This window comes from Bos taurus, chromosome 12 (assembly GCF_002263795.3).
Source record: "Bos taurus isolate L1 Dominette 01449 registration number 42190680 breed Hereford chromosome 12, ARS-UCD2.0, whole genome shotgun sequence".
NCBI classification, from domain to species: Eukaryota; Metazoa; Chordata; class Mammalia; order Artiodactyla; family Bovidae; genus Bos; species Bos taurus.
This window is the reverse complement of record NC_037339.1, coordinates 80,656,364-80,728,452: the sequence shown is the minus strand read 5'-3', so window position 1 is coordinate 80,728,452 and position 72,089 is coordinate 80,656,364. Positions and strand designations below refer to the sequence as shown.

The window sequence follows — 72,089 nt, the reverse complement described above, 5'->3', positions numbered from 1 at the left end:
AAGAGACAGCTCATGTGATGGCAAGCTTGTATAAAGGAAAGAAACTGTTATCAAGTGTATGAGACATTCCAAGCTCAGACCCCCTTCACTGGCTCCTGTGCTTTGAAGGTAATGCCTCTGTATTACTTACGAATGTTTCCGCAAGTCTAGAAGCAAGTGTTTGGATACCAGTATGTCTAATGAGTAGGTCATGCTTAACAGACCAAAAGTATTTGCCTCCCATGGCAGGTGCCACAGATTGGGGTCTAGATATGGATGGAAAATTGAGTTCCCCTGTCAACTATAACTACTGGTTATATGAATCACATACATATACATCTCGAGGGGTGAGTAGGCAGCAATTTGTAGGAATAATCCTACAGGTTCCTAAAATCTATTCTGGGATCAAGAGAGAACTTACAAAGAAATAAGATTATTCTAATATACAATTTACATTGAAGAGTTATTGAAAATCATGCAATATATTAGCCTTATCAAGACAATGGGGTTTACCATATGGCAAATGACACAGGGTCCCAAGAAAAGGGGTTAGGAGACATTGGTGTTCTAGAATCACAGAACCTTTTAGGTTCTATTGTGACTTAGGGGAGGAATTACATTCTGTTTGCTGGGGGAAAACATTTTACCTAATCTTTTGGACAATTCTTGTGATCCATAGCATACATCAAAGCACACACATAAGGAAGTGGCTCAAGTTACCAATTAGTCTTGAAATGTAGCTTTGGTTTTCCTCTATTTGGGGAACAAGAGAGGTTACATATGAAGTTTCTTCTGTGTTTGTTTCTTTCACTTTGTTATGGCAGACTGTTACTTAAAAGATGCTGCTACAGCTTTGAAGCCATCTCTATGTATTTCAGGTGATCCAACTTTTAGAGCTTTGGAGATAAAAATGTCTTCCCTTTGCTCAAATCAAAGAGTTGTATAGATCGTGAGTATGCCCTTATCTTTCAGTTTCTTCATGGAAAGCTTTTCCATTAAATTAAAAGGGGTCTTGGCTTTGTGATTCAGCTAGAAACCTGATACCCCTAAACTTCAAAGTTATTTTTTGTATGACAGTTGGTACATGATGGTCCAAGGATGTCATTTCTGCTAACTTACTAAAGAGGCAACTTGGACTCTTTATTGATATTTTTGATGCTAAAAGCTTCAGGACAATGCAACCATGACACCTAGAAAAATGAATCAATCTTTCAGTTTTTCCACAGTATTATGGTGTGTCTCTGAGGTGCCTCTGCCCCGACACAATGGAGCCCAGACACTCATTCTTTAATTAACTACTTCAATAAGCAATAAACACACTTAGACACACATTCACCTACAATCTTGAAAACAACTAATACCTAAATTTTACCACTTTATTATAATTTATTTATACTAAATTTTACCACTTTATTATAATAATAGGTAGATCACATTATGTTAGTCTTCAGAGAGATATTTCCAGTGAGTGGCATTTTGAACATTATACCATTTGTTTAAACCTTAGGGATGTTATAAGAAACAGCATTGCAAAATTAATTGTTTCTTTTATTTTAGTAAAATATACATATCATGGGGCTTCCCAGGAGGCACTCGTAGTAAGGAACCCACCTGCCAAGGCAGGAGACATAAGACACTTGAGCTGGATCCCTGGGTGGGGAAGATCCCCTGGAGGAGGGCATGGCAGTCCACTCCAGTCTTCTTGCCTGGAGGACCCCATGGACAGAGGAGCCTGGCGGGCTACGGTCCATGGGGTCGCAACATGACTGAACTCAGACACGGCTGAAGCCACTGAGCACACACACCGGGCTCCCAGTGCCTGGCGATCACCGTTCTACTGGTCTACTTTCTATCTCTATGAAGTTGACTCTTTTAGGTATATCGGGTAAAAGGAGTCATACAGTATGTGAACTCTTATGTCTGGCTTATTTCCCTTAGCATAATGCCTTCAGCATTCATCCATTATATAACATGTGTCAGAGTCACCTTCCTTTTGAGGGCTGAAATATATTCCATTGTGTGCATAAGACATATATTCTGTCCATCTATCTGTTGACAGACACTTAGGTTGCCTCCACCTTTTGGTTCTTGTGAGTATAGCTGTGATGAGTCCTTATCTAAAATTATTTTGGATCTGTATCCAGAAGTGGAATTGCTGGCTCCTACAGTGATTCCATGTTAACTTTTTTGAGGAACTGCCATACTAGTTTGCATATCTGCTGCATCGTTTTGCATTCCCACTTACATTGTTTCTACGACTAATATTTTTGTGGACACCTGCTACGTTGTATGTATACACATACCCACCTCTACACTCATATCTACATCTTTGTTTTATTTTCTGAAAAAATGTTAATTGTTCAGTGCTGTCCAACACTTTGAGACCTCGTGGACTGTACCTTGGTCCATGGGATCCTCCAGGCAAGAATACTGGAGTGGGTTGCCGTTCTTTTCTCCATGGGGTCTTCCTGACCCAGGGATTGATCCCAGGTCTCCCACATTGCAGGCAGATTCTTTACCATCTGAGCCACCAGGGAAAGGCATGGGGAAAATTGCTTACATGAAAAAAGGAAAAAGAAAAAGAAAAAAAAAGAACAGCAGTAGCTTTTGTTCTCCAGAACAAACTGTTGTTCTGCTCCCATTGGATATTATGAGTCATGTATGTATGTTTCTCTTTAGCTTCAAACTGTAGGAAGTAGAGAGTCGAGATTTCAGCCTATACCTAACAAACCCACATCTAGCACTTAATGTCTAACTTTTCCCCAGCTTCAACTTAATCTCGTAAGTTTATTTTTTGGGGTCTAAATTTGCTCATTTTTTTTTTCCATGATGAGCCACACAAATTTGTGTAAGCAGCTGGAACATGGTAAGCTACAAATAAACATGCAATATCTAAATTACTTCAAATTTAATTTCCATTCACTTGAAATAGTTTGGAGCTTGAAAAAAAAAAATCTATGTCTTGCCTTCTCCCAAGTAGAGTGAGAACTTTAATGGAGATAGACTTTGTTTGAAAATAATTATTCTTGTTTACACTGATGAAGGGCAATATGAAAAAGTGAAAGTTACTCAATCGTGTCTGACTCCTGCCAGGCTCCCCCATCCATGGGATTGTCCAATAAGAATACTGGAGTGGAATGACATTCCTTTCTCCAGGGGATCTTCCTAATCCAGGGATCAAAACCAGGTCCCCTGTGTTTTAGGAAGATTCTTAACCATCTAAGTCACCAAGGAAGTAATATATGGAAGGTCAAAATCTGCTAGAAAAATTCAAAGAGAGTAAGATCAACCCTTTCTTTTCCTCCTGGTTGCTAAGAAGTATACAAATATTGTGTAAGTCTACATTGTTGAGTTGTTAGCAGTTATTTTAATGGGTAAGAAAGAGAATTGTGTTTCCTCATCAATGCCTAAGCTTAGTGTTTTATATTTTCAGTGAAACATGTGAATGGAGAGAGACAATAAGTGTTAAGGGCATTGGGTTTTTAAAGTGCTAGATTAAGCTTTAGGGTGGATTTCTGTGAATATTTTCAGTGAGCCTTCTTTGGGGACTCCTGGGGAACCACTGAATATGATTGCGGTCCAGCTCCCACTGGGCTCAACGTGACTGACGTGTGCACACATCTTCCTAGACCTCCCCAGTAAAGACAGTGTGTGACCTTGATTCACACAAGATTCTGGAAGCAGCCATGGTGATTCATAGAGGTTTTTATGAGCTCATGCATTTAGGGTTCAGTGAGACACAAACAAGGAATTCAAGCAGTTTCGAATTGTTCTCCTAACTCCAATTAAATTGTTATGAACTTTTGATATATATATGACCTTTACATATTAAGCCCTTTACAGGCTTCCCTGGTGGCTCAGCTGGTAAAGAATCCACCTGCAATGTGGGATACCTGGGTTCGATCTCTGGGTTGGGAAGATCTGGAGAAGGGGATGGCTACCCACTTCAGCATTCTGGCCTGGAGAATTCCATGGACAAAGCAGTCTGGCAAGCTTCAGTCCATGGGATCGCAAAAGAGTTGGACATGACTGAGCAACTTTCACTTACATATATTTGGGAAAATCAGTTCATGTTGTACTCGAAAATACAAACCCCCAACTACTTCTGTGCATGATCTTTGATTAACAATTACTACGAGAAATTTAATTTTAAATACTAAAGAAAACAATGAGTACATATATACATATACATGAAGTACAATAATTTATATTCAAGACAAGTATAGATGTAATCTATTGACTTTATTATATATCTATATTCGTATCTATAGATGTGGGCTAGTGGCTCAGTTGGTAAAGAACCTACAGAGCAGGAGACTAAGGTTAGATCCCTGGATCAGGAAGATCCCTTGGAGAAGGGAATGGCTACCCACTCCAGTATTCTTGCTGGAGAATTCCAGGGACAGAGAGCCTGGTGGGCTACAGTCCACGGTGTCACAAAGAGTTGGACACGACTGAGCGCACACACACACCCAAACATTCCGACAAGCATGTAGCAATGCTTCACTGAGGTTTTCATTTGAGTTTCCCTCACGGCTATTGTGGTTGAACAGCTTCTTGAATGCATATTGACCAATGGGATTGCCTCTTTTCCGAAGTGCCTGTTGGAATTGCTTGTACACTTGTTTTGATTTATCTGTCGTCTTATTGATAATTAGGGGTTCTTTCTATATTCTGAATATGAGCAGCTTGCCAGCTGTTTATAATACCTTCTTTCACTGTGTGATTTTTCATTTTTCTCACATTCTATTATTTAGCTTTTAATTGGAGTCTAATTGCTTTACAATGTTGTGTTAGTTTCTGCTGTACAACCAAGTGAATCAGCTACATGTATATATATACATGTATATGTATATATATATATATATATGTATATATATATCTGCTTCCTCTTAAGCCTCCCTCCCATCTTTCCAACCCACCGTTGTAGGTCATCACAGAGCACCCAGCTGAGCTCCCTAAATGGTGTCTCTCAGTGACCAAAAATTCTTCATGGTAAAGTTGGTGAAGTTGATCTATCTTTTCAATTAGAATGTTTTGTTGTTTCTGTCTCATTTGACAAATCTCGTTTTCCCTGACATCAGGAGCTTATTACACCATATTTAGAACTACAACTCACTGGACTAGATTTTTTAATATAGTGTAAAAGGAAAATAAAACAAAACACTTTTTAGCTTATTTTTCGAAATAGGTAATGAGTTCTCTCATATACTTAAAAGTTTGCTCCTTTTCACTGCTTTGCAGTGCATATTTGCAATCAATCAATATGCGAGACCATATCTGAATCTCTGTCCTATTGGTTCATTTGTCTGTCTTCGCACAAGTACCATACTCTCCTAATTATCATAGTATTATAATAAATATTCATACTTGGTAGAGAAAGTTCTTCCAGTTTAATCTCCTTTAGGATTTTCTTTGAACTCCACATGCATTTTAGAAGTAGCTTGTCAGGGCTCATCAAAATACCAGTTGGAGTTTAGTTTAATTTACATAATATATTAGCAGAATTGATGTGTTTAAAAAATCATCTCCCTTCCATGAACTTGGCATCTTCTGTCTCTTATTTAGGGTGTCAGCAATCGTTGTCAAGGACTAATACTTCTGAGTAGAAATGCCACATGAACTTTATTAAACCTATTCCTAGCCATTTGTATTTTGTTGATCATATAAGTGGAATCTCTTGAAAATCTTGTATTTACTAACTCTTTAGTGTTTCCATATAGAAATGGAAGTGTTTTTCAGATATTAATGAGTTTCTAAAAAACTGCTAAAACTACTTATTAATTCTAATAATTTCCTTTAGTTGGTTTGGGATTTGAGAGGTAGGAAATTATACTGTTTGAATTGATGCCTTTGAATCGTGGTGCTGAGGAAGACTCTTAAGAGTCCCTTGGACAGCAAGGAGATCAAACCAGTCAATCCTAAAGGAAACCAACCCTGAATAATCATTGGAAGGACTGATACTGTAGCTTAAGCTCCAATACTTTGGCCACTCAATGTAAACAGTCAACTAATTGGAAGAGACCCTGATGCTGGGAAAGATTGCTACAAAAGAAGAAGAGGGTAGTAGAGGATAAGATGACTAGAGAGCATCACCAACTCAATGGACATGAATTTAGGTAATCTCTTCGGAGATAGTGAGGGACAGGGAGGCCTGGCAAGCTGCAGTCCATGGGGTCACAAAGAGACAGCCACAACTTAGCAACTGAACAACAAAAACAAATTATATTGTCGGTGAATAGTTTAGTCTTAGTTCACTGACCAGGACAAAATTGATCTCACTGTGATATTAAGTATACCTGCCGTGTCAATTACCTCACAAAGAACACTTTTGGCATCTCATTATTAAGTGTTACATTTGTATTATTGATTTTAGATTTTTTAAAATGAAACTAATAAAGCTTCAATTTTTCCCCAGTCTGTTAAAATATTACATCAGATATATATATATATATATATATATATATATATATATATTTTTTTTTTTTTTTCATATATTATGATGATCATATGGCCCTTATCTTTTACTCTGGTGATAAGAAAAACTCAATTGATAGAATTTTTGAAGGTTAAACTACCCTTGAATTGTTGAGAATAAAGCAACTTGCCATAATGTATTATTCCACTTATATATTTCTGGAATTCATCTGTTGTATTTTCTCTTCATTTTTAAAAATCGTATTCATGAGTGAGTTTGGCCTTTAATTTTCTGTAAGTTTAATGTCCTTATTAAGTTTGGAATAATGGTTATTCTGACCTTTTAAAAATTAGCATTGATTCCTCATTTTTTGGTTTCCAAAAGAAATTGGAACATTTGGTTATTTCTGCTTTATGTATTTAGTAGAATTTCTCAGTGAAACTATCTGGATATGAGAAAGTTAATATTAATTCATGTTTCATTTCCTTAAATAATTGCATGTCTATTTAGATTTTCTGTGTCTTGTTTATTTGACTTTATGGGTTGTATATTTTTCAAATACTTTTCCAGTTTACCTAATTTATTCATGCTTTTCACTGTGAAGCTGTACTTACCTGGAAACTTCTGTGATGATGTCCTACATTTTATATGTCATCTAAGTTATTTTGCTGAGAGGAACAACCCCACACCCAAAGTCAGGGGAGGCAGCCCAGAGGAGCAACCCCACGTCCAAGGAGTGGTGGCTGTGTGAGCACAGGAGGGCTGAGAGGAGCTACTCCACATTCAAGGTCAGGAGGGGCGGCCGTGAGGAGATACCCCTCATCCAAGGTAAGGAGCAGTGGCTGCACTTTGCTGGAGCAGCTGTGAAGAGATACCCCTCATCCGAGGTAAGAGAAACCCAAGTAAGATGGTAGGTGTTGTGAGAGGGCATCAGAGGGCAGACACACTGAAACCATAATTATAGAAAACTAGTCAATCTGATCACACAGACCACAGCCTTGTCAAACTCAATGAAACTAAGCCATGCCCTGTGGGGCTACACAAGACAGATGGGTCATGGTGGAGAGGTCTGACAGAATGTGGTCCACTGGAGAAGGGAATGGCAAACCACTTCAGTATTCTTACCTTGAGAACCCCATGAACAGTATGAAAAGGCAAAATGATAGGATACTGAAAGAGAAACTTCCCAGGTCAGTAGGTGTTGGGGGCCAGCGTGAGGCACTCCGCCCATGGCAAAGGTCATGAGGAAGGAGGCTCAACATATGCAAAGGTGGGATCGAGCCCCAGGAGTCCCCCTGGAAAATCTCGAGCATCTACCCCCATAACCAGAACCTGCCTACTTTACTACTTTGTGCTCTCATCTACAGCTCTGACTTTACGGGGGGCTGTCCCCCACCACCTCTTTCGGAGAAGGAGTTAACTTAGAGCTCCAGTTAATAATAATTGCTGGGCGTGACAGGAGTGTTTTAACCTACAAACTCCTCTGAAGGTTCTCTAGCCTGCCTGACAGGCTTGTCCGGCCACATGTGATTGCTCATAGCCTCCCAACCATGAGAGGCACGAGATGCTTTAAACCTTCTAAAAACAGGTTCTTTAGAGAAGTTAGAAAACTATTAGTAAAAGTATAATGGGCTTATTAGAAATTGTATTGGTGAAGGGTTTTTCATTTGTTGAGCCAACGTTCGCTGCTAAGTCTCCACATCCCCTGCCCTTACACACATTAATGAATATATAGAATAAATATTAACCTTTGATATAAATCACGTTAGACCTTAGGCTAAGTAAATTCTTTCCTTAATTAAAACCCACTACACCCTCACCCTATAGGAACGTAACTTTATTTGGTGGCATCTGTTTTAAGAATAATCACCCCTGGAGAAATAAGTGTTGACTGACCGCTGTCACAAGGAGAGAGTCATAAATTGTCAGCAGGCCCCCTGGCCAGAAGATGATGTAACACCCCTAAGACCTCTGTATGCATCTGTATGAAGCACCTGACTGTAAAAAAAAAAAAGTCAGGACTGCTGACCCCGTGTGACTTTTGTATAACACCTCAGTGTATAAAAACAGACCCTGGAAAATAAAGAATTGGGATCAGTTCCTCGAAATACTGGTTTCCCCATGTTTCTCTCTCTCTCAAATTCTGGCTGAGTCTCTAGCTGGAGCCCGGAGCCTGCCAAGTTTACTAACTTTGCCTGGGCTTCTAAGATCTGACCAGGGAGGCCTCAGTGTCTCTTCTCCTTTGGGAGAATGGAAGGACGCCTGTGGCCTACGTAAGTGGTGCAAGCTTCTTGTCTTGAAGTTTTATTGGTTTCCCGCATAAACCAAGCTACTCAGCCTCTTTTCTCCACTGAATTTTCCTACTGAGCTGTCCTTATTCTATTATTCTTTATATCTCTAATTAATATTTAATTAAAGCTATTGTTTCCTGATCGCCGAAGCCATCTCCCCTTCAAATACCCTGGATCAGCTGGGGCTGGACCTAGGCAGGTAGGTGCCCAGTATGCTACTGGAGATCAGTGGAGAAATAACTCCAGAAAGAATGAAGGGATGGAGCCAAAGCAAAAACAATACCCAACTGTGGATGTGACTGGTGATAGAAGCAAGGTCCAATGATGTAAATTGGTTCATATGCAATATTGCATATGAACCTGGAATGTCAGGTCCATGAATCAAGGCAAATTGGAAGTGGTCAAACAGTGGATGGCAAGAGTGGATGTCACAGTCTAGGAATCAGCGAATTAAAATGGACTGGCATGGGTGAATTTAACTCAGATAATCATTATATCTACTAATGTGGGCAGGAATCCCTTAGAAGGAATGGAATAGCCATAATGGTCAACAAAAGAGTCCGAAATGCAGTACTTGGATGCAATCACAAAAATGACAGAATGATCTCTGTTTGTTTCCAAGGCAAACCATTCAATATCATGGAAATCCAAGTCTATACCCCAACCAGTAACGCTGATAAAGCTGAAGTTGAACAGTTCAATGACCTACAAGACCTTTTAGAACTAACACCCAAAAAAGATGTCCTTTTCATTATAAGGGACTGGAATGCAAAAATAGGAAGTCAAGAAACACCTGGAGTAACAGGCAAATTGGGCCTTGGAGTACAGAATGAAGCAGGTCAAAGGCTAATAAGAGTTTCGCCAAGAGAACGCACTGGTCATAGCAAACACCCTCTTCCAACGACACAAGAAAAGGCTCTACACATGGACATCACCAGAAGGTCAACACCAAAATCAGACTGATTATATTCTTTGCAGCCAAAGATGTAGAAGCTCTATACAGTCAGCAAAAACAAGACCAGGAGCTGACTGTGGCTCAGATCATGAACTCCTTTGCCAAATTCAGACTGAAATTGAAGAAAGTAGGAAAAACCGCTAGACCATTCAGGTATGACCTAAATCAAATCCCTTATGATTATATAGTGGAAGTGAGAAATAGATTTAAGGGGCTAGATCTGATAGACAGAGTGCCTGATGAACTATGGATGGAAGTTCGTGACATTGTACAGGAGACAGGGATCAAGACCATCCCCATGGAAAAGAAATGCAAAAAAGCAAAATGGCTGTCTGGGGAGGCCTTACAAATAGCTGTGAAAAGAAGAGAAGTGAAAAGCAAAGGAGGGAAGAAAAGACATAAGCATCTGAATGCAAAGGTCTAAAGAATAGCATGGAGAGATAAGAAAGCCTTCCTCAGAGATCAAAGCAAAGAAATAGAGGAAAACAACAGAATGGGAAAGATTAGAGATCTCTTCAAGAAAATTAGAGATACCAAGGGAACATTTCATGAAAAGATGGGCTCAATAAAGGACAGAAGGATATGGACCTAACAGAAGCAGAAGATATTAAGAAGAGGTGGCAAGAATACACAGAAAAACTGTACAAAAAAGATCTTCATGACCCAGATAATCACGATAGTGTGATCACTGACCTAGATCCATACATCCTGGAATGTGAAGTCGAGTGGGCCTTAGAAAGCATCACTACGAACAAAGCTAGTGGAGGTGATGGAATTCCAGTTGAGCTATTCCAAATCCTGAAAGATGATGCTGTGAAAGTGCTGCACTCAATATGCCAGCCAATTTGGAAAACTCAGCAGTGGCCACAGGACTGGAAAAGGTCAGTTTTCATTCCAATCCCGAAGAAAGGTAACGTCAAAGAATGCTCAAACTACTGCACAATTGCACTCATCTCACACACTAGTAAAGTAATGCTCAAAATAGAGGAAAACAACAGCCAGGCTTCAGCAATATGTGAACCGTGAACTTCTAGATGTTCCAGCTGGTTTTAAAAAAGGCAGAGGAACCAGAAATCAAATTGCCAACATCCGCTGGATCATTGAAAAAGCAAGAAAGTTTCAGAAAAAAACATCTATTTCTGCTTTATTGACTATGGCAAAACCTTTGACTGTGTGGATCACAATAAACTGTGGAAAATTCTTCAAGAGATGGGAATCCCAGACCACCTGACCTGCCTCTTGAGAAACCTATATGCACGTCAGGAAGCAACAGTTAGAACTGGACATGGAAAAACAGACTGGTTCCAAATAGGAAAAGAAGTGCGTCGAGGCTGTATATTGTCACCCTGCTTATTTAACTTATATGCAGAGTACATCATGAGAAACACTGAGCTGGAAGACGCACAAGCTGGAATCAAGATTGCCTGGAGAAATATCAATAACCTCAGATATGCAGATGACACCAACCTTATGGCAGAAAGTGAAGAGGAACTAAAAAGCCTCTTGATGAAAGTGAAAGAGGAGAGTCAAAAAGTTGGCTTAAAGCTCAACATTCAGAAAACCAAGATCATGCATCTGGTCCCATCCCTTCATGGGAAATAGATGGGGAAACAGTGGAAACAGTGTCAGACATTATTTTTCTGGGTTCCATACTCACTGCAGATGGTGATTGCAGCCATGAAATTAAAAGAAGCTTACTCCTTGGAAAGAAAGTTATGACCAACCTAGATAGCATATTCAAAAGCAGAGACATTACTTTGCCAACAAGTTCCGTCTAGTCAAGGCTGTGGTTTTTCCGGTAGTCATGTATGGATGTGAGAGTTGGACTGTGAAGAAAGCTGAGCATCGAAGAATTTATGCTTTTGAACTGTGGTGTTGGAAAATAGTCTTGAGAGTCCCTTGGACTGCAAGGAGGTCCAACCAGTGCATTCTGAAGGAGATCGGTCCTGGGTGTTCATTGGAAGGACTGATGCTAAAGCTGAAACTTTGGCCACTTCATGCGAAGAGTTGACTCATTGGAAAAGACCCCTGATGCTGGGAGGGATTGGGGTCAGGAGGAGAAGGGGATAACAGAGGATAAGATGGTTGTATGGCATCACTGACTCGATGGATATGAGTTTGAGTGAACTCTGGGAGTTGGTGATGGACAGAGAGGCCTGGTGTGCCGCCATTCATGGGGTTGCAAAGAGTCGAAGAAGACTGAGCGACTGAACCGAACTGAACTGAAGTTATTTTGTGCTTTCTCCTTTGTTTTCTTTGTCTTCCTCAGAAATTTACCAATGGTGGTTATTACTTTGAAGGACATATTTTTGTCTCAATATTTTCAACTGCGTACTTACTTTCTATTTCATAGATTTATACTTGCATCATCTTTTTTTTTTCTGTTTTGGAGTTTTCTTTTGATACCTTTTTCACATGGATATTTAGCTCATTAGAACTCAGTTTTCATTATTTTTTATAAATTACTGTTTATTTGGCTGCAGAGGTTTTAGTTGCGGCATGTGGGATCCTTGGCCAACTAGCCCCATCCATTATCAGAAAATTGGATTAAAGATTTACTGAGCATGGCCTTGCCCACCAGAGCAAAACCCAGTTTTCCCCACAACCAGTCCCTCCCATCAGGAAGCTTCCATAATCCTCTTATCCTCATCCATCAGAGAGCAGACTGAATAAAAATCACAAGCATGGAAAACTAACCAAACTGATCACATGGACCACAGTCTTGTCTAACTCAACAGTCTTAGTTATTTAAATGTTGTGAATTTGCTTGTCATGGGTATCTTCTCATCAATTTTTGAAAATGCAAAGTATTTTCTTGAAAAGAATCCATATTCTAAGTTGCTGAGTGTAGTGTTCGTTATATCATCATGTCAGACATTTTGAAACACTCATTTCAAGTAATTTCTAAGCACTGTCCAATAGTATCTCTGTGATGATGTACAAGTTTTGTGTTCTAAATTGTCTAGTATGGTAATCCTTAGTCCATGTCTAAGGGGAGTTTGAAATTTGGCTATGGTAGCTTAGAAAGTATAATTTTAGATTTAATGCATTTAAATTTAATTTTAAACACCCACTATTGGCCCAGAAGTTAGTATATTAGATGGGGACAGTCCTGTACTTTTACTTAATTTTTCACTCTTTTTCCTAGTATGTTCAGTTGCTGCTGCTAAGTCGCTTCAGTCATGTGTGACTCTGTGTGACCCCATAGAAGGCAGCCCACCAGGCTCCCCCGTCCCTGGGGTTCTCCAGGCAAGAACACTGGAGTGGGTTGCCATTTCCTTCTCCAATGCATGAAAGTGAAAAGTGAAAGTGAAGTCGCTCAGTCGAGCCCGACTCTTAGCAACCCCATGGACTACAGCCTACCGGGCTCCTCCGTCCATGGGATTTTCCAGGCAAGAGTACTGGAGTGGGTTGCCATTTCCTTCTCCAGGGGATCTTCCCAACCCAGGGATCAAACCCGGGTCTCCCACATTAACCTCTGAGCCACCAGGGAAGCCTGATGTTGCTTTTTAGGTGCATATGAATCAGGAACTATTATGTTTCCCTGGCAAATGAACATTTTAAAATTCCGTATCCTTCTTTATAACCTCTGGGCTTTCTTGGTAGCTGAGCTGGTAAAGAATCCCCCTGCAATGCGGGAGATATGTTAATGTCACTTTCTCGGCTTTTCTTTTTTATTTTTTTTGTGATACCACTTTCTCTAGTATTTTGTTCACCACATCCACATCTTTATATTTCAGATGTCTCTTGTAAACATATATACTTTTGTTTAATTTAATTCAGTCTGAATGCAGTCACTCAAAAATTGCAAGGTTTTATGCATATATATTCAGCGTAAAACTTACTGATTTAAATGGATTTCTTTCTGACAGTTTTCCACTTGATGAGTATAGTTCATCACTTTCTTTTTTTCTCTCTGTCCAAACACTGCACAAACACACACTACCATATAAGCACTTACTTGCTATTTTATTGCTAGAAATCAAAATATGCTTCCTAAACTTACCAGAAGCAAAACTTTTACTTCTGCTCTCTTCACAGAGTATAAAGAACTTACAGCTCTAATTGTATTTGTTTTGGGCTCTACATGTTTTATTGTTGCTCTGTATTTTATCCTTTGTAATATTTCTAAACTCATAAAGCATTATTATTATATTCTGCAGCTCTTATCCAGTTAGATTTACAAACATAGTTTTTTTTCATTTTCAGTTCACTCTATTTTTATCTGCATCTCTAAAATGTAATCTCAGATTATGTTCCTTCTACTTCAGGAAAACACCTCAGGGTTCCCCTCTAGTATGCATCTGCTAGAGGTAAATTCTCTCATTTCTCCTTGGTCCAAACTAAGTTTTTCCTTCCTTCATAGAAGACACTTTGTTGGGTATGGAATCCTAAGTTGGGAGCTACTTAATCTCTTTCAGCTGTGCGTCTCCAGTCTGACTGTTCTGTTGTGCAATGTGTTCTAAGGCTTATTTTGTGTTTTTGCAGGTCGTCTCTCTTTGCCTTGGCTGCTGGTCGTATCCTCTCTCTCTGCTGTTCCTTCCTCCCCCCTTTCCTCTCTCTACAGTTCTGTTATGTTTCTCAGTACAAATTTCCCATTTTTAAAAAATGTAATCAGTGCCAGGGTTCAGAGGCCTTCCTGAATCCGTGAATGAATATTCATTTATTTTTGAAAACTCTCATCCATTAATTGTCCAAAGCTTGCAGCTACTTCACATTCTATCGTTCTTCTGGGGCTACAGAAAATTCCCTGTTAGCTTTTCTCACTGTATCTGTGTATCTTACTGTCTCCTTTCAATATGCATCACTTTTAACTGCTACCTTCTGGTTATTTTCCTTGTAGCTATGTTCCAGGCCATAGAACCTATTGAGCTACTTATCCTGTCCCTTTGGTTCTAAATTATGGCCGTGTTGATTGTTTTTATAAATTTTCTATAATTTTGGTTTAAGATTCTTTTAAAGTATTGGGCACTTATAAAAAGTCTACCGTTTCATTATTATTTTGATACATTAGAAAAGAGATGCAAATTGGTCTCCATATGTCCTTCCCTAAAATTCCCCTTAATAGTAACAGTTCATGTCATTGCAGAGCATTTATCAAAAATAAGAAATTAATCTTGGTATTATACTATTAACTAAAGCAACACATTGATTCATATTTCAGCGTTTTTTCTACCTATGTTCTTTTTCTGTTCCAGGATCCAATCTGAGAACCTGCAGTATATTTAGTTTTTATGTCTCCTGAATCTCCTCACGTCTGTGACAGCCACTCAGTCTTGCTGTGTTTCCCATGTCCTTGACTCTGTTGGTGAATGTGGATATGCTCTTTTGTAGAATATCCTTCGGTGTGGGTTTTCTCACGGTCACTTTGGAGCTGTGTATTATTGCAAAGGATGCTGAAGGCCATTTTCCTCCCTTTTCACTCTGAGCCTTGTCCAAACACTGTCAGTTGCTTTGGGGTCCTCTTTCCCCCATGAAGGTTGACCAGGTGCCCTGCAGCCAGAAGTGCCAGGGATGACACTGATCACAGTCTGGAGGCTGGAGAGCACAAGTTGAGTGGGGAGGTGGTCTGATGGGTCCACAAGAGAGGACAGCAGGCCCTTGTTCCTCCCTTGACTCCAGGGTTTAATTTGACTGTGTTCAGTGAACATCCAGGTCCAGAGGTCCCTTTCTCTGAGACCTTGTGATGCCTCCATTGTTCTGCCCTGAAGTCTTTGGTGCTGCTTTTCACCTATATGCCCACTCCTCATCAGACCAGACATGTGGAATTCAACAGAGACCTCAATTATGGCTCCTGCCTTTTCCCCAGTTTCTCTAAGGTCCTCAGCATGGTGGACCTGGATCCCAAAGATAATCAGCTTTTTTCCCTTAAATCAGCTGAAGTTGAGTAGAGGGCAGCAAGACACTCTGGACATGAATGGAAAGAGAGGCTCCAGGTCTGTAAGATCCTACATTTATTTTCAGTTTTGTGCTACCATATGCTGCTCTGAACAACATTCTGATGTTTGATTTTTTTTTGGTTGACCATGAATCCAAAGACAAAGTCCTCTCTACTGAGACTGGTCATTTCACATGTGGGGGTTCTTTGACTCAGGAGCCCCAGACACACTGTCTTTCAGAGGAGGGGGTCTTAGGAATTGCCGATCCTTTGTTAGGAAAGTCTCCATTGTACTTGGAGGAAGTGAGCAGTAACCAAGTCACCGATTTAGTGGCTTGTTCTGATGTTGCCTTTTCCAACTCAGCATCACTTACAGGCTGACCAGTGAGCAGCTCCTACTTCTGGTCCCTTCACCAGGTGCTCAGGCCAAGTATTAGCTACCAGATTCCAGGGTATATTCTCTTATCCCCAAATCAAGACCCACTGACTCTTTCTCCCTTCTTGTCCAGAAACCCATGTCTCTTTCAGCCTCCTATTCTCATCACCAAAAATATCAGAATCTCTGACTTGAATTTGCCTTAGTTACAAATGGATATAATACATTCCTCTGATACTCTTTTCAGAATGCTGGGAGAAGACCAGGAGGACTTTATTACTCCTGGCACTGGAAACATCAAGAGTATAAAGTGTTTGATCCCCTTACCCTGCACCTCAACCCACGTGGAGAGCCCAAGTGGTGGCCAGAACATACTGATGGTTGCTTTACTAAGGAGGATCGATGAGTTTGGGGAAGGGATTTTGTTTGTTTGTTTAATTTTGTTTGTTTTTTCCTTGTGTGTGCTGAGTCTTCATTCTTGCATGGGCATTTCTCTAGTTGCTAAGCAAGGAGACTATACAGTGCTTGAGCTTCTCCTGTTGCAGAGCACAGGCTCTAGAGTGCATGGACTTCAGTAGCTGCAGCTCCTGGGCTTTAGAGAGTGGGCTCAATAGTTGTGGCACTAGATCTTAGCTGCTCCATGGCATGGGGGATTCTTCCGGACCAGGCAATGGAACCCTCCTGCATTGGCATGTGGATTCTTTACCACTAAGCCACCAGGGAAGCCCAGAAGCATTGTTTTATAGCAAGCAGTAAGCAAACTTGCTTTTTGCCCTGGAGGGAGACATCACATTATCCTTCAGGCTTGCCCTCTGCAAACACAGTCCTGAGCAACATGCCAGATAAAGAGTGGCCAGAGACTTACATCACTCCCAACAGCTTTACAGGGAAGCATGGATTGAAGGGATGATGATGCAAAGGAATAAACTGCTTTCTTTTTATTGATCCCACTCAATTTTTAAGCTAAACTTATCTAAAAATTATATGCATATACAACTCTACTATTCTCTTAAGTATATTGCAAAATAGTAAATTGAACTAAATCTTTTAAAATAATAAGAAAAGATAAATATAAGAACACTATCTAACTGTCCTTTCTGTAAAGTGCTGAACCATTATCCTTTTTTGTGATATGCCTTGTTGCTTCAATTCTTAATGCACAACTAGAGGATTTTTAAAATTCTCTTGTGTGTGTGTCTCTGTGTGTTTAGTATACTTCCCTGGTGTGTAATGTATTTTTCCTTGCTTCCCTGTTGGCTCAGATGGTAAAGTCTGCCTGCAATGTGGGAGACCCAGGTTCGAACCCTGGGTCAGGAAGATTCCCTGGAGAAGAGAATGGCAACCCACTCCAGTATTCTTGCCTGAAGAGTTCCATGGACAGAGGAGCCTGGTGGGCTACAGTCCAGGGGGTAGCAAAGAGTCGGACATGACTGAGTGACTAACAATACTGTATCTCCTCATCATATATTTGTTGAAGAATTACTGTGGTAGAAACATCCCACAGCCATCGGCGACACTTAATTTATCCGTGTCTGTGTCTAAGCGTGGTCAGACTCCAGCGGAGCCCCTCAGTCTCAGCTAGTCACTAGACGTGGATGGACCACTTATAACCCGTTCATGTGTCCCAAAGCAACGGTCAGAAGTCCAAATTTGCTTTTACACCAGAGGTGATCCAAGTTCTATTATATTTTTTCTCGTTGGTGAATGTGTACAATTTGTTCTAATGTTTCCGCTCAATTCTTTCTTGTCATAAAAGCAAAGTTGTTTGGAATATCAGGCAAAACAGACGAAGAGTTGGATTTCAGTCAAACCCCTCACGTTATTGAGGCAAAACAGCAATACATCACTTCCTCTTGTCACCTTCTATTATTTCCTCGATTACAGGAATATCCAACCACAGAAATGCAAAGTCACCAGTCAAATATGCAAGCCTGAACCATGGCATGTAAGTTCCCCAGCAGATAGGATATAATAACAGCAGCTATAATAAATCACAAGGTTTGCTTTAAAGATCTCCACTTAGAAGTTGGTCTACGTTCTGGATCCATCAGTTTGCACGTGGTTGGGCCTGATCTATAGATGTCTCATGTGCATTTAATGTTTCTTAATCTATCACTTTATAGAAAATGAGTAGGTTAATTTATCAGTAATGTTATCGTCAGTATAAAATTTTTAGAAAGTGAATAGAACTTTCATCCATACAATATAGATCATATTTTTTTATTTCTCTCCCCCTACCCCCCAAAAAACTGAAGGTTTGAATACTTTAGCTGCTTTAATAACCCACAGAGACTCAAAGGTTATGGAAGAGAAAAGATAACTAAACCAAGAAGAGGTAAGTGAAAGTTTCACTGATTACATGGCTTAAGCTGAAATACTAGTTGAGGAAGGAGGTGAAGTTGGTAAGAAAGGAATTCAGAACCAAAACATCTACTCAGGAAATGTTTGTACCTGAGAGGTTAGGAGGCTTTAGAAATGAGTCCGTGAAAATACGTGTAATACCAAACTGGAATCACTTTAAAATTAGGCTGGTCATCTATCCAAAAGGACAACTTAAGAAGTGGGGAAAAAAGCCCTGCTTTTCTGAATAGATTAAGAGACCTGAAGGTCTGTTCTATTTTTACCTTAGAGGATTTCATGATCTAGTCTCTCCAAATGGCATGCTGCATGCTAACTTCTTTCAGTCATGTCCCACTCTTTGTGATCCCATGGACTGTAGCCCACCAGGCTCCTCTGTCTATGGGATTCTCCAGGCAAGAATACTGGAGTGGGCTGCAATGCCCTTCTCCAGGGGATCTTCCTGAATCAGGGATCCAACCCGCTTCTCCAGCACTGCAGGCAGATTCTTGAGCCACTAGGGAAGCCCCTTCTAATGATAAGCCTATTACAACAACAGCAACTGACACGGAACACTGCCTTGCATTAAATTACCTGTACAACTTCAGGTGAGAATAAAAGACATATGCAGTGTATAAGCAGCAGTCTGTGCAGATGTTAACTAGGAAAAATGTACAAAACTTTTAAAAAGCAAAAATATGCTATTATGAGAAAGGCAAAATTTTAGGAGTCTATTTTGAAATGACATTTCATCAACACTGGATCAAGTTATCGTTCTAGATCTGTTTTTAACTAGCTATGTGAATTCAGATTTTAAATCTACATCTTGGAAAAATTGGATTTACTTACCACTGTGATCCTTCACGTCTAATAGAAAATAGTCTGTGACTCAAATTACAATGTATAGTGTTGTGATAAGAAAAACATTGCTATTTTTTAACAAACATTGATGTCATCATTTTTTTTTTTTAATCTGTGAAACTTGTAGTTGGAAAATTACAATCATAATACTGCATTGGAACATCTAAAGAGGATTTTATTTCCTCATTAAAAGGAATTCACTGGGAAAGAAGACGTTTTTCCAACTGCAGTGCTGAAAATTCCTCAGTACTTCCACCAAACATTTCCGAATGCTTTGTATTTGTTAACTTTTCTCCATATTAGAGGAATAATGTTCACTCTCTAAGCTGTTGGTCCAAAATGTATTCCCAAACTCTCTCTATATTAGCACAATCAACTTCTTTTCTAAAACATATGTGACCTAAGTTTGAAGATGGCTTTTCAGATACAGTGTCAAAGTCACAACCTATGAAAGATATATTTGATACGCTGAATTTTAATAAAATTAAACATTTCTGCTCTGCACAAGATACTGTCAAGAGAATTAAAAAAGTCACAGACTAGAAGAAAGTGCCAGAGACAATCTGATAAAGGACTATACTCCAAAATATACAAATAATTCTTCAAACTTAATAATAAGAAAATAACCAGATAAGAAAAATGGTCAATGACCTTAACCTTAACACACATCTCAAAAGAGAAGATACACAGATGGCTATCAAGCCTATGAAATTATAGTCCTCCTCATCTCTCAACAGTGGGAGGCAAATTAAAACAACAAAATCCAGAAAAATGGAAAACACAAAATGTTGATAAGGATGTGGAACAATAGGAGTTCTTACACATCATTGACAGAAACTCCACATGGTAAGCCACTTCAGAAGATAATTTGACAGTTTCTTACAAAACTAATCATGCTCTTACCCTCCTGTCCAACAATCACGTTTTTAGTGTTTACCCAAAAGAGATCAAAACATGGACACATAAAAGACTTACATGTGGATATTACAGTAGCTTTATGCATAATAACAAAAACTTGGAAGCAACCAAGATGTCACAAGGATTCATGGTTAATAGTATACCAAAAAAGATGAAATCTATTAAATTTTGACCAAGTTAAATTGGCATGGATGTTCATACAGCCAAAACTATCCCCCTATATTATTGCAATCAGTGATGACAAATTCACCATACACATCTTTACATGTTTACCCAAAAGAGATCAAAACATGGCCACACAAAAAACTTGCACATGGATGCTACAGTAGCTTTATGCATAATAACAAAAACTTGGAAGCAACCAAGATGTCACAAGGATTCATGGTTAATAGTATACCAAAAAAGATGAAATCTATTAAATTTTGACCAAGTTAAATTGGCATGGATGTTCATACAGCCAAAACTATCCCCCTATATTATTGCAATCATTGATGACAAATTCACCATACACATCTTTACATGTTTTAGCTATACAATGTAAATCAACTTAAAATATTTATCTTTTTGTGTTTGATATCATTACTTATAAAATGTCTGTGGGATGCAGATTTAGCATCAAGGGTCTATGTTACAGGGAATAAAAAAATTAACATCAGGCTTCCATTGAGGACTTAAATACTTTTCAGAGTCTCTTTGTTCATCATAAAACTGCAGTGTTTCCAGTGTGTTTCTGCTAAAGAAGAAATTATTGTGAGTGCTTCAATTAAAATTGTATTGATATACAAAATACCCCCAGCTGCTTAACACGAAGTTACTGTTAATTATGCTATTGTACTTCCCACTTAAGGCAGAAATAAATCCAATATATGTTCATATTTGTGCTGACTTTTTCCATACATTTATTCAAACAAAATGACACCCTTAAAGGCTCTTTCTTATTAGTATAAAAGTGTTATTTGCTTTTTAGATTTCTGAAATTAAAGCAATTTATTATATCACAAGGCCAAAAAGTATTTGCCACCATTGGCAGCTTTAAAAGAGAGTATAAAAATGTGTAGGCTTCAGGAACTCAGCAATTTTAATTCTCACTTCAGCTACCTGGCAGGGTTCCCTCAAAGCCGAGCCTAGCTCTTCAGCAATGATGTGCCTGGCTGAGTTTTCTATCCTTAGGTTTGTTTTCATTTTTAAATAAATGTTCAGAAAGTCTATCATGGATGAATATAAACAAAGGTCATTTTCTTCTGCTTACCGAAATAACTCTGAAGTCATCAGACATTAATACAATATTTAAACAATGTTTTACTTTATTTGATACCATATGATTTCTTTTGAAAATGCTTGAATGTCCTCATTCTGTATGTCTTGGAAAGCTGCAGCCACCCATTATACACTATATGGTTCTAATCCAGATCTGATTCTTTTGGGGAAAAAAAAATTATGTAAGGTACTTTTCAATGAAATTAATACTTAATTTATGAACTATGTACTTTGCTATTTTTGACAGATTTTAAGAAGAAAGACTATCTTCTATGTAAAATTCATTTTGATCTTGGTGATTCAAACTGATACTTTCTAATTCAGTGGTAATTAATGAAAGAGAGTTTAAAGTTTAGTTTTTATTTTTAAGAAACTTATGACATGAAGTATTGTTTACAGAAATGTTTTCAAGCAAGTGCCCTGTGCTATAGAGACAATATTACAGAAAAAAATAAAATGGCCCTCAACAGCTCTGCTTATGCTGATGGAGGTAAAAACCTCTATAGCCCTTAAAACAACTGTGCTAATTGGTCCTTTGCAACAAAGACAGTGTCCAGAGATGGATCAGGGCACAGTGACCCTGAAAGATTATCAAAGACTCTCTTCATGTGCTTCCACCCACCTGGTTTCTGACTCAGAAGTCTTAAACTAAGATAACTCATTTCCTTTCTTTTGAATAAGAAGACTAAAATAAAATCCCCTGTACCTATTAGGTTGTACACAAGTAATTTTAACACTGGGAGGGTATGAAAGTTTACACCTTCTGAATATTTATACATAAAATTTGAGAACAAGTTTAATAGGATCAAAATTGTGGCAAAGAGACTCTTTGGACTACTCAATGGACTCAATTGGTTTTGAATATACCACAGGGAATTCAGAGTTCCTAGTCTCTGAATTTGTTGCTAGCCTACAGAATTCACAACTTTATTATACATTTAAAGAAACTAAATCAAGACAGATTAACCAAAACGTTGTATTCTAATGACTATTACAGAGAAAACTAACACTGAAGTCCTATGCTTTCCATTAAAGTCATTTCTTTAAATTGAGAGCTGAAGAGTCAATATTTTTAGTGTCATGATTCGTTTGCCAATTTTGTGGCAGTACATTTGAATATACTAAAATACATTTTAAAATTACTTTTAATTATGTGTATTCATTATTTTATAAGAGCAGTCTCCAATTTATGGATTTCAGTTCAGCTCAGTTCAGTCACTCAGTGGTGTCCTACTCTTTGCGACCCCATGGACTGCAGCATGCCAGGCCTCCCTGTCCATCACCAACTCCCGGAGTTTACTCAAGCTCATGTCCATTGAGTTGGATTTATGGATTCATAAGTTTATGGATTTACACCCCAGTAAGGGCTTCCCTGGTGGCTCAGATGGTAAGGCGTCTGCCTACAATGAGGGAGACCAGAGTTTGATCCCTGGGTGGGAAAGATCTCCTGGAGAAGGAAATGGCAACCCACTCCAGTACTCTTGCCTGGAAAATCCCATGGATGGAGAATCCTCGTGGGCTACAGTCCATGGGGTCTCAAAGAGTCAGACACGACTGAATGACTTCACTTTCACTTTCAAAAAGAAACTAAGAATTTTATCAATAGTAATAATATTTTCAGCACCATTTTTGCTGTAGTTTATGATCATAGAATCAAGCATTTTGTATTTAATAAAAGTAAGTCAACTTGAGAAATTAACTTGTGTTTACTTACAGGAGAAATAGAAAAATTAATTTTAAATGAGTTAATTATCAAATATGTTTAGGTCTCCTCATTGTTTTCAGCATAATCATTTATTTCACCATCAAAATTTTTCCTGTATTTTGAAAATTATATAATTTGCACTGTTTCTAACATTATTATAAAAATAGCAGAACAAAATCCATTTTGCTTCTGAATTTCTATCTAGATCACACTGCTTTCAGCTGGAGAACTAGCAATCAATTCCAAGCACAATTTTTCAAATGGAAGCCCTGGCAAAGAGTTCCTAATTCTTTATTATATACAGGAGCTTTACTCTGTACATGAACTAGGTTTTATATTTGTGTATTTAAAAACTTACTTTCATAAAAGTTATTTTATTCAGAATTATCTGACCTTTTGAGTACCTGCTATAAACTTTTATATCATCTTATGTGTTCCTTTACAATATTTCTCTTTCATAAGAGAACAACTCTGACTCTGAACTAGATTATGCCTGAGAACTCACTTCCCAACAAGCATTAGTTACATGGGCATTTTTTGCTATTTCTTTCTAATATTTGTTTCCAAATTCCCTGATTGGGATATACTTATAAATAAAGAAATGCATATTCTTATCATTATATTGTTACTTAAGATCATTGTTTGCCATTTGTTTTAAGAGTATGAAACAATTTTTCAGTGTAAGTGTTTAAGTTTTACTGCGTTGCATTGACATCGTTTACATAACCCTTTGTGATGCTTGTAGTACATATCATTTGTAGAGTTTTCTTCTCTTTTTTTTAAGAAAATGTCAAGGAGGAAAAAAAGAACAAAAATAAAAAATAAATAAGGAGAAATGAAATAGACAAATTAAATAAACAAATTTAATTAAATAAATTAAATAAATATAAAATCCAATATACTAGAGGAAAAGACTCTGATGCTGGGAAAGATTGAAGGCGGGAGGGAGGAGAAGGGGATGACAGAGAATGAGATGGTTGGATGGCATGATTGACTCAATGGACATAAGTTTGAGTAAACTCAGGGAGTTGGTGATGCACAGGGAGGCCTGGCATGCTGCAGTCCATGAGGTCGCAAAACGTCGGACATGACTGAGAGAGTGAACTGAACTGAAAGGACATATATTCCTTAATTTCCATCTTTCTGATAGAGCCCTTTTGTTGTTTTGTCCAGTCACTAAATCATGTCCAAATATTTACAACCCCATGGACTGCAGCACACCAGGCTCTTCTGTGCTTCACTGTCTCCCGGAGTTTGCTCAAATTCATGTCATTGAGTTAGTGATGCCATCTAACCATCTCATGTTCAGTCACCTGTTTCCACTTTTGCCCTCAATCTTTCCCAGCATCAGGATCTTTTCTAGTGAGTCAGTTCTTCACATCAGGTGGCTGAAGTATTGAAGCTTCAGCTCCAACATCAGTCCTTCCAGTGAGTATTTAGAGTTGATTTCCTTTAGGATGGGGCTTCCCTGGTGGTTCAGCGGTTAAAACATCTGCCTGCAATGCAGGAGACCTGGGTTTGAATACCTGGGTCGGGAAGATCCCCTGGAGAAAGAAATGGCAACCCACTCCAGTATTCTTGCTTGGAGAATCCCATGGACAGAGGAGCCTGGTGGGCTACAGTCCATGGCGTCGCAAAGAGTCGGACACGACTGAATAACTTCACTTTCTTTCACTTTCCTTTAGGATGGACTGATTTTGATCTCCTTGCTGTTCAAGGGACTCTCAAGAGTCTTCTCCAGCACCGCAATTGGAAAGCACCAATTCTTCAGCCCTCAGCCTTCTTTATGGTTCAATTCTCACATCTGTACATGACTACTGGAAAAACCATAGCTTTGACTCTATGGATATTTGTTGGCAAAGTGATGTCTCTGCCTTTTATTATGCTGTCTAGGTTTGTCATAGAGCCTTTTTAAAAATCGTTTAAAAGATTTTAACTTTATGGAAATCATTGATTTTCCCAGTCAATATTGGACTAGAAGTGGCTTATTTTTAAGGCAAAAGATTGTTTGTGATACTCTGTGGAATTCATATTTTAGATTTTTTGTATAATTCTTCCCTTAGTTTTAATTTTATATGTATGCACAAATGGGAAATGTTTTCTTCCCCCTTTATACTGGTACGAAAAATGACACTAATTAAAGGCATTGGTTATGAAAAATTTACATTACATGTGCTTTGCACAGGATTTTAGCTCAAATAACCAAGTTAGACACAATTTCAATTTTAAAGCCTGATTCTTCTCAGGCATCCTTAAAATTCAGTCCAGGTGGGAAGAAGAAGAAAAAAAGAAATTTTGGCAAACTTGCCTCTTGAGTCATTTCATAATAAACATCTTGTTGAGCTCAGCTCAGAGAAACAAAACACATGTTATCCAGCAGAAGATTGACCAGAAAACCTTAAATATCCTGTCTATACTAAGCAGATTGGGAAAGGAGAATGAGTCCTTACCTTTAGAAACAATTTCTGAATTTATGTGTTTCCTTGTCTCAATATTAGCACGTTTCAAATGTCTCAGTGGTCAAAGCTTCAATTCTGAAAGGTCTGTGAAAGCAGAGACTGAAATCCGAGGTGTGATTGGGGACACCACCTTCCAAGAGAAATGTGGCAGAAAAATGAAAATATCTATGCTGTACAGGGAGTGGAGCTAAATGGCAGTTTAAAAAAATTATCCTCAAATGTTATCTCTACAGTAGATCCTGACTCAATATGTTAGTTAATTGAATGAATTACAGAAGGTTAGTGAGTGACTGTTCAGTGATGACCAGGAGATAATGATGAGAATTAACTGGAGAAAGAAAGAAAAAAGGGAAGAATCTATTTTGTTAAATAAGATATTAAAATACAAGGTGAAACCTCTAAATCTGAGTCTTTTCAAAACCTCTGCTATTCTGTTTCATTGGATTACAGTATCATCTGTTGGAGGTGAACGGATAAAGAAGATGTGGTACATATATACAACGGAATACTGCTCAGTCATAAAAAAGAATGGAATAATGCCATTTGCACCAACATGACTGGACCTAGTGATTACCATACTCAGTGAATTCCGCAGGGCCTAATGCCCTCCCCCAAGTGGAGGATGAACAATGATGTTGATCCTGTTGACTTTAATCAACTAAACCTTGGACTCTATTGATCTTTGCCCCAATTCTACACTGAATTTTCCTCTGCTTAAGCCCCTTCATGAATATGCATGCACCCTGAGCTCAAAACTTCCCCAATTCTGCTGTTTGGAAAGACACTGCTTTGGGAAGGATCTCCAGTGTTCTCCTTACTTGCTGCAAGCAATAATAAATATTCCCTCCTCCTAAAAATGATACATAAATGAAACTGAGGTTATCTCAGATTAAAGCCCAGCCCCCACCAATTTCCATGGGTTTTAACAAAATAATTATGAATATTGTATAATGAAAGTCTCAAGAAAATAAAAACCCTTGTCTTTGATTTAGCTATACACAGCAGTTAGCATCAAGTAATAAAGAGCATAACAGGCATAATGTGTTTGTCTTATATAAACACAGAAGAGACACACACTTTTCAAAGAAGTCACAAGGTTTTAATGTATTTATTTAATATATTTAATGTATTATTTAATTCCCTTATTCAGTCAAATTTGAAACAGAGTCAAAATACAGTTGACTCATGAACAAGACAGTTTTAACTGGGCAGGTCCACATATATACGGATTTCCTTTTTTCAATCATAAATACTGTAGAATCACATAAACCATGGTTGGTTGAATCTATGTATTTTGAACCATGGATATAGTATGTGTGCATGCTAGCTCAGTTATGTCTGACTCTTTTGCGACCCCATGGCCTGTAGCCCCCAGGCTTCTCTGTCCATGGGATTTTCCAGGCAAGAATACTAGAATGGGTTGCCATATCCTTCTCCAGGGGATCTTCCCAACCCAGGGATAGAACCCGTGGATTCATTTCTGCTGAGCTACTGGGGAAGCCCCTGAGATAGAAAAACCATCTGTTAAACCTGGATTTTTCCACTGCTGAGAGACCTGGTGTCCTAGCCCTTCCTGTTGTTCAAGGGTTAACACAGTACTAATGCCTTTGTTTTATTAGTTTTGCTTATTTTTATTTCTTTATCTTTTTAATCGGTAGACTATTTTCTTTTATTGGCCACAGCTATGTAGCATGCAAGATCTTAATTCCCCAACCTGGGATCAGACTTGTGCCCCTGCATTGGGAGCTTGGAATCTTAACCACTGGACCACCAGGGAAGTCCTTAGTGTTGCTTATTTTTAACATTTGTGCCGCTAAGTGAAAAAATTTGTCAGGGTTTTTCACTACATAATTCTGCAGAGTATAATGAGTAGGTGAAAACAAATATGACTAAATTAATTGATCTTATGTAAGATAATCAGATTTATATCTTATTATTACCATAAATTTTTACTAATTGGAGAACTGAAGTTTGATCTATATTTTTCATTAAAACCTTTTTTTTTTTTTTAAACTTAAACTACCTGTTCTTGGTGACTTCTAGTAAGAGATGAAGACCAGAGGCAAGAGAGTTAAATAAAATGATTGTTATCATTCATGGCATCAGATAGACTTTAAAAAATCCCTAAGCCTTAAACACGTCTACTCTGGGAGATGTTGAGTGAAGCACAGAAGTGCCATGTATTGTGAATAAGTATAGACACCTACATTAGGCTGGCATGAGGGTCAGCGCTGCCTGGCTTCTTGTTTGTGTGATCTTCATTTGAATGGACTTTCCTGTACTAGCATCATACTCTGGAACGCAGGGAGACTGTGAATTGGCCTTATATTTCCAGAAAGGTCTGATGAATCTGAGGTTGATGGGGTTCGGGAATACTGACAAGGAAAGAGCTTGAGACACTTGGGACTCCACTACTTCCTACAAGGTATACTTTCTCAGATGGCAACATTTGTATTAAGATGTCTGATGTGTGACCTGAATTTTAAACAACCTCATGGACACTAAGGAGCCTGGACATAAATCCATAGGCGTATATATTACAGTGATTTCAAACTCATGAAGATTTATCTGATGATTGATTATTTAAAATAAAAATACATATTTATGTGCCTAAACATTGTTATTTTACTTCTTTCATCTTTGTTAGAAACTGATGAGAAAAGAAGGACTTCCCAGGTGGCACTAGTGGTAAAGAAACTGCTTGCCAATGCAGAAGACATAAAAGACACGTGTTCAATCCCTGGATCGGGAAGATCCCCTGGAGGAGGGCATGGAAACCCACTCCAGTATCCTTGCTTGGAGAATCCCATGGACAGAGGAGCCCAGTGGGCTACAGTCCATAGCATCCCACAGAGTCAGACACAACTGAAGCGACTTAGCATGATAAGAAAGATGATTTTTGAAAAAGACATGATTTTTGCAAAAGACAAAAATATTTCTTTTCAGTTGAATAAAATATTGGTATTTTATAATGTCAGTGTAAAAAATTCCACAAACATTATTACTACTGTATAAAGGTTATGAATATGGTATAAATGAGAATGCCATGTGGCAGCCTGGATGGGAGGGGAGTTTGGAGGGGAAGGGATACATGTACATGTGTGACTGAGTCCTTTTGCTTCCCACCTGAAGCTATCACAACATGGCTAATCAGCTAATTAGCTAATAATCCAATACAAAATAAGAAGCTTTTTAAAAATGTCCTATAAAACAAAAGGTTTATAACTGTGGTAAAAAGAAAGAATATAATCCAATCTCTATTTTAGGTTTAATAAATTCAAGTTTTATTAGAATGTGTTTCTGATTGTGGACCTGCACAATCTGAGTAGCACATACACACAAACATAATTATATTTTCTTGTTAGCCTCCAGGCCTGAACCTCTGGGTTGAACTAGTGGGTGTGTTTGATGTTTTCATTTCTTTAACATTATTATAAAATTATTCTTTATGGATTTTTTTTCTTTGAACAGTATATTATTTTTATAAACAGATCAATAGTAACCTATGCTGGAGTGGGAAATTCCATTTATTTTCATGCTAAGAAAAGAGGGAGATACTTTGAGGAGATGTTGACCTGGAAAAATCTCCAGAATTGACCTGTTACAGTAAAAAAAAAAGGGGGTAAGGGAAAAAAACCAACTCAGAGAGGTAGCCAAATTCAAGTCTCTTTTCCAGCTGCTGGCTGCTCCCAATATCTCATTCTCCGCACAGTGTCACCACCATTGCTGACATGGCCCAACCCCAAATCCTGAGTAGTTTATCTATTCATCTACGTGCTTGTTCATCCCCCCATTCTCTGTATCTTACAGTCATAGTCTAGTCTTGAGATCAGTTATTAAGTTTCTAAAAGGAAGGCTCTGAAAATGATTACTAATTTGTTCAAAATTAATTTTTTCTGGATTTTATTTAATACGAAAACAAATTCCAGAAGAAACAATTGAAATACTTCTCATGGTATGAAATCACTCTGTGCTTCCCATTTTCAAATGGGCCTGAGCCTTTTTCCTAACATCCATTCCGACAACTTCCTGAAATGTATTTTTGAAAAGAAAACAAAGCAAACAAACAAAAAAGACTTCTTTGTAAAACGTGTTTTCTTGGCTATCCTAACTGCTGAGATCATAGCATCATTTCTGGCACCTTCGTCATTGCTACATTTCCCTAGGCTCAATGTCTATTGCCTATAATCTGTTTTGCTAAGTTCTGCCTCTTTGAGTTGATCATGTTTCTATAAAGTGGGACTCATTTTGTCCTAAGTACTATTCAAAGCACCTGAGAAAGTATTAGGGCAATCCAGGGTGAAGAATAATTCATGTAGGGAAGGCATTGAATAATATTCAAAACTTGGTTTGCAATCACTTAGCTGGGAACAGATAATATTAGATGTAAAATAGTGTATGTTTTAAAAGTATATATGATTGCAAAATTATGTATAGATGAACAAATAATGCCATAAGGTGCCCCGTGCTATATTAGTGTATATATCCATTATGCATTCTCAGTGAATATTATGGCTAATTTCTGTGTCTCTTTCGGGTATATTTGAAGAACCCATTAGTTAAAGGAAAAGAGAACTGTCAAGATTAGGTGTCTTCGCAAGAACGTGTTCTAGGATTTTGAACGTGCCCTGTCTTCCCTTCTTATCATTAGCCGCCCTTTGTTCGGGTCTGTGTGACATTTCTTTTCTAGGGACTGCACAAAAGGAGCACAGTCCCTGCAAGCACATCATCTGTTTGAAGGACATCCAGGGAGGGACAGCCAATTGTGCAGTCGCCAGACACGGGCTCCAGTCCCAGGGGAAGTGAAGGAGGGAGATGGACATTTGTGCAAGAGCCAAAGTGCCAAGCATGCCGGTTATTTAACTAGGAGCTTCCACGTGCTGCCATGGTGAAGGTGCTGCGAACCAGTGTTCTAAAGATACATGTTTCCTTGTTATGTTTCTTCCTCCTCAAAAATAAGCAAATGTCATCATACTTTCAAGCAGCAAAAATATACCCCTAATGACTCTATTTTTCAAACTAGGTGTATAATTACTACATCCAAACTTCCAGCAAAGCTCCATTCTAATAACAAGGGAAAACTTTCCAAACATGGAGAATAATCACTATAGCCAAGAATCTCTGTAGGTGTGCAACTATTGAGAACTCAATGTGACTGATTCATTCACTTGTCTAAAACAATGGATATTCCTGTTGGCTAAGAGTGTCTATCAAAATCAGCCTTTAGTTAGTGGAAAATTCATGGGAGAAAAACCCATGAATAGCAGCAAACAAAGTAAGGAAAGGGAGCAGGCAGAAGCTTCAGGGCAAAATAGAAATCTGAAAACATTGACTATCATTGAACACTAATTGTTATACACATGGATAGCTTCTGTTGGAATTGAAGTGTCACAAGCCATGAAGAGCATAATCTGAAGAGCTCGACTCTTATCATATTAATTATAGAGGCAAACAGCCTTGCTCTTCTCAGACATTAGATCATAGATTTCAACTCCATCTAGAAATTAACTAGTATTCATGAAGATACTGATATATAGGATTTAGTGCATTTGTATAAAAGAAGGGGAAATGAAAAACAGATTTTGGATATATATATATAGGCTTCCCTGGTGGCTTAGATGGTAAAAAATGTGCCTGAAATTCAGGAGACTCAGTTCGATCCCTGGGTCAGGAAGATCCAATATTCATGTATATAATGAAATTAGCATCTTTAAAGAACAGATGGCTAAAAGTTCAAGATTTGAGCATATGTAAATTTGATATATCTAGAACCCCATTTCTTGGAAGTTCTAGATAAACATCTTAGTCATTTAATGATGTTTTTCACCTGCAAGTTTCTGCTCTTTTTTGCTAACTGCTACATTATTTTTTTTCTCAAAGTACATTTTATCAGACACTTTTAGCTGTTTTAGAAATGAGAAACTTGCCAAAGGAACGCTAGCCTAAAAGAAAGATGGATTTCTTTAAAATGTAGTCAAAGAAAACAAACAAAAAACACTAGATTACCATGTCAACCCCAAGTCATATAAACTTGATTTTTAATGACAATGAAGATTTCATTTTGCTTGTTAGATAGTCCAAGGGCACCTTGGTTTTTAGACACCTTCATTTTGGTCATCCTGGCACGGTACATAGACGTGGCATCAACTAAAGTAGAAAGATTGATACAGTCTTAGAATATCCTGTCTTCATATCTGAAGGGAAGTATCTCAGTGTGTGTGTGTGTGTGTGTGTGTGTGTGTTTCTCTTTGTAACATAATTATGATAATACTTTATTAGAAAGAGCTGTGCTACAGAACTTGGACTATTTCTTTCCTTCGAGTAAGCTTCTTGATGAAATGATGCAGATACGAAAGGCAATAGTGCATAGTCGTGGCCTGCCACAGCAAAGTATAAATCAGAAGTGATCACTAGTTGGGCTCAATTTCTGAGAAGTTCATTTTCTTCTAACTGTTACAAACTGACAAGCAGAACCATTTGCCTTCAAGCTTTCTGACAGATCCCACTGAGACCAGCAAAACGGCAGCTAGAAAGCTAAATGGACGCCTTCAGCCAGTTCCGTGCCTTTCTCCCGCTATTCAAGATTGCAGTACCAGGGACTTCTGTCTGCAGATGGCTTTGACACTCCCATGCTCACACAGGTAGCCTGGGTTATCTCTCGTAAGGATGAGTTTTACAAGACTACTAGAGGACTCTGTAGTTTGGAGTGTCCAGAGGTGAGTCACAGGGAACAGAACAGCTTTGGACAGTATCTTCATCCCAACAAGGAATGACCACCGCCAGGTTGTAGAGTGGGTCCATCTGCTGTGTGGGAGGGCGGGTAAGACTTCTTAACAGCAAGGTCAGTGTAATACAATGTTTTTGGTAAGAAAGATGGAGTTGGCCTTGAGGAAAAGGAAAATGGTTTTATAAAAACACGACACCATACATTGACCAAAAACCACTACAATATTGTAAAGAAATTAGCCTGCAATTAAAATAAATACTTTTTTTAAAAAAAAGAAAAAATACTTAGTTTAAAAAAAAAAAAAAACACACAATGCCAAAAGGTGCATCCTTTCATGGAATACCTTCCTATTGTAATCATTATAGTAATTATCCCATAAAATACTCTCACTTACTTTTTTTTTTCATATTTAGCCCTAATGTTTGTGGTTTTCTACCATGGTTAGCGGAGAAGGCAATGGCAACCCTCTCCAGTACTCTTGCCTGGAAAATCCCATGGACGGAGGAGCCTGATAGGCTGCAGTCCATGGGGTCGAGAAGAGTCAGACAACTGAGTGACTTCACTTTCACTTTTCAGTTTCATGCACTGGAGAAGGAAATGGCAACCCACTCCAGTGTTCTTGCCTGGAGAATCCCAGGGATGGGGGAGCCTGGTGGGCTGCAGTCCATGGGGTCGTGAAGAGTCAGACAACTGAGTGACTTCACTTGCACTTTTCAGTTTCATGCATTGCAGAAGGCAATGGCAACCCACTCCAGTGTTCTTGCCTGGAGAATCCCAGGGGTGGGGGAGCCTGGTGGGCTGCCGTCTATGGAGTCGCACAGAGTTGGACACGACTGAAGCAACTTAGCAGCAGTAGCAACCATGGTTAGAGGGGAAAGCAAACTTTAAATTTGGAGTAACAGAATGGGCTTGCTGAAATGGAATACTCCGAAGTATAGTAGATAGCAGAGAATGGATTGCAGGCAAGAAACAATGATATGAAATCAAAGGAAATGAACAGAGGTAAAGCTCGTGAACTGGATGGCATCTTGACAGTGATTGGCTTTTGCTTGGTGGGAGGTGCTAAGCTACAAGGCGCTGTGCAGCAGGCTCATGGTTCTAAGTAGATGGAATCCCTTGATGGGTTTCTACCCTTCTGTTCAGGCTTTAGACAGCACAGTTGAGTTGGTACCATGATCTTACATGGAAAGTGGTTTCAGACAACTAATTAGGCAAAAAAAGAAGTTGAGGTTCATGTATTTGTATTAAGACCGATTTCCCTTTTCCTCCTTCATGTGGCAGGAATAAAAGACTGAGAGAGGAGAACTTGAGCAGAGATGGCCAGAATAACCACCTTACCAGGGTTCAATGGAAACCACTAATTTTGATCTGAGGTTTTGGTTTCTTAAGAGATGAATTCAACCAAACAAACCCTATGTGTTTGAGATCACAGGAATAATTTATTAATCAAAAAAAACAAAACAAAAAAACCCAAAACAAAATATTGGTTTTCATGGAGATCTTAGTAAAATATAATCCTATAATAAATCCCACACAGATTTTCTGTACAAAATTTACCTTCATTGAGGCAAGTATCTTAGATGCTCTCCATTTAACCAAATACATCTCAATTAAATGCAAAGCTGTATTTGTGTGTTGGTCACTCAGTGGTGTCTGACTATGACCCTGTGAACAGTAGCCTGCGATTCTTCTCTGTCCTTGGAATTTCCCAGGCAATAATACTGGAGTTGGTTGCCATTTCCTTCTCCAGAGCATCTTCCCAACCCAGGGATTGAAGCCAGGTCTCCTGAATTGCAGTCAGATTCTTTACCATCTGAGCCACCAGGGAAGCAAAATTGTGTATGTGTATATAAAACCATCACACTTGGGCATTAAATTTTCTACCTGTCTTCCGATTTATTTTTTCCATATTGTATAATTATAATAAGACATGGTAGAATTTCAAAACTTTAGCATTAAATGCATGTTATCTAAAAGTATTTTCAACATTCATAAGCATTGAATAACTATTTTCTTACATTGCTGTTTAACTTTTGCATAGATAATTCTTACCCCTACATTAAATTTTACGCATCTTGACAACTTTAATGCCTTTTCTATAGGTTTCAGTGAATTGGTACTCTAATTTTTATAGTCTTAAATTATATATACATTGTATTTTATTGGAAAACTTTAAAGGAATAGTTCTTTAAGTAAAAGACCATGTAGTTTTAGAGCATATTTGCTTTATTCTTAATAACATTGAATTAAAAAATATATAATTGTATGTACTCATGATTAAAATTAATTGATAATTAAATGTTATTCAATTGTGGAATAAACTTTGGGTGTTGTAAAATTTGTTTTAAAAGTACAGCCAATACCTCATTAAATTGGCTTATGGTATTGGTTACTTTTTGCTAGTTCCTTGTTCTTTTGCTTTTCCTCTGTCAGCAACTAAATTTCATGTAATTTGCTATTGAGAAAACCAAAGCACAATTCTAACTAACATCCAACTATCCTTGACTATTTTTAATTATACAGTTTATGGTAAGAATTGTGAACTTCGAGAACCTCATATATTTTAAAAGTAAGAGACATGGATGAATATCTCTGCACATGTAATTCTTTCTGGTGAATACAAATAAAGCATCAGTTAAAAAAATTAGCTTGACAAATCACTTTAATATTTTTTATCTACATGCAATCATATTATATTAAATACTTTCTTAGCCTCATCTTCCCCACCGTAAATAATTACCATCCTTCAACATTTTTATCATCCTCTATTGCCATGATTCTGTCACTAGAAGTTTCTTTCCTGTGTAACATTAAATGTTGGAGACCAAATTTAATGAATGATTTTTACAATAGAGTGTAAACTGTGCATTATGTCCTTGGATTATATCACTAAAATAACAATGACTCCCTCTTATATCCATATATTATAATTGCACAGTGATATTCTGTAACAGATAAGTGTTGATCCTTTAACTTCCCTGCTTCAGTTCACCATGACAAATACATTAATCTGTTCTGTTATTTCTCTCTTGTTCCCATACCTTCAGTTCAGTTCAGTTCAGTTCAGTCGTGTCTGACTCTTTGCAACCCCATGAACCTCAGCACACCAGGCCTCCCTGTCCATCACCAACTCCCAGAGTCCACCCAAACCCATGTCCATTTAGTCGGTGATGCGAACCAACCATCTCATCCTCTGCCATCCCCTCCTCCTCCTGCCCTCAATCTTAGTGAAGGTAAGACAAAATAGCCATCACATAAAATATTATTTACATATATTTTCATGCAACCAAAAATAACTGGCATAGATTTTTAAAATAATATTTACTTCAAAATATCATTTTATTTAACATTAATAAGACATTTTTATTTTATAGATTTTATTTAACACTAATAAGAAGGTATCTATTAGTATTAGACACAGCATAAATTTAAGTCAAGGCAAAAATTTTTGTATTATACTATTTCATGCATTGATAAATTTTAATGTTATTTAAATTAATTTTCATTTATTTAATATTTTGAAAACCACTTTCTTTTCAAAAATTTGAAATTTATTTCATCTTTTACTACTCTGAGAAAAATATAGAAAGTCTGAATCCACAATAGAGATATATTTATGTCTCATGGGGGCTTCCCAAGTGGCTCAGTGGTAAAGAATCTGCCTGCTGTGCAGTCCATGTAGATTCCATCCCTGGGTGAGGAAGATCCCCTGGAGAAGGAAACAGCAACCTACTCCAGTATACTTGCTTGGGAAATCAAAGGGACAGAGGAGCCTGATGGGTTACAGTCCATAGGGTCATGAAGAGCTGGATATGAATTAGCGATTTAATAGCAGCAGCAATGACTCATGACTGATTCTTTGCTTTTATGAAAGAAGGTTTTTCTTTTATGATAATTTTTCTGAAAAAGTTTTAATTTTACTTGAAAAGCATTGGCAAAACATTTAAGATGATAGCATGAATAGAAGTTTAAGAAAAAAAACTCTTAAGACTTGCAATCAGAGACTCCCCTATTTTAAATATGAAACTTTAAGAATTTACATTATGTTTAAATTTAAATCTGCAAGAACCTTGGTCTTTATTTTACTTTTGTTGATGTTGAGAAGAGAAAATTACACACAGGAATCTGAGACTATGCCAGCAACAGAAAATGCTACAATATATAAAACTGAGTTTTGATATACAGCTTGAATTGTCTAATCCTACGACCCATAAGAAACTTACTGTAATTAAATAAACTGAAGATAAATTGAGTGAAAAATACATTAATTTTTTATGCTTCACATTTAAGTGTTATCATATGGAGACAGATTAAACAGCAAATTGTCTTTTAACATTGGAAAATGATAGTAATAAAAATTCTAATAATAATCACTCAAACCATAGGAAATTGCTGTTTCTATATGTGAACAGCACTGAATATTGGCAATTTTCTATGACTTAATTTGTGAAGAGACACTTTAGTGGTTAAATCAATACGTTCAGATGTCATCCAGCCTAGATTGAAATCTCAGCCTCATTTATGAGCTGCAAGATGAAGCTCTCTCTTCCTCAGTTCCCTTAACTTTAGAATGTGGATGAGTAATTCCTCAGCCATCCAGTCGTTAAGACTCCATGCTGTCAGTATTGAGGACCTGGGTTCAATCCCTGGTTGGGGAACTAAGATCCCACAAGCCGCAACACACTAGAAGATAACTTAATAAATAAAAGAAAAAATTAAATAATGAAATATAGGTAACATTACCTATTGCATAGGATCATTATGAGAATTAAGAGCCTTATGAAATAAGGAAAAATGTAGAAGAATGTCTATTGTTTTAAACTAAATTAACAATATTGTGTGAATATCTTAAATTGAACTAATCAAGTTCTGTGAGTAATCAGGAAGGTTTTCAATATAATCTCCAAAAATGCCTTTATTAATAGGTTCTCAATAGGATCCTTTCCACATCTAACTAGCTTCTTTAATTCTTATTTTCCTGAAATCTCGGGAATGGAAATGTTCTTCTCGTGCGTGGAAGCTAAGTCGCTTCAGTCATGTTTGACTCTGTGACCCAATGAACTGTAGCCCGCCAGGCTCCTCTGTCCATGGGGTTTCCCAGGCAAGAGTACTGGAGCAGTTAGCCATTTCCTTCTCCAGGGATTCTTCCTGACCTAGGGATTGAATCTGTGTCTCTTATGGCTCCTGCCCTGGCATGTGGGATCTTTACCACTAGCGCTACTAGGGGAGACTTTTTTCTCTATTATTTACCCTCCTAATACTTGAAAAGATCCCCTGGAGAAGGAAATGGCTTCAGTATTCCAGTATTGTTGACTGGAGAACTCCATGGACAGAGGAGGGCTTGCAAGAGTCGGACACAACTTAGCGACCCAACCACCAATATTTGAAAAAAGTACTTTGCCTCAGTAGATTCCTTGCTTCTGAGAAGTAGTGTTGGTCAGTCCATAAGGTCAAACTAATTATTTAATTTTGTATGTATCCTTCCACACCTTTCATATGATGGGTTAGTGATTTCACTACGCTGAATTTTAGTTTCCCAATCTGTAAGAGATCCAACCAGTCCATTCTGAAGGAGATCAGCCCTGGGATTTCTTTGGAAGGAATGATGTTAAAGCTGAAACTCCAGTACTTTGGCCACCTCATGGGAAGAGTTGACTCATTGGAAAAGACTCTGATGCTGGGAGGGATTGGGGGCAAGAGGAGAAGGGGACGACAGAGGATGGGATGGCTGGATGGCATCACTGACTCGATGGACGTGAGTCTGAGTGAACTCCGGGAGTTGGTGATGGACAGGGAGGCCTGGCGTGCTGTGATTCATGGGGTCGCAAAGAGTCGGACACGACTGAGCGACTGATCTGATCTGATCTGAATCTGTAAATGACTATAGTGATATGTGAAAGCAGTATGCAAATATGATACAACATATCATGTGGATTCTGAAAATTTAAACTCAAGTCAAAAGGGAAGAAGTTATAATGATGTGTCAATGGGGAAAAAAGGTGCAAATGTATACGTAAAAATTACACCCTTCTTAGGAACTGTTGCTGGTTTTAGGTGCTAAGTCGTGTCCGACACTTGGTGCATCCCATAGACTAGTGACCCCTCAGGCTCCTCTGACCATGGAATTTTCTAGGCAAGAATACTGGAATGGGTTGCCAATTTGTACTCAAGGAGATCTTTCTGACCCAGGGATCAAACCCAAGTCTCTTGCATCTCCTGCATTGGTGGGTGGATTCGCTAACGCAGAGCCACCAGGGAAGCCTTCTTAGAAATATATCTATTGGTGAAAGAATGCACTCCTGCAGTATGATATCTGCTTTTTTGATGTTTTCTAAACATACAACACATACAGGCATTGGGTTGTAATCCTTGCCTGAGGCCCTTATTTAAACAATTTATTCATCATCTCTGAAGGAGTGCTAAGGTATCTAAAAATAATCTCATAAAGGCTCTAGATTTGTTTCAGAAAGCCTTGGGATGTGGAGATGTATTTCTGAAGCCTCTCAACTAGGAACAACTCTTTCCCTTGAGAGAATTAAACAGCTCAGAGTGTCAAACTTTGATCTTAACTGCTCACAACATTCAGAAGGAACACCAAGGCAGCAATTTCCTTCCGTTTTCATTGGCAGTTGAGAGTCTCAATAGCAAAACATAGAAAACCCCAAACATAAAAGTGTTAAAGAAAGTATTCCCCAGGGTGTATTTTAATAATTATCTCATTTCACCCATGATATATATATATATATATATATATATATATATATATATATATATATATCACACACACACACACACACACACACACACACACACACAGATATATATATAGAGGAGAGACAGAGAATGGAAAGACAAGGGTGCAGAATTCGGCCTCGTATTTTATGTCTATTGGTTAAAGTAGATGGCAATTAAAAATGTGATTTTTGTGTATTTTAACAGCCATGCATAAATTATTTCTAACTACGAAGTAAGGAACGGGACCACATTTTATGAAATCCATTTCAAGCTCAAGCAGTCCCAACAAATGAACAGTGCTCCCTAGACACATATTTCTTCTGTATAATTTTATCTCTGAGATGCAGATGCTGTTCTGAGGTCTCTGATATCGCAACAATATCCCCAGGAAACGTTCCCTCCTCCAGGTAACGGAGATAAGAATAATTTAGCCCCAGAGCCTGACACTTCCAGGTCCACGCTGACTACCTCCCATTGTTGGAGTCTTCCTGTCTTCGCCTCTCGCCCTCTGCCTTCCTGCCTCTTCCGCCAGTCGCTGCTGCACTGACAATGTCGGTCCCCACGACTTGGTGGCATCAGCTCACACCTGCACCCAACGCTCCTCCTGTCCTCGCGCTCGCAGCCAGAGTCCCGTCGATTTATGAGCATGCACACATATGCAAGGCCAAGCTGAGGGTTCACATACATCCCCCATGTATGTTGCAATCCAAAGATTAGTATCAATCTATGAGAATCAAAGATTTCTTTGATTTGTCCAAACAGATTTCCACCCCGAGTGACCTGTTAAGTCACTTCATTCCTGTCCGACTCTTTGCGACCCTATGGACCAAATCCCACCAGGCTCCTTGGTCCATGGGATTCTCCAGGCAATAATATGGGAGTGGGTAGCCATCTCTTCCTCCAGGGGATCTTCCTGACCCAGGGATCAAACCTGCATCTCTTACCTCTCTTATTTCTTTGGTAAAAATATTTGTGCATCTATGAAGAAAGCTGAGTACCAAAGAATTGATGCCTTTGAACTGTGGTGTTGGAGGAGACTCTTGAGAGTCCCTTGGACTGCAAGGAGATCCAGCCAGTCCATTCTAAAGGTAATCAGTCCTGAATATTCATTGGAAGGACTGATGTTGAAGCTGAAACTCCAATATTTTGGCCACCTGATGTGAAAAACTAACTCATTGAAAAGATCTTGATGCTAGGAAAGATTGAAGACAGGAGAAGAAGGGGATGGCAGTGGATGAGATGGTTGGATGGCATCACCAACTCAATGGACAAGAGTTTGAGTAAACTCCAGGAGTTGGTGATGGACAGGGAGGCCTGGCCTGCTGCATTCCATGGGGTCACAAAGAGTCTGACATGACTGAGCGACTGAACTGAACTGCAAGTGTTATATCATGCCTGCCATTTCTCTCTATGCTATATGTATTTTTAAAAGGAAGGAAAGGAAGCTGGGAGGGAGGGAGAGATGAGGAAAGATGAGAGGGAAGAGAGAGATATTTGTTCTATTAGCTTTCTATCACTGGGTAAAAACAATTTCAAAGTTAGAAGCTCAAATTAAAAATAAAATTACCATCATCACACTTTCTGTGACTTAGGAATGGGGCTGGGGTTGATCTGGGGTCTCAGTTCCGTGTTTCTCCAGACAGAAAACCTGTAAGCAAGATGCGGGCTGGCACTGGGATCTCATCTCTGGCTCAAGGTCCTCTCCCAAGCTGACTGAATTTAGCTGCTGGTGGTTTCAGAGCCGAGGTTCCATTCAGCTCATGAGTTCTCTATAGGGTATCCCTCTCAGCTCCTGGAGGCCACCCCAGGTCGTGGCAATGTGACCCTCTCAAAAGACAGCAGTATGCTTCTTCAAAGTCAGCAGGGCAACCTCACCACATAGGCTACCCTAGGGACTTCTGTGACATCATGTCATCACTGGAGTGGCTCTTGTTAAAAACAAGTAATTCAGAGGATGCTTGGCCCTCACAATCCCACCCGTGCTGAAGGGGAGCTTTTGTAGGGGAGGCAGAACCAGGCCTGGATTTCAGGGACCATCGTAGAAACCTGCCCTCATTCTGAGCACTTCCGGTATTCTTGGCTGGAGAATTCACAAACAGAGGAGGCTGGCAGGCTACAGTCCATGGGGTCGCAAAGAGTCTGACATGACTGAACGACTAACACTTCATTTAGAGAGACACATTGAACAGGAGGATAACAATAGAGCAATGCATGGCTGATGACCGAGCATAGGAGAGTAGTGATCAGGAGCTAAGACTGAAGAACACGGGCCATAGAGTGACTCTGAGAGCCACACAAAGAAATAGGTTCATGCCCAACCTGGTGAGATGAAGCAACTTCTTTTAAAGTCTGTACATTTGGCTTTCTCACTGATGGTTGGATGGCATCACTGACTCAATGGACATGAGTTTGAGCAAAGTTCAGGAAATAGTGAAGGGCAGGGAAGCCAGGTGTGCTGGATTCACAGGGTCACAAAGAGTCAGACACGACTTAGCGACTGAACCACAACAACTGACAGGCTGCAATATCTACCTTGCAATTTTATATAGGGAACTACATGAATGATGTATGCTGTATTTCCAACAGAGAAACTCAATGTCTAATGTATGCAAAGTGAAAACTGAAAATGAAGTTGCTCAGTCAAGTCCGACTCTTTGCAACCCCATGGACTGTACCTGCCAGGCTCCTCCATCCATGAGATTCTGAAGGCAAGATTACTGGAGTGGGTTTCTATTTCCTCCTCCAGGGGATTGAACCTGGGTCTCCTGCATTGCAGGCAGACTGTTTACCATCTGAGCCACAAGGGAAGTATATTATTAACCACATTTTCCTATGCATGAAAGCTCTGTCTTTACAAAACTAAATGAATATCAGTATGCTAGCTAAATATTTTTACGTATCCATCATTGTAATTTTTACTTTCCCCTGCTTATTTAATTATAGGTCACTTGATCATGTGGGGTTGTTTGTTTCTGAAGGCTAATACTTGTTTAGTCACTAAGTCGTGTCCGACCCTTTGTGACCCCATGGACTGTAGCCCACCAGGCTCTGTCCATGGGATTCTCCAGGCAGAATACTGGAGTAGGGTGCCATTTCCTTCTCTGGGGAGAAAATTTTGAGTTTTTGAACATGGCTTTTCTGTAAGGTTCCTCCAAATAATAGTATTTATTTGTGAAAAGCTTTTAGCTTCTATGTACTATATAAAACACCTATTTTAAAGCATGGGTGAAGCCTGTAGTTTCTAAACTGCCTTAAACAACCTTAGCTGATTGTTTAAAAAGACTTCTATTGTCTTTCATTTGAACTGCCTGACTTTTTCACATTGGTATTTAAGCAGAGGTTGCATCTTCTCTGATGTATGTTATGTGGTGACACAGCTTTCTCAGCATTTCTTCTGGACTGTTTTCCTCATAGGCTTCCACAGAGCAAGTCCTTCAAGGACTTGCAGACCGTTGAAGGTTATGGGAAAGTCAAATTATTGGAAATAGACTCTACAGAGTTCCAAACGATAAAGTCCTTCACTTTGCTCTGAAATTGCTGCAGGTAACTTTGGCAATCACGGTGCAGTCCAGGGAGTAATGACCCTCCTAGGAAGAGGAGTCCTGCCATTGCTGTAGGCAGCTGAAGACTGACCGGGAAGATGAGATTCACAATTTTGGAGCAAAATGTACATGCAGGCAAGTCAGTACTGAATATACATTGTACATTTCGTTGGAGAAAAACTGGATATAATTGTTATCATTTGTCACAAATAGTGTTTCTACCTATTTCTTTGCCTGCTATAAATAAAAAGCAACTCCGGAGGTTGCTGAAGGAAATCTTAGGTTATTCTCACTGCTGCTTCAGAGGAAAAGGAAATGAAATGTCTCCATCTCCTATTGCGGAAGAAATATGGCAGGGGAGAGTGATCCAGCCTAAGACTGGGGGGCATCAGTTTGGTGGGATAGTCCATCTCATGCACAATCTACTTCAAAGTTACCAGTGGAATATATTCTTTGTGCTCTCACAGAAAAGCAAGACACTAGAAATACTGTATCTGCTGCTATCCAGGAGGTTTTACTTAATGCATGTATTAATACTGAGAAAACTTAGCGACTGAAAAAATATCATTGAGTATAATGGTCTAAAATCCCAGGAGGAAGGTAATTTTTTTTTTTTAATTGCATGGAGTCCAGAAAAGACTGTTGTATTTTTTCCTACATTTTTATTGGAATTTAATGTACAATAAACTATGTGTATTTAAAATATACAAAATGCGTTTTACATAGGCTACATGCATGAAAGCATCATTGCAAACAAGACGATCACTATGTCCATCATCCCCAAAGCTTCCTTTTGCCCCTTTATGTCTCCATTTCTTACCAACCCTGTCCTCTAGGAAACCACTGATTTGCTTTCTGTCTTTCAGTTTTCAGAATTTCATAAATGGAACTAAACGACACAGATTTTTTTAAACCACTTTTTATTTTCTATTGGGGTATAGCTGATCCACAACATGGTGGTGGTTTCAGACGAACAGCACAGGGGCTCGGGCGTCCTCTCTGCTTCTCTCCTTTGCTTTCCACTCTAAGGGTGGTGCCACCTGCACATCTAAGGTTACTGATATTTCTCCCAGCAATCTTGATTTCAGACTGAGCTTCATCCAGCCCTACATTTTGCATGAGGCACTCTGTATATAAGTTAAATAAGCAGGGTGGCAATATACAGCCTGACGTACTCCTTTCCCGGTTTGGAATCAGTCTGTTAACTAAAGAGCCTCTTGATGAAAGTGAAAGAGGAGTGTGAAAAAGTTGGCTTAAAACTCAATATTCAGAAAACTAAGATCATGCCATACGGTCCCATCACTTCATGGCAAATAGATGGGGAAACAATGGAAACAGTGACAGACTTTATTTTGGGGGGCTCCAAAATCACTGCAGATGGCGACTGCAGCCATGAAATTAATAGATGCTTGCTCCTTGGAGGAATAGCTATAACTAACCTAGACAGCATATTAAAAAGCAGAGACATTACTTTGCCGACAAAGGGTCATCTAGTCAAAGCTATGGTTTTTCCAGTGGTCATGTATGGATGTGAGAGTAGGACTATAAAGAAGGCTGAGTGCAAAAGAATTGATGCTTTTGAACTGTGGTGTTGGAGAAGACTCTTGAGAGTCCATTGGACTGCAAGGAGATCCAACCAGTCCATCCTAAAGGAGATCAGTCTTGAATATTCATTAGAAGGACTGATGCTGAAGCTTAAGCTCCAATACTTTGGCCACCTGATGCAAAAAACTGACTCACAGGAAAAGACCCTGATGTTGGGAAAGACTGAAGGCAGGAAGAGAAGGGGATGACAGAGGATGAGATGGTTGGATGGCATCACTGACTCAATGGACATGAGTTTGAGCAAGCTCTGGGAGTTGGTGATGGACAGGCAAGCCTGGCATGCTGCAATCCATGGGGTCACAAAGAGTTGGACAGGACTAAGTGACTAACTGAACTGAACTGGTTCTCTTCCCTGATAAAGGCACATAACTCACCTGCCACCTCCCACTCAGCTTCTCAAGGGACTCTGTCATTTACAATCATCACAATGTGACTTGATAAATCCTGCAACGTCTAAAATTTGTCCTACCTGCTCCATAATTCTCTTGCTAGAAGAGAATGAAATCTTTTTTTCCCCAGAGTCAGCAAGTCCCCTGTGCTCCTGATCTGGGCAATGCAGGGTGTCCTCTGTCTCCTCTTGAACTTGGAAGAAGTTCTAGACTGATAATTTGAGAAATCAGGCTTAGTTAGAGGAGGACTGGATGAGTAGCTCAAACATGAATCAGCGACACATAAAAGTAATGATGAGAATTGTAATATGTTGCAACCTTGTAAAACATCATGAACATAAAAATGATAAATTCTAGGGCAAAATGAAATATGAATCTGTATTTGCATTAAGTGATATATAAATATAATAGTTTTTCATAAACTATGAAATTGAAAGTGGCTCAGTCATGTCCAACTCTTTGTGACCTCATGGACTATACAGTCCATGGAATTCTCCAGGCCAGAATACTGGAGTGGGTAGCTGCTCATTTCTCCAGGGGATCTTCCCAACCCAGGGATCAAACCCAGGCCTCACATATTCCAGGTGGATTGTTTACCAGCTGGACCACCAGGGAAGACCTAAATGTAACAGTTTCTCATAAGCAGCAAAACAAGACTAGAAAATGTGAACAAATGTGCTGGGAACATGAGAAAAATAGATTTATTTTAATTTCTGATCCATCTGCACCCAGTTCCTAACAGGTGGTCAGTCATTAAACTTTATAGACTGCAGGAAAAGGCAACCCACTCCAGTACTCTTTCCTGGAAAATCCCATGGATGGAGGACCCTGGTAGGCTATAGTCCACGGAGTCGCTACAAGTCGGGGGACTTCACTTTCACTTTTCACTTTTATGCACTGGAGAAGGAAATAACAACCCACTCCAGTGTTCTTGCCTGGAGAATCCTGGGGATGGAGGAGCCTGGTGGGCTGCCATCTATGGGGTTGCACAGAGTCAGACAAGACTGAAGCGACTTAGCAGCAGCAGCAGCAGCAACAGCTAATATCATTGACCTCTTTTTAAAATGTACTGTCCTTAGTAATTGTTTTCTTTTTTTTTCATTACAAGTTTAGCACACAATTTATAGAATCAACTTCTTTTTTATTTTTTCCCCTACGAGTAGAAGGAAGAGAACAGAATCATTCACGCATCCTTCAAATTAACACTTTTTGTCTCAAACACAAGTACAGGGCAGCAGATTACCCAGAAGACTGTAAAGCCAAACACTGAGTTAACACAAATATTATTCTCAGGGAGAAATCAGAAAAAGCTGTTGACAAAAATTGCTCTATTAAATGACTCTGTTGGAAGTGGCAAAATATCAGTGCCATACAACCAAGAGCAGTTACTCTCCAGATGAGTGGAAACAGTATTTTATACCAAAGGTGAACAAAATCAATTTGCAATGTAATGTGTAGATTATAAATCAGCACTTAGTTTATGTGGATAACATATCTGATGGAGACTATTTTAACAGCTTTTCCATGTATTGCTAGAACTACGTGTATTAGGAAAGTATATTTTGTTTAAATAGAATTGATTATTTATGAGTTGTGACGTAGCCATAGAAGAGGCTAAGTCGTGTGCTCAGGGAGCACCAGCCACATTGAATGACAATATTTAAGATAGTTAAATATTTAAACATAAAATATTTAACATCTTATGTTCCCTGGTGGCTCAGACAGTAGAGAATCTGCCTGCAATCCAGGAGACCCAGGTTTGATCCCAGGGTTGGGAAGATCCCCCAGAGGAGGAAATTCCAGTATTCTGGCCTAGAGAATTCCATGGACAGAGGAGCCTGGAGGGTTTCAGTCCATGGGGTTGCAGAGTCGGACATGATTGAGAGACTAGCACTTTCACTTTGACTTTCCTTGTGATATAGGCAGCACTCTAACAGAATAAAAGGAAAACATAAGCTGTCTACCTGGAAGTACCAGTCCACAGGAGCCAAAGCTCAGCCATAGCACATAGAGTAAGGAAGGACACTCCTCTAAAAGTGATAAAGCAAGGAGTTTTTCGGTGGGGAAGAAGGTCAAACTCTGCCTCCTGATCCTTAAACCAAACCTGATTAAGGAGGTTTCTGGTGATCTCTTCTATAAATTTGAGCTTCCATAGCAGCCAATGCAATTAAAGCATGTTAACTTTCCCAAGGCTGATACCCACTCCTCCTCCACGCTCACCTGTAATTAAGAGAGAAATGTACATTATTAGATAAATAAGGTTCCACTTTGAATGGAGTAAAGAACAGGCAAATGGAGCTTTTTACTAAGAAATGAGTGGAATGTTGAGTCTTCATGGAAAATTGAATCTTTATGGAAAAAAGTATAAGACAAAAAGAAGATGCAGGGTTAATAGGGTCAAACAAGATATTTCACAGTCATAATGACATTTTTGCACACTAATATCAACTTAAGACATGTTCCGAATGTTAATGTATTCTGACAATTGCCCTGGTGAGCAGTGTATCTTTTAATTCCATCCCACTGATGAGTGGACACACACAGGAAAGTTGGAGGGGCTCAGGGTCACAGAGAGAATTTATAATGGCCTGAACCAGATTTTGAGAACCAGATTTTCTATTGGGATCAAGCTATATTCTCTCTCACATATTTTAAAATGCAGCTTATCATAATTAAATTCATCTCTTAATATAAAAAGTGGCTCTTTTATAATTAAAAATATGCATCAAGGTGGTAGGTGATGAGTTATTCATATTTGCTTGTCATCTATGTATTTGATTTCTTGTGTTAAAAAACAGAGCTTATTAGAATTCACAGACTCCAGTTAAAGAAAATTTCCAAATTAATGATCTTTGGGAGGAAAGTGAAAGTCACTAGTTCTGTCTGACTCTTTGTGACCCCATGGACTTCTTCAAGCCAGAGTACTGGAGTGGGTAGCTTTTCCCTTCTCCAGGGGATCTTCCCAACCCAGGGATCAAACCCAGGTCTCCTGCATTGCAGGCAGATTCTTTATCAGCTGAGCCACAAGGGAAGCCCAAGAACACTGGAGTGGGTAGTCTATCCTTTCTCCAGCGGATCTTCCCAACCCAGGAATCAAACCAGGGTCTCTTGCACTGCAGGCTGATTCTTTACCAACTGAACTAACAGGGAAGCCCATCTTTGGGAGACGTAATGGTAATTAAGCATTAATTCTCTCAAAACACTGTATATAGTTCTATATGTGTAGTTGTCAGAATAGAATATTCCCTGTTTGGTTTGGATGTGCAATAATAACTAATTCTTTCACAAAAGTGTGCTTACAAGTCTCACTGGAAATATAAGAATTATATAAAACAATGTCCATAGACTCAGAGGAAACATAATCCAACATAAAATGTAATTATGTACTGTAAATTAATTTATCTATAGAGAGACATTCTTGGAGGATTCTTTTTCTTTAGCTCTTGAAAAGAGTTAAGGCAGTTTGCTAAAACAAATAATTATTGAATACCTGCTGCTGCTGCTGCTGCTAAGTTGCTTCAGTCATATCCGACTCTGTGCGACCCCATAGATGGCAGCCCACCAGGCTCCACAGTCCCTGGGATTCTCCAGGCAAGAACACTGGAGTGGGTTGCCATTTCCTTCTCCAATGCATGAAAGTGAAAAGTGAAAGTGAAGTCGCTTAGTCGTGTTCGACTCTTTACGACCCCATGGACTGCAGCCCACCAAGCTCCTCCGTCCATGGGATTTTCCAGGCAAGAGTACTGGAGTGGGGTGCCATTGCCTTCTTCAATTGAATACCTATTAAATGTCAAAGGCTGTGAAAGATATACTTCATATATAAACTAAGTCTGTGACTTGCTTTATCTTTTAAAGAGTTTATTACCTATTGAGCCCTTCATAAACTTATTCAGAGATTTTCACATGGAATAATAACATAACTATAAAGGTAAGTATAAATGTGTTCCCAGGAAAAGTCAGCCCTCTGTGGAATGGGTAGAAGGAATGTAAGGATTAAAGTAGTAGGTTGTATTTGCTGTTTAGTCACTAAGTCATGTCTGACTCTTGCGACCCCAGGGACCATGGGCTGCCATCGGATTTCTCAGGCAAGAACACTGGAGTGGGCTGTCTTTTCCTTCTCCAGAGGATCCTCCCAACCCAGAGATCAAACCAGTGTCTTCTTCATTGGCAGGCAGATTCTTTACTGCAGAGCTACCGTGGCAGCCCAAAACAGCAAGTAGAGGAAAGGATAAATGATGAGCAAAATGACTGCATACTGTTATTTCAACTCCTTTCTTTTTGAGTTCTACCTGTTTCTTATTTAGGACACACACTTTAACTTGTTATGATTATTTATAAAAGTAGTGTTTACTATTTTTTTAGTCACTAAAAATTGGTAAACCTCCTGTTAATGTTTACTTTTATGAATTTTCATGACATTATTACCATTTGGATATTATTAGAAGCTGGATAGAAAAACAAAAATTTAGTGAGGTTTTGAATTAATTAGGAACACAAAAATAGTATGTATAAAGCCAGGATTTTAACACAATTTCTTTCTGAATGCCTCAGGCTCTTCACAGTACAAATGACACATATCTCATCTTTCCTACAATATATATCCTGATTAAAGGCAAGTCAGTGTACATATCTCATCTATAGCAAATGTAACAGGAAACACGCTTAGAAAAATGTGTGTGATCAGGAACTACTCAGTGTAATGATATTTTCCTAATTAATCCATGAAAAGTGAAAGTGTTCGTTGCTCAGTTGTGTTCAACTCTTGGTGACTCTTTAAACTGTAACCTACCAGGCTCTTCTATCCATGGAATTCTCCAGGCAAGAATACTGGAATGGGTAGCTATTCCCTTCTCCAGTGGACATTTCCAATCCAGGAATCAAACCCAGGTCTCCCACATTGCAGACAGACTCTTTACTGTCTGAGCCACCAAGGATGCCCCAGTTTATCCATAATATGACCTATATTCTCATATATCCTCGTCTGAATTGATTATGTAACTTAGGGTCTCCTAAAGTAATAATACATTTATAAACAACATTCAACAATGTTGAATATGTGTCTGCATATGAAACTGTAATATGTTTCAGGTAATTTGCTGGATACTAGGAATGAAAAAAACATTTTTTTCAAGAATAGTTTCTTATCCCTGAGGATTTATAGATTAGATGTAGTAGACATATATGTGCTATAAAAATAAAGATGCTGTGATAGACGTATGTATGGCTAGGACATCATTGGCTGTAACAGAAGAAATAGGGGGAAAAAAAAACTTCATATAAACAGAAAAAGATTCTTAGCAAATAGGTCAGCATTTGTAGCTTAGTCTTGAATGAGAGGTATGTAACAAGGAAGAGAGGACATTTGGAATAGAGAGACCAGGACTACCAAGCCTCAGGCAAGTTATCAGTCAAGTATGTTGATGGGAAGAAGGGGTATTCATCTAGTCCATTATGACATGACCATGGGTATGGGGAGACAGTGGTTAAACAAATGAAGATGAAAAGATGTGCAGAAACCACTTCCATGGTAGTTTACATGAATTTTAACTGAACAAAACAGTTGATGTTTTACTTGGGAAAATAACATAATGTGTGTTGAGTTTTTAGCACTGTGAATAGCAATGAAATCAAGGATAGCTAAAACGGAAGAAAAATGACTAGGATGATCTGTTTGTAGTTTGAACAAGATTTGATGAAGAAGTCAATTCTGATGATAGCAAGAACCACAGGACAGATACTAGGCATGATAAATGTGCAACTGGAAAGGAGAACACGATGATTAATTGCGGATAACTAAACCCACACTATAAATTGGGAATTATATATGTTCTATGACACAGAAGGAAAACTGGTACTCTGCACAAGAACTAATAAGGGGTTTCCCATGTGTTTCTGATACCAGTTTCTGGTCCTTCTCCTAAGGAGCATCCTTCTCTTACCATCTAGTGATGACAAGAGCAGTCACAGACACACTCTTTCCTCTCTGCATCCCTCAGGTCTGCTCATCCCCTTCTGAACTGCTGACTCAATGGGATGTGGGATGTGATGCTTTCGTATGACTCACAGGATCCCACTCTTCACTGGTCAGATCACTAAGTATGTTCCTAAGATTATTTCCTAAGTTAGGCTTGGCAAAATGCCTTCTGTAAATCACTTTTTAATCCTCAAATTCTAACCCAGAGAACACTGAGTCAAAGGTACATCTGGTGGAAAGAGAAGGCCGATTGTGAATGGAAAACAACATGGTCCAGAATTCAGACATTTGAACATGAAAACCAAAGAACCCGGAATGAAGTTTAACAGAATCACAGCTTGATGAGCCTTTGGCAATCATTTTGTCCATACCCTCACTTTATAGAGAAAGAAATTGAAATCTCAAGAGGCTTCAATAAACTCACAGACATTCAGCTAATTAATGGTAGGTCTAGAAAGAGGATTGAAGTTTTCAGACCTAAAGTGTGGTGTTATCACCATCTATTGACCAAGAGAATTCAAGAATCACTCAGGTAGAATTTTGGGGAAATAATACTAAGAAAGCTCTAAATTGGAATGAGAAAGAACTTCCAAAGCTCCTCCTGCTGCTGCTGCTAAGTTGCTTCAGTCGTGTCCGACTCTGTGCGACCTCATAGATGGCAGCCCACCTGGCTCGCCCGTCCCTGGGATTCTCCAGGCAAGAACACTGGAGTGGGTTGCCATTTCCTTCTCCAATGCATGAAAGTGAAAAGCGAGAGTGAAGTTGCTCAGTCGTGTCCAACTCTTCACGACCCCATGGACTGCAGCCCACCAGGCTCCTCCGTCCATGGGATTTTCCAGGCAAGAGTACTGGAGTGGGTTGCCATTCCCTTTTCCATCTCCAAAGCTCCTAAGATGCACCCAAAAAGTAAATGAGATTTATGTTTAATGTTGAAGAAAGTTGGATTCTTCATTTTCAGACTTCCAGTCCCCTACTGATGTATGGTTTTTATACAGCTTCTGTATACCCACGGTAGAGTAGCTTTCATTGTGTTTCATGTAACTGACCTGATAGGAGACACATATGTGTAAATGTATAATTTCTCACAGCTGGGGCCATAGTCCCAATTATTTGAGGTTAGTATTTCACCGTACTCATTAAAGATATTATTAGGCTGACTTGTTACAACATACAGAGCCTTCTAATAGAAAGCAACTTTGGATTGAGTGTAGAGTAACTTCAAATTGTTCTGGAGCAAAACCGTTTTTCTATATTACTCTAAAATCTCATGAAGATCCATGTCTCTGTGTAAAGGGAAGTTATAAGTTAACCCCCTGTATTTGCAACTGTATTCTAATTCAAACAATATGCTAGGGCTAAAATATAAATGTGTAGTTTATTAATGTGACAGTTTTACATTTGTGAATTTCAATTTGCATCTGGAGTTCCCAGTGTCAGCGACTTCACACAGATAGAAAGTAAAGAAGAAAGAAATAAATCAGCCCCAGACAAGATTGCTGCTCTGAGAGGCACAGATCTGGTTGTCAGGGCTTCAGTTATGTTTTCCAAGTTATGTTTGTACACCTTGGCTTCCTGATTCCCTGAATTTTTGCATCACTCTACACTGTTTATGCTCCTTGAAATTCAATGAAAGCTGTGTGAGAGCTTAGTTTACATATTTGTCCCCAAAGTCACCCAGCCACACGTTCGTGTTTTTCAAATGGGCAATCGCAGTGTAAACGAATGTGGTCTCTTAAAGCATAATGTGCAGATTGTAGCTGCTCTTCTGTATGCTGAAGCAACTTTTAGCAATGTTGCTTTCTTACAGTGAGGTTTATTTTTGCCCGGTTTCATTAAATATATCATTCAGGTTAGGCTGATTTTTGCCCAGTTGAACAATTTAGTCAGGCAATGATTCAGTAGAGAGAAGTTTGTTAGGGTGGTAAAACAACCCTGAAATTTCATGTTTTAAAAAGACGTTTTCATTCTTGTGAAAGCAGGCGGGCCTATACATTATAGTCACTCAAGATTTCAGGTAAATCTGGCAGTTGGTTAGTAGATCACAGGGGAGGGGGAAAAAAAAGGGATTTTTGGGCAATTAAATACTACAGACCAATGCTTGGCATGTAGCTCAGTGATCAGAATTAGTTACGAACTCTCCACCAAGGACTTCCCTTGTGGCTCAGCTGGTAAAGAATCCACCTGCAATGCAAGAGGCCTGGATTCTATCCCTGGGTTGGAAAGATCCCCTGGAGAAGGGAAAGGGTACCCACTCCAGCATTCTGGCCTGGAGAATTCCACGGGCTATACAGTCCATGGGGTTGCAAAGAGTTGAACACAATTGAACAGCTTTCACTTTTCACTTTTCTCCACCAAAGGGGCCGGAATATAGAGTCCCAAAATGTACCCAGAAAGCTGAAAATCCGAAATAGTTGCCCAACTAAGACTGAAGATCATCTCAGGCAACAATTAAATGTACATTGTGTTACTGATAACAGAATCAGGGAGGCAAGTCCTTAGTATCTCTTGATATATGTTTAAATCAGTTAATTCTATAACATCCCTTTTTAGTTGATATTCTTTCTCATCCTGCTTTTTCAGATAAACAAACTAAGCCCAGGACAATTAGGTTACTCGCCATAGTCACAAAGTGAATGATTGGAAGAACTGGGATGGAAATCCAGCCATTCTATCTCCAGAAACTCGTGTTCAGAACCATTATACTGCTTCAAACTGTAAGCTTTAATGAGCACCTATTATGTCCCAGTCTCCTGGCCATTCAGAGCACAAGCTTTGTGTCCTGGTTGGAATCTCTGTCTCTATACACTGCTTCCCACCCCCAGAATTGTTCTGCAGCTAAGTCAAGTCATTTATATTCTTTGACCTTCAGTATCTTTATCTGTTAAAGGCTGGTGTCAATGACAGTACCTGGCTCAGCCAAAGATTACGAAAGAAATGACTAAGTGTATATGAAGTATTGACACATTGGCATGTAGTAAACTCTTGTACTACTTCCAGATTGCACAAGGAAACAAGGGCTCCTATTATCTCCTTTAATGTTAGCAAGGACCCTTTGAGCCTGGTCTCAGGACTTCTCGTTTAGGATAGGTGAACCAAGGGAAAGCCCATGCAGCACCAGTGGAAAAGAACTTGCCTGCCAGTGCAGGCGACGCGAAAGACCCAGGTTCAGGAAGATACCCTGGAGAAGGGTGTGGCAGCCCAGTCCAGTACTCCTAAACGTAGCTGAAGCAAGTCTCAGGGACAGATCCATAGTCCCGGTGCCACAGAGCTCCTGAGTGGCAGGCCTAGGATTTGATCTAGACCCTTCCAGTGCTAAATACATTCTTCTGTCTTCACTCTCTCAGAAACAATCAGCTATTGCAGATTAAGGACAGAACTTTAAAAAAAAACAACTTAAAATTCTGGAACATTTTGGTTTTCCCATTTTGATCTCTTGAAACAGTAGTTTCTGCTGGGTTTCTCCACTGTTAAGTCTACTATTTTCTCTCTTCTCCCTTTTGTAGTTTATGCATATTTGGGGAAGATATTTTGGAGATTATGCAAATCTGCTGTTTCTCAATGAGAAATTGAGAAATGAAGTCTCAAACTCTCATTCTTTTATTTTAGCACTCATTCCCTCCAATCTCCACGTTTCTTCCTCACCTCCATCTCAGTAAGAAACTGATCATTTTACTTTCCGGTTATCCTTTTTATGTTTATTTTTAGATTTTTGTGTATGTTTAAATCCCTGTCTTTCTTAAAGGCAACATATTTTACTCTTTGTGTCTTATTTTACTCTGTTTAACAATATGGCGTCTAGAAATCACTTGATCGTTGTTCGTTAATGAGTTTTTTATAGGTGCATATAGTTGTGCCTTCTTTCTGCCTTTGTTTTTGTCTGCTCTGATGTTCAATTATTGTGGTTGGAGTATGTATATTTGATCGGATTTTGGATACAGTTGACTTAAAATGCCCCATGTTTGTAACTGTTTGTTATTCATTGTGCTTGTTCTCTGTTACTGTTTTTCCTTCCTGTGTCTTCTCAGGCGTAACTGATGATTTCAGTTGCATTCTTTCCTAACATATGAACTATACGCCCTTAGCTGTGTTGTTGTTGCCTTTGAGTTCTTAATATATATCTACACTCGGGGCACAGTGGTGAAGAATCTACCTGCCAGGGCAGGAAATGCAGGAGTTTCGAGTTCCAGAGTTGAGTTCTATCCCTGGGTCAGGAAGATCCCCTGGAGAAGGAAATGGCAACTCACTCCAGTATGCTTGCTGGGAAAGCCCTTGGACAGAGGAGTCTGGTGGGCTACAGTGCATGAAGTCACAAAGAGTTGGACATGGCTGAGCGACAGAGCTAAGCTATATGCTATATATGCTTTACTGTTTCATGGGTGACATAGTATTCTAAACTCACCCCTCCTGTTCCTTATAATATTTCTGTTATTCATTTCCTTTATCCATATGCTGTAACTACGTTACATATTTTTGCTATTACTTTCAAAAGAGTATTGTCTATGAGATCAGTTAAGAACAAGAAACAGAGAAAAAGACTTCATTTGGCCTTCATTTAGTATACAGGAACAAAAGGGCCTGGGAAGAAAGGAGTGCACCTAATGTTCAGATCTGCTGCTGCTGCTAAGTCGCTCCAGTCGTGTCCCACTCTGTGCGACCCCATAGACGGCAGCCCACCAGGCTCCCCAGTCCCCGGGATTCTCCAGGCAAGAACCCTGGAGTGGGTTGCCATTTCCTTCTCCAGTGCATACAAGTGAAAAGGGAAAATGAAGTCACTCAGTCGTGTCTGACTCTTCGCGACCCCATGGACTGTAGCCTACCAGGCTCCTCAGTCAATAGGATTTTCCAGGCAGGAGTACTGGAGTGGGGTGCCATTGCCTTCGAGTGTTCAGACCATCTGTTCCAAATCGTTCTCCAACACAAAGTACCTGGTCTGCTTGATGAAATGGCTGATTCTACAACTGGGACAGGAAATACATATGATGAGACTGAAGGGTCTTATAGTGCCAAAAAGTGAGAAAGTATTAAAAAAAAAAAAAAAAAAAACCTGTTAAGTATGACGTATGTCAAAGGAACACAGAAGCCAAATGAAAAAAAATTAATAAATAAAGTCTTAATGATACATATACAGAACATTCTGAGTAAGAACATATAAAGTGATATTTGATTAGAACCCAAGGTATACCATAAATATCCAAGAGTGCATACTATTATAAATAAGTGATTGCATGCATAAATAAATGGAAAGAAAGACAAACTTCCTGTGCAGAGGAATTCCAAATGATGTCTTTAGATACTTCACGCTCCAGGAGGTGAAGCCAATGCCTCCTTAAGTGTGAGCTGCACACAGAAGCTTCCTTCCTAAGTGTACGGCACGAAGGTTCAAGACAGCAGAGTAGAAGGACATGCACTCATCTTCTCCTTCAGTGGCCGTGCACCCCTTTGCATTGATCCCCTCTAGTCTTTTGGCCACTGAATACACTCTCTGATTCTCTGATCTCTTCACTGATGTGTTTCCTAGGTCTAAACTCAGGGTGCAAGCAGAACTTGGCTCTCAGATTCAAGTCAAGTTCATCAATGTTCTTGGTACCGGAGAGGTCTTCTACTGGGGCAGACTTTTACATCCATATGTGCCCATTAGGATGTAATTGTTGGGACAATTTAATCTGTGAGGATAAAGGCTAAAATAGATAGATCAGTTCATAAGACTGCAGTGTACCAGTCAGGAGCTTATCTCTGGCTTCTACCAAGGAATTGTTTTTTTTCTTTTTTTTGACCTGAGTGGCTTGGAAGTTTTCCTTATAGGCCTAATCAAGGATCCCTAGGTTCCCTGCCAAAAGTTTTGTTGTTGCTTTAAAATAAACATTTACAAATGTTTAAACAATTTTAAGTTCACAGAAAACTTCTTAAGATAACACAGAGTATGCTGCTAAGTCACTTCTGTGTGACCTCATAGACAGCAGCCCACCAGGCTCCCCCATCCCTCGGATTCTCCAGGCAAGAACAGTGGAGTGGGTTGCCATTTCCTTCTCCAACGCATGAAAGTGAAAAGTGAAAGTGAAGTCGCTCAGTCGTGTCTGACTCTTAGCGACCCCATGGACTGCAGCCCACCAGGCTCCTCTGCCCGTGGGATTTTCCAGGCGTGAGCACTGGAGTGGGCGCCATCGCCTTCTCCAACACCGAGTATACAGGTGACCTCTACCCAGTTTCCCTTATTAACATCTGACAATAGCATGGTTCATTTGCTAACAAGCAATGACCTGACACTGATACATTTTGATTGACTAACATCTAGGTATCCTGCCTTGGAGAGAGTACAGGATTTGTAGTTTGGAGCAAAAAGTAGATGGAAGTTAGGGATGGAGGTTGTTGTATCCACCTGCACAGAGGAAGTTGGGAGTGGGAGGCTGGGTGTTCATACCACCACGCTGGCCAAGGAGATCCACTGGACGAAGGTCGTGCAGGTAAGCTGTGCTCTCTCTTTTGAGACAAGAGCTAGTCCTTGCATGTTCTTAGCATGTTCTTGGTTTGTTGTCAGAGAGGTAATCAGCCCCCTCCATCTCCCTTGTGACCTTGGGGACTGAAGCCCTGTTCTGCCAGTATCACCACATTTCATGCATGCAGAAACCAAGCCTGAGTTGTAGAAAAATTTGCCACAGAACACAAAGTGTGTTAGTTGCTCAGTCATGTCAGGCTCTTCGAGACCCCATAGACTGTAGCCCATCAGGCCTCTGTCCGTGGAATTCTCCAGCAAGAATATTGGAATGGATTGCCATTCCCTTCTCCAGGGGATCTTCCCAACCCAGGGAATGAACCTTCATCTCCTGCATTGCAGGCAAATTCTTTACCATCTGAGCCACCAGGGAAACCCAACGCAAAACAAGTTAGAAAATAAGAATCCCCTGGTTCTCTTTCACTTTCTCGTAAAACACAATTTATGATATTTTCCTACAAAGTAAATGACCCCAGTGGATATAAATTCTGAGGTTTCATTTTGAGTGAAAATGGAAATGTTTATATCTTTTTGAAGAGTATTGGGAAATGGCAAGGTAAAGGAAATGTAAGGAAAAGAAGACAATTCAGGCTACCTGCGATGAATGTGAGGAAAACTGCAAATGCAACTGACCTGGATTTGTAACACAAAGAGAGCTATGGCAGACTTTTAAAGAGGACAAGGTTTTAGAGGAAAATGGAGAAAGAAATCTAAATGACATATTTACTTCTCAACCCATCAGCAGAAATTGCTGCCAAATTGGCATTCTCTGATTTATTATTACCCAAATAAATAATTAAGAAACCGAGGGAAGTTTTTTCTTCTTTTTTTTCTTTGCAAAAAAATAGAGCTTGTGCAGATAGAAAGGGCAAGCTAGCTGCAGTGAAAATAAGTATAATATACTGGAGAGAAGGGAGCCCAGAAGGAAGTAAATACCACAAGAAAGACATTTCTGGGAGAGAATATATATCTCTGCACTATAAACCAAAGAGAGTGAAATTGCAGGAAATAGAAAGAATATGAGGTAGGAATTTTGCCAAGAAGAATGAAAAGTAAATGGAAAATAGATTTCAGACAAAAGGAAAATCATGGTCTAAGACCTGTTCGTGCGTGCTCAGTTATGCCCAACTCTCTGTGACCCATCCAGCTCTTCTGTCCATAGCATTTTCTAGGCAGGAATAATGGAGTGGATTGGCATTTCGTACACCTGGAGATCTTTCAGCCCAGAGATCAAACCCGAGTCTCTTACATCTCCTGCATTGGCAGGAGGATTCTTTACCACTGAAAGAGAAAAGTAAAGTGAAAGTGAAAGTCGCTCCGTCGTGCCTGACTCTTTGTGGCCCCATGGTCTACAGTCCATGGAATTCTCAAGGCCAGAATACTGGAGTGGGTAGCCTTTTCCTTCTCCAAGGGAGCTTCGTAACCCAGGGATCGAACCCAGGTTTTCTGCACTGCAGGTGGATTCTTTACCAGCTGAACCACAATGACCACTGAGCCACCTGGGAAAGTCCTATAAGAACTATTCATCCGGACAGAAAAGCACTCATAAAATTGCAACAGAGATGGAGGACCTGCAGGGGTCTGAAAAACCCCTGTCACAGAACTGAAAAAAAATGAAAGAAGAGAGGGCCAACAGTCCCGCGCCCTTCTCCAGGCTCTTCCCCCACGAACGCATGCCCCTGGCCTGGTCACTCCTTGACTACTCACCACTTCTTGTCTTGTGGAACCATCACCTATGGTCCTCTGGCCCACTTTCTCCCATCCCTTCAAAATGTGTTACCTGGACGACTATCTCGTTCTTCATTACTATTTCTGCCACAGTTCAGGATGATTTAAGAATTCACAGAGACAAGTCTTCCAATATTTCCCCTTAGTATGCTAATGCCATCGTGTTTCCTCAGTCCTTCTGCTTTGCCCTGGTCCAGGACCCCACCTTATCTTGCCTGTGCTATTAGCATCCTGCTTCTTTTGCCTGGTTTCAATCTAAGTTCAAAAGGTCAGTTTTCATGTCTTGGGGATGCATGTTGATGTATGGCAAAACCAATACAATATTGTAAAGTGAAAAAAAAAATAATAATTTTTTAAAAAGGTCAGTTTTCAGCAGTGCACCCAGAGTTATTCTTTAAAATATGCAAGGACTCTCACTCTTCTACTCTTGGCCTTCTAATAGCCTCCCTGCTCATTTAGCATAAAAGCAAAAGTCATTCCAGTGTTCTTTCTGAAGAACCTGTCTCCTGCCACTCTTTCCTTTGAGCCTAATTTTCCATCCACTGTCTCTTTATTAGTTCAGCTCAGTCGCTCAGTTGTGTCCAACTCTTTGTGACCCCATGGACTGTAGAATGTCAGACCTCCCTGTCCATCACCAACTCCTGGAACTTGCTCAAACTCATCTCTATCGAGTAGGTGATGCCATCCAACCATTGCATCCTCTGTCAGCCTCTTCTCCTCCTGCCTTCAATCTTTCCCAGCTTCAGGGTCTTTTCTAATGAGTCATTTCTTCATATCAGGTGGCCAAAGTATTGGAGCTTCAACCTCAGCATCTCCTTCCAATGAATATTTAGGGTTGATTTCCTTGAGGATGGACTGGTTGGATCTCCTTGCAGTCCAAGGGACTCTCAAGAGTCTTCTCCAACACCACAGTTCAAAAGCATCAGTTCTTCAGCACTCAGCTTTCTTTATGGTCCAACTCTCACATCCATACATGACCACTGGGAAAACCATAGCCTTGACTAGATGGACCTTTGTTGGCAAAGTAATGTCTCTGCTTTTTAATGTGCTATCTAGGTTTGCCAGAGCTTTTCTTCCAGGGAGCAAGGGTCTTGGCTCTTCATGCTATTCTGCAAACACCACAAGCTGTCTAGGGAATGTGTCCTGGCCACTGCTCTATAGGAAGCAGTCTTTCCAAAGACGGCCCCTCCCTGCTGCTTTTCGTTCACTCATTTCCCCATCTTTTCTCCTCCATAACACATTGCATGCACCAGAATTTAGTACCGGGCTCCCCTCTTTTATTTTCTCATAGCACTTATTCAGATCAGATTCACTATTGTTTGATTCATTTGTTTTCTATTTGTCACCACCTGGAGAATTTAAATCATAGGAAGGCAAAAATAAATTTTTATTTTAACCACAAAGCTAACATCAGATATATCTGGCAATAGAACTCAGGTATATTCTAAATATGTCATTGTTACTATTGAATTAATTCCTCAATAATTCACAGTGAACACTTTCTTAAAATACAGTAAGAGCACACATATGTTTCAGACAAACAAAGCATAAATATTAATTGTTCCACTGAAGGACTTCAGAAATATGCTTATATTCTCTGCTTCCTTACCTGGAAAACAGTTGAGTTATATCTCATTTATAGGATGAGTACAATACACTAAATAATGCCTGAAAACAATCACGATCACACACCTCAACCTCGTGAGTTAGAAATTATTTTTGATTTGCCACCTAATTGTTGGACAGTACTCAGCAGAGAGGGAATTGTGATTGATGTTCAAATATGGGAAGGAAGGGTAATATTACATAAATAACGTCAACTGATTCCGTGCTCTTAGAAAAAGCGACTGAGATAGAATGGGAGTAAGGTTGAAGGCAAGTGAAAGGATAGGGAGAAAGAAAGAGAAATAGTGTAAACACTGGCTGATTCATTTGAGCACTTCACTCCATGCGCTTATTCCCACAGGGGGCCGTGAGATGCCAGGCGTGACGCTGCCTGCCCTCCATCACACTCGACCAGTCCTGCCTCTCCTCGGAGGCCAGCTGATGGGACCAGTGGAATTCTGCTTGGAAAGATAGGGATTTTGGAACTACATGGGTCACAAATGCAAGCCACAATGAAATTAGGTGTTTATTCAAATAAGCAGTGATCTGATCATCCTTGGGGGGAAGATCAATGGCAAAAATTCTCTTGAGAGGTTGTATGCAGAGTTCCAACATTTTCTCTTCTTGAGAGATTATCACAACTACTACTAAGCACATTTGTTCTATAAATCATAAACACAGTATGTGCTTATTTGACTCTCCTGTAGAAAAACGACCTCAGTGGACCAGAGAGAAAAGAGGGCCTCGTGTGTTGAATCAGGAGAAATTAAGCTTGATGTTCATTTCACTTCCCCAAGAGCTTTATATTTCTCATTCCAAGGTTTCAGTGTTTCTATGAAGCAAATATGTAGTGAGGGAGCCTGTACTTAAAATTATGTAAAAATAATATGAACCCCATATCTAGAGAGCAATTTGATTCTGTTCTTGGTGAACATAACATGGAGTAGCGCATTTCAATTTTAAAAGGTCCTGAGATCTCTTCAAAGGCGCTGAATTATTTGGACAGGAAGCATGAGAACAGAGATGCTCTGTGGCCCCGTCTGACAGTGAGGTCAGGTGCGGGTGGGAAAGACAGGGAGAGACACCTCGGGCGCCTCCGCGGTGCCCTCTGTCCCCATGGGACTCACCCCCAGTGCTTTTGGAACCGGCGAAGCCAAGGACAACACAAGAAGCGAGCAGCGACCCTCACCTTTGAGCAGTGTCTGAGGGGGCTTGGTCACGAGCCAGACGGCTGGAAGGTTAATTCAAAAGAGCAGGCTGCACAAGGAAGGGTGTGACAATCCATGTACCGCTTCTGAGAAGCCGTCTTTCCTAATTTAAAGCAGAGATCACCATGCTGCCAGCCGTTCAGTGTGCCCGCTTCCTCACACCAGCTTACCCCTCGACCCACTGCCTGGATCTGAAATCAAATACAGTTGACATGAGACCAGAAACGCCACAAAAAAAAGCCAGAGCTACTAGGTAAAACAATTGTGAATATTACAAAGATACTGTACTTTAAAAATCAAACATTGGGGCAAGGACTATTTTAATAAAATGATTTTTTTTTTCTAGATGGCGTTCATGATTGAGGGACAGGACAAAATAATATTTCCTAGATAATTTTCGTGCTTTCTCTGGGCTGGGTCTAGCTGTAGCAAGCCATGCATGGCTCTTCCTCAGGTTAGGGTGGATCTACTAAATCACACCCATGCTGGAGACAAAGATCCCTCACTGAGAAGGCCTGGCATAACCTCATGGCTATTACAAAAATAGCTTAATAATACCATCCTCTCTGTCTCTCATAAAACTAATTGTTCTTCCAGCGGTGCTGCCATCAAAGAGAAAGAAAATACATTTAAACGACTAAAACATGCTTTATTGAACTATAGTCATATTATCTTTTCAGATTAAATATATAAAAATCATATGGGATTTACAATTTTCATCTATCCCTTGATTTAATAAAGTATTCTTATTAGAAATCTTCATTATGATAAAACAGGTCATTTTTGCTAATTGAGGTAAGATACTATAATGGCCCAAAAAAAAAAACCCCTTTTCTCTGCCAGTAGAATAATGAAATTGCTCTTGAAAAGGTGAATTTTACATCCGATTTCATATTTCAATGGAGTCTCACTATGAACTTGGCCTCGGGGTTCAGACCACAGGACAATGCTATAATTATGTCTTTCTGGTGATTTCAGTAATAGGATTCTTTGAATTGACTTTGAGGTACATGAGCCTCGTACTGAATTTAGTCCCAGAAGAACTTTGTTCTCTTGAAACTTGAACACACTTTTATTCCATCAATGTTGGAATTCTTGTTCTTTAGTTCTTCTTAAATACATTGTGTTAAATAAGTAAGAGAGAATAAAGCTTGAAAATGGTACAATAGGGAGTTTTGGGAAGAAACTCTCGAATCATGACCATGTTTTCAGGCTAGTCAAAAAACTTCCCAGTACGGAGAAGACACGTTTCATGACAGCTCAAGTTGTTGACAAGCTCCAAATCAATACTACCCATATTTTTAAAAACTGAACATCAAAATGGCTTGAATTTCTTTGTTACTTAATGCTTAATAGCTTCACAGATCATGCAATTTAAAAACACATGCAAAAGCAGATTTAGAAATGACCAGATTGCAAATCACCACTTGTCAGTCAATTGACGAATGTTGTCTCTTGGCTGCTTGTCATTGATTTGTAATATGAATGAAAAGGATAAAAGAGTTTTGATGAAAAATATTTTGTGGCATGAAAGTCCTGCCATCAAAAAGTTTTCAACAATGTGCAAATCCTGGACTATTTTCCCATGGACGTTAACAAAACTTATAAAATGAAACAACTATAATAAAATTACCAGTAAACCAATTATTTATTTTTTCTGCATTTTGTGCTCTGTAACGTCATCACTGGACATATTGTAGTAGATTAAGATAAATTTTCATTATGATGTTAATGTGCATTGTTGCACAATATCTGATTATTAAATTAGAACAAGCTTTTTTTGCACCAAGATTCGTTCAACCCGATGCACATTTAACTCTCCAATTAGTAGCAACTTCTTGAGGCTTGGAGAGCTATATAGGTGTTAATAATGCATTTCTGCTTGTTAACATAAATTTCAGAGCTCCCCAGGTATTTATATGAAAATTCACTTATCTTAGCCCCAGCAGTGCCTTTCAAAAGCAAGTAGTACATTTTGCATCACCGGAACTCCCAAAGATCACATAGTAACCCATGTGAGATCACAACTAAAAACAAAGCCATGTGCAGCTTACATTTCAAAGACATTTCCCCTGTATTCTTAGCATGGATAATGAACCCAGTCTTCTGTGAACAGTATGAGATGATTTATTCCCACTGTGCCAGGTTTTTATAGTACTCAATTCAGCAATATTTTCCCCAAGAAGGTTTACACGATTAGGTAGTACTACAGTATTGCCTTAATTTTTAAACCAGTAAAATACTTTTGATCCTCAAATATTTATTAGCTATGTAATTCAATTAATTGGGTGATTAGTATATGAACAACAAGATCTGGAGTTTAAAAATAGCTACAGAAAGATACATTTTTTCCCCCACAAGTGGTGAATTTTTCACACCTTCCAAATTCAGACGGCTTCCAGCACTGCCCCATGATCATTGTGGTCACCATCATCATCAATTAATCATCAACTGGATTTTGCTCAAATTAATCCTCCAATGGTTTTAAAATCTAAGCCTCTTGTTTTATTATACTTCCCTTTGCTAAAAGAAATAAAAGTTTGGAATATGAAACATCAGTTCTCTAAAGCATTTCACAGAAATATTTTCCTGAGTTAGATTTCCTTTCTCTCTTCAGAATAAGTATTAATTTTAAAACGTCGATTCTGTTCTATTCTAGAGCTCTGTTCTATTTCTACCAAACTAAATATGGTAGCTTTCTGTCAATGAACAATAGTGATGATTATTAATATCTTGCTATATAATTATCGATATTGTATTAGCATATTTTAATATCCTTATCATTTCACTTTTTAATCCCCTTAATATTCTATAGTTGAAGTGTTTGATTTTTTAAATACTGAGTTTTGATATTTTCCATTTCACATGGAAAATGATTACGTTGCTGGGAATTTAGAAAGCATGTTCTAGCCTTAGGGACAATGTCCAGGGGCTTCCTTGGCGGGCCAGTGGTTAAGACTGCATGCTTCCATCTCAGAGGGTATGGATTCAATCCCTGGTTATTGAACTAAGATTCCTCATTCCATATGGCACAGGCAAAAAAAAACAAAACAAAACACTGTCCATATTTCAAACCCAAATTCTCAAAATAATACATGTTATTTACCCTTACTGTTCAAAAGTAGCTAAATCTAAGCCAGGTTTTTCCTTCCAGGTGTTCTGGGTACACACGGTAATCCGGGAACAATAGATGCCTGGATAGACAGATCGATAGATTGCCAAGGCTTCTTTAAGCATGCTCCCTGTTCCCAGAACTCTATGTACTTAACCTGCTGTGAAAATATGTTCACCCACCTTCATCTCCATTTAGCACCTCACACAATGTGACAGCTTCAGAGGACGATGTTGGGATGGTGAGGCCCAAGGGGAATCACATTCAGGCACATCTCACAGCTCACTTCCCTGTGTCATCTTAAATTACAGCGTCAAATACTTCCTGCTGTATAACACTCAAATTTGTGTCAGAAACAGTAAAAGGTGAAACCTTTCCTTGCACGAAAGTTCATTTTGTTCTAAGTCAGAGAGGGTTTTAGAGAGGACGATTGCCACTTTTCTTTCTGCCAGTGCAAGGGGCATCAAGCAAAAATGACAAGCCTGGCGAGGTGTCCACAGAGTTAATTATGCCCCTCGACTTCAGCCAGATTCAGCTTCTGAAGCTTGGTCACAGTTCAGCCCATTCGTCTTGCGATGTCCTTTGCTAAGCTGGAGATCCACGGGGGGCGGGGTGGGGGGAACCATCCATGGATAAGAAGACTGCACTGATGAGAAGTGAGACTCGGTGTCCTGGTTAACCCAAATGTTTTGCTGAATGCTCACTCTTACTTGTTGGTGGAGCTTTAGCACTTTTTTGTCATGGCTGAGCAGTGTGCTTGTACATTGTCCCTTCCAGATGCTTTGGAATCTCCAGCAGATCTCCTTGGCCACAGTCATGCTTAGCTTTGCCAGATGCCCTCTGATCTACAAGCTTCCAAATCCTACCAGAAGCCCCTTCTGCCTCTTTTGTTCTTTACAATTGTCTGCCAACCTCTGCTCTTGCATCCAGATAACTCACACCTGGATCTGTGTAGAAACTTTCCGCTAACTACATCTTCAAATATGATCAGATGTCTGAGTATTCCTTCCAAACAATCTGGGGGTAGGAAGTGGGTACAGCTGAAACAATATTGGCTATAATTCCAGAATTATTGAAGTTGGCTGGAAGTTACCTGGATTCTGTTATACACTTCTTTTTTTTTCTTTTGAATGTGTATGCTTAAAATAGTTTTAAAACATTGTCAGGATAGATATTAATTTTAGTTACGTGTATTAAAAGGCAGAGACATCACTTTGCTGACAAAGGTCCATATAGTCAAAGCTATGATTTTTCCAGTAGTCATACACAGATGTGAGAGTTGGACCATAAAGAAGGCTGAACACCAAAGAATTGATGCTTTCGAACTGTAGTGTTGGAGAAGACTCTTGAGAGTCCCTTGGATAGCAAGGAGATCAAACCAGCTAATCCTAAAGGTAATCAATTTTGAATATTCATTGGAAAGAATAATGCTGAAGCTGAAGCTCCAATACTTTGGTCACCTGATGCGAAGAGCTGACTCATTGCAACAAACTCTGATGCTGGGAAAGATTGAGGGCAAGAAGATAAGGGAACGACAGAGGATAACATGGTTAGATACCATCCCTGACTCAATGGACATGAGTTTGAGCAAACTCATGGAGATAGTGAAGGACAGGGAAGCCTGGCATGCTGCAATTCATGGGGTTGCAAAAAGTTGGATGTGACTTAGTGACTGAAAAAAAGCACTATATATGCAAAAATTCATTAAAACAAATTAAAGTGCAATTACTGTTATCCATCGCACAGATTTTGCTTTTTTTTAAATCATGTTGGCAAAGTAATGTCTCTGCTTTTCAATATGCTATCTAGGTTGGTCATAACTTTCCTTCCAAGGAGTAAGTGTCTTTTAATTTCATGGCTGCAGTCACCATCTGCAGTGATGTTGGAGCCCCAAAAAATAAAGTCTGACACTGTTTCCACTGTTTCCCCATCTATTTCCCATGAAGTGATGGGACCAGATGCCATGATCTTCATTTTCTGAATGTTGAGCTTTAAGCCCACTTTTTCACTCTCCACTTTCACTTTCATCAAGAGGCTTTTTAGTTCCTCTTCACTATCTGCCATAAAGGTGGTGAAGATCTTCATGACCCAGATAATCACAATGGTGTGATCACTGACCTAGAGCCAGACATCCTGGAATGTGAAGTCAAGTGGGCCTTAGAAAGCATCACTACGAACAAAGCTAGTGGAGGTGATGGAATTCCAGTTGAGCACTTCAAATCAAGAAAGATGATGCTGTGAAAGTGCTGCACTCAATATGCCAGCAAATTTGGAAAACTCAGCAGTGGCCACAGGACTGGAAAAGGTCAGTTTTCATTCCAATCCCAAAGAAAGGCAATGCCAAAGAATGCTCAAACTACTGCACAATTGCACTCATCTTACACGCTATTAAAGTAATGCTCAAAATTCTCCAAGCCAGGCTTTAGCAATACGTGAACCGTGAACTTCCAGATGTTCAAGCTGGTTTTAAAAAAGTCAGAGGAACCAGAGATCAAATTGCCAACATCTGCTGGATCATAGAAAAAGCAAAAGAGTTTCAGAAAAACATCTATTTCTGCTTTATTGACTATGTCAAAGCCTTTGACTGTGTGGATCACAATAAACTGTGGAAAATTCTGAAAGAGATGGGAATACCAGACCACCTGACCTGCCTCTTGAGAAACCTATATGCAGGTCAGGAAGCAACAGTTAGAACTGGACATGGAACAAGAGACTGGTTCCAAATAGGAAAAGGAGTGCATCAAGGCTGTATACTGTCACTCTGCTTATTTAACTTACATGCAGAGTACACCATGAGAAATGCTGGGCTGGAAGAACCACAAGCTGGAATCAAGATTGCCGGGAGAAATATCATTAACCTCAGATATGCAGATGACACCACCCTTATGGCAGAAAGTAAAGAGGAACAAAAGTCCGTCTAGGCAAGGCTATGGTTTTTCCAGCGGTTGTGTATGGATGTGAGAGTTGGACTGTGAAGAAAGCTGAGCACCAAAGAATTGATGCTTTTGAACTGTGGTGTTGGAGGAGACTCTTTTTTTTTTTATTTTTCAACTTTACAATATTGTGTTAGTTTCGCCAAATATCGAAATGAATCCGCCACAGATATGCATTTGTTCCCCATCCTGAACCCTCCTCCCTCCTCCCTACCCATACCATCCCTCTGGGTCATCCCAGTGCACCAGCCCCAAGCATCCAGTATCGTGCATCGAACCTGGACTGGCGACTCGTTTCATACATGAGATTCTTAAGAGTCCCTTGGACTGCAAGGAGATCCAACCAGTCCATTCTGAAGGAGATCAATCCTGGGTGTTCTTTGGAAAGAATGATGCTAAATCTGAAACTCCAATACTTTGGCCACCTCATGTGAAGAGTTGACTCATTGGAAAAGACTCTGATGCTGGGAGGGATTGGAGGCAGGAGGAGAAGGGGACGACAGAGGATGAGATGGCTGGATGGCATCACAGACTCAATGGATATGAGTTTTAGTGAACTCTGGGAGTTGGTGATGGACAGGGAGGCCTGGTGTGCTGCAATTCATGGGGTCACAAAGAGTCGGACACGACTGAGTGACTGAACTGAACTGAACTGAAAGGCCCTTAGATGGTTTCCCTGGTAGCTCAGTTGGTAAAGAATCCACCAGCAATGCAGGAGACCCCAGCTTGATTCCTGGGTCAGGAAGATCTTCTGGAGAAGGGATATGCTTCCCACTCTAGTATTCTGGTCTGGGAAATTCCATGGACTGTATAGTCTATGGGGTCTCAAAGAGTATGACATGACTGAGAGACTTTCACTTCAAAGGCCCTTAGAAACAGGTAAATAAGGAACTTTATGAGCCACGCTGGTTTATTTAAAATTCCAGCTTTACTACTTGCCAAATGTTGGGCTTTGTACAAGCTATTTTGTTTCTCATTATCTCATTTTTCCCCCCTATGGAAAAAAATCGGTGAATAGTAGCATTTACCTTAAAGAGGATTAGAAGATTTAAACACATGTAGCAAATGTAGACATGGCCTGTTACACAGAAAATTCTCAATATAGGTTAACTACCTCTATAGAAATTCACTCCTCCGTGTGGCTCTTACAGTGTTTTATTTAAGGAAAATACCTGAGATCTCTTCCTTGTGTTTCATTTATGGAGATACAAATACATTAGAATAAACTCAAGTGTATTAGTAGTTTTTTTCTCCATTTATTCTTTGTTATTTGGGAATGAGACAACTGATGCTTTATTTGTAGAAAAACTAAAAGTGTTTGGATTACTTTATAGTCAAGTTGAATAGCATTTTAGAATAGTTTGCTAACATTCAAAGGCAATCATTAAGAGCTGATTTGATTCAGTTTGACTTTTTATTCTACATTTGGGTTGTACCCTATAGGTGTGAATAACAGCTTTTCCACCTGCCTTCCTACACATGTCTATGATCCATAGATTCAACTTCTACCCTCCTGTTCACCTTATGTATGTGTTTCTAAGTCAGAGAAAAACTCAACAAGGCTTGGGGCTGCAAGGATCAGGGGCTCCTGAAAAAGTGACAAAGGTTCAAACCGAGGTACTTTCCTCAAAACATTTTTCAGTCTCAAAGTGGTCTAATGGTGATGTGATTGTGTAGAAATGAGAAGAATGATTCTTTTCATGGGACTTCCCTGGCGGACCAGTGGCTGAGTCTCTATACTTCTGATGCAGGGGCACAGGGTTGACTCCTGGTCAGGGAACTAACATCCTGCATGCCACACAATGCCACCAAAAGTTCCCCCCCCCCACAAGACAGAAACTTTATTTTAAAAAGGAGAAGAATGATTATTTCAAAATCTATGAATCCCAATGTCACCTGAATTTTTAGCTTATTTTTGTTGATTTATTTTGAGGACAAAGAGGAAGGAGAAAATACATTGTTATACCAACTTAATATGTACATAAACTTGATCCTTTAAACAGCATTGTTTGTTTCAGAGTTCCACTGATCATCTCAAGTGAATAAGATCATCAGACATTGAGGCTGATCTCTCTCTGTGGGCTCAAAGGAAATGCGAGTTGGGATTAGTGGATACACCATTCAGTCCAATTTTTGCATAATTTCATTTCCTCTCATCTTGGGAACTCATCGCAAAAGTTCTCTTCTAGTTGATAGTCAGACTGTCTAATATGGGGCTCTCCCTGTGGCTCAGGGCTTAAGAATCTGCCTGCAGTGCAACAGATGCAGGAGACTAGGGTTCGATCCCGGAGTCAGGAAGATCCCCTGGAGGAGGAAATGGGAACCCACTCCGATATTCTTGCTGGGACAGTTCCATGCACAGAGATGACTGGTGGGCTACAGTCCAAAGGTTTCAAAGAGTTGGACACAAATGAAGTGACTAGCACAAATGCAGATTTGTGCTGCATGCATGTGGTTCCTCATGAAATCACTGCATACATATATAATATATATAATCTCCAGAAAGATTTTCAGTAGAACTCCTGAGTAGGCACAACTTAAGATCTTGGATAATTTAATGGCAGTGGCATTGAGCTTGGGAGAACATGTACCAGTTGGAATCTACAGTTACAGGTTTCCATTTTTCAACATTTTAGGACATTCAGAAATAAGAATTTCCTTTATCTCATTCTTGGAAACGCAAGGATATCTTTTTGTCTAGGTACTATATACTCAAAAGCAATACAGTTTTCTTCTTTTTGTATTAATTTTAAGAATACCTATTATCTCTCTTACCTGCCTCGTGAGAAATTTGTAGGCAGGTTAAGAAGCAACAGTTAGAACCGGACATGGAACAGCAGACTGGTTGCAAATTGGGAAAGGAGTACATCAAGGCTGTATATTGTCACCCTGCTTATTAACTTATATGCAGAGTACATCATGCAAAATGTTGGGCTGGGTGAAGCACAAGCTAGAATCAAAATTGCTGGGAGAAATATTAATAACCTCAGATATGCAGATGACACCACCCTCATGGCAGAAAAAAAGGAGGAACTGAAGAAAGTAAAAAGTCTTGATGAAAGTGAAAGAGGAGAGTGAAAAACCTGGCTTGAAACTCAACATTCAAAAAACAAAGATCATGGTATTTGGTCCCATCACTTAATGGCAAATAGATGGGGAAACAATAGAAACAGTGAGAAACTTTATTACCTTGGGCTCCAAAATCACTGCTGACAGTGACTGCAGCCATGAAATGAAAAGATGCTGTTTCTTGGATGAAAAGCTATGCACAACCTTGACAGTATATTAAAAAGCAGAGACATTACTTTGCCAACAAAGATCTGTCTAGTCAAGGCTATGGTTTTTTCACTAGTCATGTATGGATGTGAAAGTTGAACTATAAAGAAAGCTGAACACCAAAGAATTGATGCTTTTGAACTGTGGTGTTGTAGAAGACTCTTGAGAGTTCCTTGGACAGCAAGGAGATTCAACCAGTCCATCCTAAAGGAAATCAGTCCTGAATATTCATTGGAAGGACTGATGTTGAAGCTAAAGCTCCAATATTTTGGCCACCTGATGCAAGGAACTGACTCATTGGAAAAGACCCTGATGCTGGGAAAGATTGAAGGCAGAGGGAGAAGGGGACAACAGAGGATGAGACGGTTGGATGGCATCACTGACTCGATGGACATGAGTCTGAGCAAGCTCCAGGAGTTGGTGATAGGGAGCTTGGCGTGCTGTATTCCATGGGGTCTCAAAGAGTCAGACATTACTGAGTGAATGATCTGAATTGATTATCTCTCTTTACTAGTTGGAGCTAAGATAATAATCTTTTCATCTCAATGGATATAATTTTTCAATAACGGTGATAATCCACAGCACAGGAGAATGTCAAGAAAGATGAGTAGAAGAAAGTTATGGGTTGAAGAGTGGGATTAGAAGAGAGAATTATTCCACCTGTGTTTTGTTTTTTAATACAAATATGATCAAATTTTTATAGGTGTCTTCCTCTTTTCAAAAAGTTGGTGAGAGTTATTGCTGGAGAAAACAGATAAGACCTTCTGATACATCTGTAATACTTTATCCCCAAAGGAAGGACACACCGTCACGTGTTGCCAAAACGTTTCAGCAGCTGTGTTAAAGTGTTTCACAGCCAGTAGAATAAACTAGGGCAACCATTAAATTAGTTTGCCTGCTTTTAAAATTTTTCAAAGTCCAGCTATTGCTTCATGATGGAGAAGCAAGGAATTAATGCCAATGGTTTTTTTTCCAACCACTTTCCATCAAAGATGATGAGAAACAGATCTGTGCTTTGTACTTCCCTGTGTAGTTGTGCCAGAAATGGGTAGCTGTACCACAGCTAAACTGCCAAGCAGGCATTTTTAGATATTAGTACTGCCTGCTGGCGACAGAGCACAGTGGGAAGACCATTTGTTTGGAATCAGAACAACCAGCTGTGCGATCCTGAGCAGGTCACCAAACTTATCTCAGCCTCCAGAGTTGTGATCATTGAACAAGAGAATATAAATGGAAAATCTGTGATACGGTCATGAGGCAGGATGGTCTGCAGGAAATAGAGTTGCATTCAGAGTCTGGTCAACTCAGATCGGCCCCATTCTCCACCTCTC

General features: G+C 39.4%; 2 long non-coding RNA genes across 2 annotated transcripts; one reads left to right on the top strand and one right to left on the bottom strand.

The window, feature by feature from the left end:
- Window positions 1–14,553: 14,553 nt before the first annotated feature.
- Window positions 14,554–26,474, top strand: LOC112449140 (uncharacterized). Its single transcript, XR_003037635.2, has 5 exons — window positions 14,554–17,564; window positions 17,782–17,842; window positions 18,153–18,232; window positions 24,661–24,868; window positions 25,885–26,474. It is a non-coding gene; the product is annotated as an uncharacterized lncRNA (long non-coding RNA).
- A 4,981-nt stretch (window positions 26,475–31,455) lies between these two features.
- Window positions 31,456–40,739, bottom strand: LOC132346730 (uncharacterized). The gene is made up of 2 exons (XR_009496644.1): window positions 40,464–40,739; window positions 31,456–32,318 (listed from the first exon to the last, which is right to left on the bottom strand). It is a non-coding gene; the product is annotated as an uncharacterized lncRNA (long non-coding RNA).
- Window positions 40,740–72,089: the final 31,350 nt, after the last annotated feature.